This window comes from Erythrolamprus reginae, chromosome 1 (assembly GCF_031021105.1).
Source record: "Erythrolamprus reginae isolate rEryReg1 chromosome 1, rEryReg1.hap1, whole genome shotgun sequence".
Lineage (NCBI taxonomy): Eukaryota > Metazoa > Chordata > Lepidosauria > Squamata > Dipsadidae > Erythrolamprus > Erythrolamprus reginae.
In genome coordinates this window covers 240,593,455-240,665,543 of record NC_091950.1, presented here as the reverse complement: position 1 = coordinate 240,665,543, position 72,089 = coordinate 240,593,455, and the positions used below count along the sequence as shown (strand labels likewise).

Here is a 72,089-nt window from a genome sequence, read left to right as displayed (position 1 = left end):
CTAAACAAATAATTCACTCACCATTGTCAAACTATTCTCTCTGCATTACTATTACTATTAGTCTTCTTATCATACCTATCACTCATCTCCTCCCAGTTATGACTCTATGGTTGTAACTTGTTGCTTATATCCTGACCATTTATATCAATATTGATTGTTTCCTGATTGCTTATTTGTACCCTATGACAATCATTAAGTATTGTACCTCATAATTGTTGACAAATGTATATTTTATATACACTGAGAGCCTGTGCACCAAATTCCTTGTGTGCCCAATCACACTTGGCCAATAAATTATTCTATTCTATTCTATTCTATTCTATTCTATTCTATTCTATTCTATTCTATTCTATTCTATTCCATTCCATTCCATTCCATTCCATTCCATTCCATTTCATTCCATTCTTCATAGCAGCATCCACAGCAAAACATGAAAATTCCAGAAAGATTGCACTGTTAATTATTAATTAAATATCTTATTTAGAAATCCGACAGTATATAAGCAGATATGCATACATATATTAGGATATTCTTATTTCCTTCCTGATGTAACCCATTTTTGGGATAGAATATAAGAAGGCATAGAAAAAAATGAAAAGCTTGTTCCTGCTATTTCACCAGGAGACAAATAATATTTGTGTTTGTGTGTGTGTGTGTGTGTGTGTGTCTGTCTGTCTGTCTGTCTGTATCTATGTATGTTTGCATTATAGTGACTGATTTATCAGATATGAAGTTTTCTTTCTGACCACAAATTCCAGTCCGGTTGTCCTGTTAGAGATTGGGGGATTATGCTTGAGCAAAGGGTCTGATTAATTTGAAAGTGACAGAAAACTTTATAGCGCTTCTCAGAGAAGACAGATGAATGGAGAATGGGTAGAGTTATTATAGAGACCCACACTGTTGAGAATTGCCTGGGCTGTTTCTATTATGTCTGAAGAACATTGGGACGGGAAAGAGAAAAGGAGGAAAGGAGCAATTAAGTCATTATCTGCATTCTCACTGTAAGCACAAATATGAAAGGAATGTGGGTCCTGTATATAACCATGGCCTGATACAACAAGCTTCTAACTATAATAGCATAGGAATTCATTAGTCTGATTATTCATTCTCCTGCTTGAAAACTGTTACAGGCTTAATCATACTCCTAAAGCAAGCCACAAGCATTATAACATGCCTGTGGTTTTGATCAAAAAGAAAGAGGAAAAATGTTGAGAATCAAACCATGTTATCCCAAGGGGGACAAATAAAAGGAATAAATGTTTATTTTATTTTCAGGATTTCATACATTACTTGTTTATCTATGAAATCTACATCTCAGGATCCTGGAAGCTCTTTAAAAGTATATGCAATCATATTTTACCATGATGTAAGAAGATTTCCACTGCCGCACATTTTTCATACATTTCCTGACAACATTTCACAGGTTAGATAATAACTTTTCTGCTGAATTATTATTATTATTATTATTATTATTATTATTATTATTATTATTATTATTATTCTGCTGAGCCATTGAGAAGTAAAAGATAAATTCTATACAATTTTAAAGGTTCTTGTTTGAAAGGATCAAGAGACAATAAATGTCTTTGCTGGTCACTGACAGTAAATAAATAGAATTTCAGTTTCAACAAACATCTCCTAATTGCTTTTGTCGTTTGTGCTACTTCACAGAGAATTTCACTTTTTGAAGTTCTATCTTATTCGAGGACCATAAGATCAGAGAGTGGAAAGGGCATGAATGAAGCTCAATCATCAGATCTGGTTAATTTCAAATCTTGGATAGTTATCAACTGTAACACATTCAATTTTTTTTCTCTTTTAGCAGATTTTGTTGTTTTGATGGAGAAAGCAACGACAGCAGAAATATGAAAATTGATGAGATGTGTTTCAGTGGAAGATACCAATACTTAACTCTGGCGGAACAATTGTTTGAAACCATACCTTATCACATGTTCCTTCAGACTAACTTCTACGGATAGTAAATTGTCACCTTAAAGAAGATTACAAGTAACAGAACCCAGCCAGTCCTAGATATAAGGCAGACAGAATTAATACATTCTACTTTATAAAATCAATGTCAGGATTCAGTAAGAATGCATCTACATGAAATTAATTTTTTTAAACACACCAAAACATAATAATAAGTAACTCTCAAATTGGTGAAATGGCTTCTAGGTAGTGCTGTATGAGACAATGCAGGTGAGTGACATTTTGTTGGTCATGTTGCTGGCTTCATCAGAGCATGTCTGAAATTTTGCACAGCAGCAGATCTTCCATCCACTTTATTTCTACCCTGGTTCAGTGGAGCAAAATGTCTGCAGTGAAATAGTAACTTCCAGGTAGACAACAGTTGACTATCTTCCTCTATCTTTAAATTATTTGGAAGTTTTAAATTTCTTATAAGTTGCCTATTTCATAAATTCTTTTCCAAGCTACCTGTTAAGGAAAAGATAATATATTTAAGACAACGATGACTTCTAAAGCTTTCTTCTCAAAGTCTTCTATAAAAATCGATGGCAATGGTAATACCATAGCCATTGAAGATTTTTTATTCATAATGTTCTCCAATCTGTAGAAAATTATATTAGCCCAAATTTCATATCTGATATGCAATATCTTCATTTCAAATTTGATTTTTAAAATTCTCTGAATTATGCTGTATTGCCTTTAAATTATTTATGGGATCTGGGTGGACCATGTTTGCATGTGTAATTAGACTTTTCTGCCAGGATCAACTATTAAAAGCTGCTGAGAGCTCTTGCCATCCTAGATCAGATGGACTCCCAGTTCTGTCGTTCTTGCGGTCTTCATTCTTTCATTCTTCCTGTCTGATCTTAGTTGGGTTTTGTTAAATCCTGTCCCTGTTTTCTGGTTATGAGTCAGTTCCTCCGCCATCTCTTCCTCCAAGTTGAATTCAAGGTTACTTTGATGCTTTAGCCTTACAAGGCATCGCTTATGGGAGATGACATCGTCTTGTTTAATGTCCGCAGAGATGAATTTCCCCCAAGATGTTTACAGGTACTTCCTGCACTACAGGAAGAGAGGAGGATTTCCATCACCATCACAGACAATGTTCCTGACTCACTGAAGGCAAGAAGTTCAAATTGTGCGTTCCAACTTGTTCCTGTTTCTTTGCCCAGTACATGCGGTAGGGCTGTTTGCGAGTTAGAGAGAAGGATGTAGCAATTCCCATGTGCCAAATTCTTCATTTCCTTTTTGATGTGCCCTAATACATACATAAGTCTCATGGGCAATGTTCTATTTTATTTTGGGCATTTCAAATATATATAGAAACATGCTCAAACAAGAATGTTGTATCCATCTTCTTTTCTGTTGCCTCTTTAACTATGTGATTTAATCAGTTTTGGATAGCTGAAATTTTCCAAATACCTCTTCACTCTTAAATGACTGAATGCTGGTTGGGAAATCCATATATCTTAAACTTGCCAAGTTGGAAAAACACTGTTCTAGATGAAGGAATTGGTAAAACCCACCTCTATTGTTGCCAGGGAGATGGAATTGTGGTGTTCATAAAGTTACTGAGAAGGCAAGCTTAGCACAAAGAAGATTTCATTAAGTCTTCTTTTTCCTTCCATTTAATTGTGTCTGATTATCAGAGACTTCCTGGAAAAGCCTTTGCAGGTTTTCAGAAGTGGTTTGCCCTTGCCTCTTTCCTAGGGTTGCGAGGGAGTGACTGGCCCAAGGCCTAAGACTAGAACTCTCCCAGTTTCTAACCTTAATGACTACACCCGACTGGCTCTCATCTTCACTTTAATTACATTTAATGAAACATAAATGAAATCATTTTTTCTGGCTCTTCTGATTCTTTTTTTATTTTCTGTGGTTAGGACAGCAGCCCCCAACATGCTACACAAAGGCCTTTGCCTTAAAAAGAGATCATTGCCCCTTTTGAATAAACTACAAAGTATCCTACCTTCTTCCTGTCTGATCCTACCTGATTATGTCCTGTCACTTTTTCTTAGTTATAACTTAGTTCTCTGCCCCCCCCAAAAAAATTTTTTTTAGAAGAAATGTAGTATCCAGCCCCAGCCCCAAGTTCCTAATCAGGCTGCTATGATCACCATATTAAATAATAGTGAAGACGTGCCACTATTGTCTACTTAAAATAATCAAGGCATGTGCAACAAAGCAAATGGCATAATATTTTAGAAGCTTTTGGCTTTGCACATTTGAATAGTGAGCCACATATACAATATCACATATTAAATAAAAATGCCCCTGCCTAAATTTAGAATATGAATACATCAAACAATAAAAGAGAAGAATTGGTTGGGTGAGTCAAGAATAATAAGCTAAACTTTCAAACAATATTTTATTTGTTTTTCTTACCTGAATAAGACATATTTGACATCTCCATTTTTTTTTTGCAAAGTCAGACAGAACAATAGGGATATTTGACCTTATAGGGCAGACTGAGGTGGGAGGTAGAAGAGGAGGATAACTTCATTATTTAACAGTTGTGACTTTGGTCTCTGTTGCTTGGCACTTAAATTGGAAAGCATTCTGTCCAGCTGGCATATTCCAGACCACACCCATTTCCCACAAAAAATATGAATCAATGGTGATATCTCTTGTACACAGCCAAAATACACCCTTGTTAACTGAAGAAAGAAAGAAAGGAGGGAGGGAGGGAGGGAGGGAGGGAGGGAGGGAGGAAGGAAGGAAGGAAGGAAGGAAGGAAGGAAAACCCTAGGCTAGATTTTAAAAATACATTTATTGAAGATTAGTTACGCCAGAATACAGATTATAGATGAAGGTAACATGTGACCTAAATATCTATAGTGTTTCTCAATAAATCACATCATGGTTGTCCCAAAACTGGTTTTTCAAAAAAGCAAGTGGACTTTTTTTTCTTTTTTTTTTTGGGGGGGGGGTGTCCTTGAGAAAATATTTTGTTTCTCACCCAACAAACTTTATTTAGAATTACAGTAGTTGCCTTTTGGAAAAAACACCTTTGGAACATGTGACCTAAAATACATGAGAATACCAACCCACATAATACATCTGGATAATATAAACACTGAAGTGCAAATTTTTAATTCCTTTTCAATTACATCTAATTTTTGTTATAGCCCTTGAAATATTATTTAATAGACTTTCACTAGACTACTATGTTGAATTAAGAAACTGATGAATGTGTGGGGTGTTTATTGGGATGTGTAGTCAATTTTTAGTCACTAAAATGGAAAGTGGAAATGATCTGCCATCCAGTAATCTCATCCTGCAGTAGTAAAAGACTTTTTCAAGCCCAATTTTGTGCACGAGGAGACTCTCAACTGGAATAAATTCCACAACATAATAATACATAACATAATAATTCAATAAAGTGAAATTTCTGCCTTAATGGCTTAACACCCTTAGTTTTGGGATTGTCTTTGTTTGTTTGTTTGTTTGTCTGTTTGTGTAGCCCATCTTGTGGTTTGAGGCAACTTTTGGGGGAAGACCTGCTCCTAAATGCCTTTTCTTTAGATGTCTTCATCACAATGACAATGCAGATAAATTAAAACAAAGGAATCTCATTCATAGTTGATCAAACTGACCAGAGCACAATAAGGAGACCAATATGCTTCAATGGCATTCATTGTACATGCTAAGGGACTTGTGTCAATTGATAGGATCTTTTGGGCCACTGCAGCTTGTGGTTTAAAACTGTTGTGACTATGGAGTTCTGTCAATCAAAGAATAGTTGGATTTAGTCTGTATTACTTCCATTCTCTCTCCATCCAGATAGCAGGTATATGGATTTGCAACAGTAGGTCAGCTGAACATTTACAGTATATCTGTTCCCTGTGGTTAAATAACAAAGGATGATATTATTAGCTGATTTGAATACACTTTGGCAATTTCCTAAGGAAAGATTACATATTCAAAGACGCTATTCACACAAGACTGATTGCCACAGCATCCATTGGAGAAGAATTACAAGAGGCAAGAGGGCAGATGCAGCATTGTAGTTAAAAATTTGAACACTTTTGTAAGCTGCAGCTTTGCTAATAATATCTATTAATTTATCTTTTATTATTGGTAGAGATTGATATTGTCTTTTCTCACCTTTATTTTTTGCAAACTCAGGCTGACATACAGTACCTACCTAATACATTTTTACCTACACTTATAAATTAGTTTATAACTTCTCATCACTCATTGAAAGCCACTATTAGTTGTCATGCAAACATGACAAAAGACTGTTCAAAGCAAAAATTGCCCCTGTCTACAGCATTTCCTTAAGCTACATGTGTTCTCTGGGCAGTGGTGGGATTCATTTTTTTTTTTTTTACTACTGGTTCTGTCGGAGTGACTTGGTGGGAATGGCAGTGGAAGGATACTGTAAAATCTTCATTGCCATACCACTCTAGGGGAAGGTTACTGCAAACCCCCTGTTTCCTCCCAATCAACTGGGACTCAGGAGGCAGAGAATAGATGGGGGGTGGGGCCAGTCAGAGTGGTATTTACCGGTTTTCCAAACTACTCAAAATTTCTACTACCAGTTCTCCAGGACTGATCATTAATTCTCCAGCCTGGATAATTCTGGGAATTGAAGTCCACAAGTCTTAAAGTTGCCAAGCTACAATATCTCTGGCTTAGAGTCACTTCAAGAGTGAGATGGGCAGTCTCTAAATTTGATAAATAAATACAATAAATAATAAATAAATACAATAAATACAAATAACAATAAATAATAGGAGTACCTAATAAAAAGCCTGAATGAACTAATGAAATGTATAAAAGAACAGGTATGCTGGGATCTTGTGAAACTGAAATGATAAGTACACAAAGCAAATAGAAATACTGATAAGTTTTTGAAGAGAAACTGAAGGAATAAATTAACTGACATGGAAGTGAAAAACGCAAGTAAAATTGAGTAAATAAGAAGAAATCCTCTAGGAAAGAGTATTAGAAAAGAAAACTTAAAATGGCAAATATGATATTTAAGTGATAAGCTGTGAATGAGAAAAAAAAGATAATGTATGCAAAGTGAACAGTTCCTGCAAAAACGAGGAACAGAGAAAGATATTGTATAATGTGTGCAGATAGATTGTTGCAAGGGATATAGTTAAAGAGCAAGGAATATTTAAGATTGAGAGGTTCAAAAGAAATGTCATTTTGATGGAGAAATGATTAGGAAGTGAGTGAAAAGAGTTAAGCAAAGAGCCTCCAGTGGAATGAATGGAATTAAAAATAATAGCTTTGAAATGGTTTGGGGCGAAACTGAACTGAGAGAACACTACATGAAGTATTTTAGAGTTTTATGTGGGGATGATAGTAATACTGTATTCCAAACAGTGAAATTGAAGCACATGCTATAAATGTTACTGTTCAGTGAGAAAGTGATAGAAATACTGCAAGAGTACTCAATATAAGTAAGATGATAATATAGATATTATAATTGGAGAAATGCCAAAATATGAATGTGGTTTGCATATGGAATGGTTGTGTGGGTGTGAAGTTTGCATCTGTGCCCTCTGTCTGGGAGATCTGTGCAAAGAACATAGTAAGAACAAATGCACATAGTACAAGGGCATTGGATTGTTAAGTGTGTCTAAACAAGTGATTATGAATGAAAGAGTATGAATAGTGACAATGAGCAAATATACATGGATGCTGAATAAATGAAATTGAAAACAAAATGTGTTATTAACCTGGAATATATCCCAAAAGTGCTTTTTCAAAAGGCAACTGGACTTTATTTCTCCTTGAAGACGTTTTGCTCTCATTCAAGAAATTTTCTGGATGAGAATTAAAACATCTGCAAAGAAAAACAAAATCCAGTTGCCTTTTGAAAAAAGCACCTTTGGGACAACTATGACCTGGATGACTGAGAATCTCTGTATACATGGAACACGTTTTTTAAAAAAGTAACTTGATTATGTAGAGAGAATGAAAATGATGTTCCGAGCCCCCAAAGAGAGAAAAGGGCTCTCAATACCTGAGATCAGTCTTCTCAGTCTTTTTAAAACATTTGTGGCATTGCAGAAAGAACTTGGAGTATATAAAAGTGCTGACTGGCAAACTATTCAATAAAAACATGCAGATTACACAATTTGGATTGGAGATGTTAGCAAGCATTCAAAATACCCAAATTATTATTACAATTGGAAAGAATTTTGGAAGATTTTAAACCCATAGTTTATTTTTATAGATAATTGAAAAGCATTATGAAGATTGATATTAGTGATGTTGCAAGAAAAATGGAATGAGTTGGAAAGCAGATTTTAATAAGTCAATGGAGTAGAGTTTTTAAAAATGTGAGATATGTACCTTTTGATCTTTAGAAGCCTTGAGTTCTACAAAACAGTTTCTCTCAAGGCTACTAGATATTTCAAGTAAATAAAGGCTGGATATAATTTTGAATATGTTAGAGATGTAAAATGGTGGAGGAGACATTTAACACACATACTGTGAACTTGGCCCAAGCTTGACCCATTTGGGTTTTATATTCTTAAATTTATTAAGCATGGGGCTGGGAAGAGAAATGAGGAATATTTTAATAAATTGAAGTATGTTGAAGTATAAACCAGAAGTATGGAACTTATGTGTATACAGTGTGAAGAGCTCCAGATTTACTGAGCATGGACTATAACTAAAAAGATTGTTTTACTTCTTCGGAAAGATTCTGCTACACCCAGTTGGGCCGATGATGTATATTCCTTCTATCCATGAATAGATCTTATATCAGTGAAGAGGAAAAATTGATCAATCTTTTTTGGTTAATGTATTGTTGAAAAGCTGAGTCATCACTTTTTTCCCTTTATATAGCTGTGCAGCAGGGTTTCTCAATCTCGGCAACAAAATATCAGGAGATGTGGAATAATGTCTTGTCAGAACTTGTTACAGCACTGCTCAGGGATGGTTTTTTTTAGATGAAGAGGGGGGAGATGAAGTAAACCCGGATGGCTGCTATACTCTTGAAGACGGGTTTCAGCATTAGTGAGGCTAGAGACTCCTTTCTGACAAATCCCTCAAGTTCACAAGATCCTGTGTCTACATCCACTGATAAAAATACAGTTCCTTGGTCCTAGGCATATAATAAAGAACTACAACCAGTGAGCTGATCTTTACAGAAAAAGGGCCTAGTCCAAGAAAGCACGGGAGTGCTAAACAAGAGACTACTATTTGATGAGTCAAGGCTGCTGTGCAACAGGGTGGAGACTCAGAGTGACATACTCACTACTTAGTGTGAACATTCCCTTTGGACTGTGCTGACAAATAACTTGTTAAAAATTCACCTCTTGCCTTTGAATATTTAATTTTTCTGCATTTTGTTGCCTGAAGGAATCTTTTTTTCATCCAGAAATTCAATTTTCAGGTTGCCTAATTTTTCCATCAAATGCACTGCTGGTTCATTATTACCATTCACTGGAGCATAGTATGCAGCAACCTCTAACTTTTATATAGGTTCATAAAAGATATAGACAAGTTTCCTTTCCATATCTTTATTTATTTGGATTTCTTCACAGCACACTGCACAAAAATTTGCTCATCAGCTGGGTTTAATTGGTAACCAGGATTTTTTTTTTAATGGTTTGAGGCAAAGTCTTCATTAAAAGTTTTTTTAAAAAAGAAAAACTGGAGGACTACAGTTCTGCATTGCAATTAATTATACACAAACTAGCAACTTCCAGACAAAGAAATAATTATCTGGATCATCATTCTAATGTTCATTAACCTGAAAGCAGTCAATGCCAAACCATCCCCATACTCTACCAAAGAACAAACACAAAATCCTGCACAAGCAAACCCAAGGCGTCACCAAGAGTGAAGTCTGACTTTATGGAGGAACTTCTTTTTCATTTGAGTGATGAGCATGCTCAGTGTGATGCTTCTGCCTCTCCGTGCAAGAATACATGATTGGTCGGGTAGCTAATGTGGTCTAGGCTCTTGACAAACAGCAAAGAAAATTCAAATTCTTGATAAATGAAAACATACATGGGAACCAAAACATTTGCTACCTGGGTACCAAAATATCAGGAGGACTGCTATTCTTAATCACTGCCAAGTGTTCTTCAGATAATGGCATCTAGAATGTTTCACTAGAATTTTTTCAAAGCAGGTACTATACATTCAGAAAAAGGCTAATGGTGTCAGCGACTCAGGCTACTGAAGCCATTAAAGAAACCATATCCCCCTTTTACTGTAAAGAATATTGAATATACAAAGTGGTTTGTGAAATGGGATTGTGAGAAAATAGCTTTTACAGTGATACATTTACGATGAATCTCATATTCCATAGACTATTTCATAATAATTCTATAATAATTTCATAAATAATTCCATAGAAGACGTGTATATTGTGCAAATCCAGAAGGAGGGCTGAGAAGATATCTGCAGACCTGTCACATTCTTAAAGAGTTTCAACTCCACTTCTCAGACCGCTACTATAGGGCATTGAATGCCAAAACAACTGGACACAGTGACAATCTTTTTCCTCATGCTATCACATTGCTAAACACGTAATCCTCACAGTGCTGTCTAATGTCTACATATATTTATCAAGTAATATTGCTATAGTATTATTATTATCCTTCTTATTATCTTTTTTACTACCCCCTCTTGTTGATATGAGGATGAGATTGAGGATGAGGATTATCATTATTATGTTGCTTTGTATATACACTGAGAGCTTGTGTATCCAACCACACTTGGCCAATAAAGAACTATTCTATTCTATTCTGTTCTGTTCTGTTCTGTTCTGTTCTGTTCCGTTCCGTTCCATTCCATTCTATTCCATTCCATTCCTGCTTCATATTTATTCTGTAGACTTTAGAATTATATTTGGTCTGTAAAAGGCCAAAATCTGTGGAACTACACTATCAGCTGTAGAATATGTGCTCTTGAATGTGTACATATTGTATGTGTATGTGCACACATGCTTAGATTCAGAAAGAGAGACAGATGGGGACAGAAAGAGTCTATGTCAAAATGTCGGTCTTAGGGAGTAAACAGACTTTGAGAGGTCACAGAATTCTCAAGCAATGCCAGACAACCCTCGATTCCAGCCAGAAAGTTGACTCTCCATTTTAGACACATAATTATTTAAATGATTGGTCATATTGATAATTTGAGGCAGTCTCAAAGATTAGACATGCAGATGTTTTGCAGACTGACATTCACATCTCTTTTCATTAAACATCACAATTTCACACAACATAACCATCTGAAATATACAAAAAATTTTTAACATAATAAAGCCTCTTTTTTCCTTTGATCAGGGTGACATTTCCCTTTTTATCTGCTCTGTTTAATTTCCTTCTCCCAGTTCCAGCGTATTGCTTCACTCTATCCCACCCATTCCAAAGTCTCTTGTTAGAGTCATTACTTGATGTTAAGTTCACCTCAACTATAACAATAATCAAATTTCATTGTGGATTTCTACCCCCTCTCCCCATCATCTGCAATATTTAGAAATGTTTCTGCTATTGTGGCCAATCTGATCCTGATAATGATGGTCTTTTCAGAAAATGGAAGTTGTTTTCTGTTTACTGTAATAATAATAATAATAATAATAATAATAATAATAATAATAATAATAATAATAATAATACCGGCGGCACAAGAAAAGGCCATTAGAACAAATGCTGTCAAAGCCAGAATTGAAAAATCAACAGACGATCCAAAGTGCAGACTCTGTAAAGAAACAGATGAAACAATCGATCACATACTCAGCTGCTGCAAAAAGATTGCACAGACTGACTACAAGCATAGACATGATGCTGTGGCACAGATGATCCACTGGAACTTGTGCCAGAACTACCATTTAACAGTGGCAAAGAACTGGTGGGATCCTAAGCCCGAAAAAGTGGTCGGAAATGAGCAAGCAAAACTATTGTGGGATTTCCGACTTCAGACTGACCGAATTCTGAAGCATAACACACCAGACATCCTGATTGTGGAGAAAAAGAAAGTATGGATCATCGACAACGCAATCCCAGGAAACAGCAGAATTGAGAAGAAGCAGCTAGAGATATTGGTGAAATATGAAGATCTAAAAATCGAGCTGCAACGACTCTGGCATAAGCCAGTGAAAGTGGTCCCAGTGGTACTTGGCATGCTGGGCGCAGTGCCAAAGGATCTCAGTGGACATTTGAAAACCATCGGAATTGACAAAATCTCCATTTGTCAATTGCAAAAGGCCCCTTTACTGGGATCGGAAAAAATAATTCGCCGCTACATCACGCAGTCCTAGGTGCTTGGGAAGCGCCCAATTGGTGATGAAATACGAAATCCAGCATAGTGATCTCGTTTGCTGTGCTGTATTGACATAATAATAATAATAATAATAATAATAATAATAATAATAATAATAATAATAACAACAACAACAACAACAACAACAACAGAGTTGGAAGGGACCTTGGAAATTGTTATGTCTTGAGATCTGCATAGTAGCAGGGAAATTTCCACTAAGGTCCGCTCTTTTGAATAGAGCAGGAGATTGCTGATTGGTTCTTTCCAACCAGGGTTCTCTATTTAAACTGCAATAAAACCTGGGGCTTTGCTGATGTTTGCTCACTGTGACCAATAAAGAGCTGAAGTTACTCAACCTGCCTCCTGCCTCTTCAGTATTGGAACCCAACAGAGGTCTTCTAGTCCAACCTCCTGTTTAGGCAGGAAACCCTACACTACTTCAGACAATTGGTTATCCAACATCTTAAAAACTTCAAGTGTTGGAGCATTCACAACTTCTGGAGGCAAGCTGTTCCATTGATTAATTGTTCTAACTGTCAGGAAATTTATTCTTATTCAAAGTTGCTTCTCTCCTTGTTTAGTTTCCACCCATTGATTCTTGTAACCCCAGGTGCTTTGGAGAATAGTTTGACTCCCTCTTCTTTGTGGCAACCCCTGATATATTGGAACACTGCTATCATGTCTCCCCTAGTCCTTCTTTTCATTAAACTAGATATACCCAGTTCCTGCAACCATTCTTCATATCCAGTTGCCTAATCATCTTTGTTGCTGTTCTCCACACTCTTTCTAGAGTCTCAATATGCAGTATACATCCATACATTTACATGTAGTAAACAGATTGTAGTTCATTTGTTAAAAGGATATTTAAGTAATGATGCTTACTGTCCTTCCTTAACTTACTCTACAGGACTGATATTGGCTTAATGCTGATCTAGTACTAGCTTTTCATCAGATTGATGTCCTTCAAGAGCTTGGCCTTGCAATAGGATTACATTTATCTATCTATCTATCTATCTATCTATCTATCTATCTATCTATCCATCCATTCATCCATTCATTTATTTATTTGCCCACCTCAGAAGAATGGAAGGCTGAGTCAACCTTGAGCCGGTGATGAGATTTGAACTGCTGACCTGCAGTCAGCTTCAGTGGCATGCAGTCCAGTACTCTACCTGCTGCGCCACATCGGCTCTTATTTCTTCTTATTTCTCCAGAATTTTAATTAGACACGACATGGTATACAAAAGCAAACCACTCTCCTTAGACTTCCAAATGCATGCAATAACGTTATCCAAAATAAACTTGGCTAAATATAGTTCCTCAGGTATTCTCTAGATTTTGATTGATATTTTATGTCTGATGAATTCCTTCATATGGTACAGATGCTAGCAGTCCATGGACTTGGTATGGTCAAAAGATTTGCCTTTTGTAGACTTCCCAGGAGTTAGAAGGCATTTTCCCATGAATCTATGTCATGACATTTGACAGGGCTCAAAAGGTTCTGTGTCTCTTGGCAATGCCATGTTTGCTTAAGTTGGTATTGAATAGTATTTTCCACTGATGATGTCATTGCTGGAAAATCCCCAGTCGTTTTTACTGAGGTGTTGTTTTTTTCTGACTTTGCATTTATTTGATCGTACATCAAATTTTGATTCGGTATGGTTTTTTTTTTTTTAAAACTCTCTAAAGATATGGTTTTCACATACTGGAGGGATATGTACAGAACGAGTCTGCTGCAGCAATTAATCAATAAAAATTAAAGGGAGAATGTGTTTTTGAAGATTTATGGTCACACAAGCTTTCACAGTCTGATGCTGTTTCATCAGATAGAGAAAAAAATATTACAGTGCAAGAATTATATAGACAAATCTTTCTCCAAAATAATAAGTCTAAAAGACTATGAAATAAAAGCATTCCAAGAGATTTGTGACTCATATGAATAATGACTCTTTATCATAGGTGTAATTGGCACAATTACAGTCATGCTAAGTTTATTAAACATATTTAACATACCAGTAGGAGAATAATCCATCACACCCAGAATAAATTATTTGAATTATATTTCGGTAGAGGCTATCAGGTTGTTCTGATGATCAATATTAAATCCATTGTTTCAGTAGTACTTTCTATTTCAGGCAAGGAAATCTGGTTAGATTGAGAACACTGGCTGGCTAATCTATGGGTACAGCTAGAAACATCTCACTTTTTTTCTATAATAGCAATGTATTTATGCAGGAGAGCAAAACATGCATAATTTAGGAGTGATGTATTTTGCATTTTGAAAATTAATTTTGTAGCTCCATGCATAACAAAACCAAAGTTTCAAATAATCCTCGGGGTGGCTACAAATAAGGTTTACTTATCTCAAAGGCTTTTGTAGCATTCCTATTAAAACAAAATGTGTGTTTGTACATTCATAAGCATTTTTTACATTTGTCTCTGGAATATAAACCAATGCTTTTTCTGTCTGACAGATATTCCTTCATTAAGACAGCACATTTTTCTTTGGGTACTTCTAAAATTTGAAGTTTATTGACCATTTCAAAATATTGATAAAACTATCTCCTGCATAATTGAATAAATCATTAAGGTTTTTGTTGTTGTTGTTGCTATTGTTTCTTTCATTGTTGATGTTGAGTCTTGGCCAAAGAAAGACAGTTGATTAAAACAAATACTTTACTGCTATAAATGGTGAGGAATTCTCTTTTAGCTGTGATATGCAGATATATGGAATATGGACAAGCTTAAAAATCTATTAAAAGACTGAGGAGGGGGAGTAAGGGTTAAAAATTCATTATTGATGTTATTATTGTTTTCGGATGTATTCAATCTTTGCATTTCATTCACTATTATTTATTTCCAATTTTTACATTAGTTATCTTTGGCAGAAGCAATATTTTTTTCCCCTTTGGCATGTATTGTAGAAATGATCATGTGAATATTGTATTATTTTATAACAAAAATCTGATGATGAATATACTTACGGTATATATATTTTTTAAAAATAAGAATTTGGTAAACACAACAGAAAACATTGAAATTACTTTATGTCTCTCTGTCCAAATAATAATAATTTCCTCTTTAATAAATATCAAAGGTCAAATAATATTGCAAAGTTTTAACATAATAATGTGTAATTTTATTATAGTGGTTTTATCAAAAAGAGCACTCATTCCAGCAGACGCCAACAAATGCTTCTATAAATTGGCCAAGCAAACATTTTATCTGCTGTTTATTCTCTCAACTTTGAATGTTGTTTTTCTTGCTGTTGTTGTTATGGCTATATGCCACCGAATCTCCACAACTTCCAATCTCCCCTATTTAAACACACAAAGGTTATCAATGTATCTCCATCTAGCCATCCAAGCTAATAACCCACTGAGAAATAATCTTGTTTGAAAAAAGTTTAAAGCCAATGAGGCTTGCAAGCTTCACAATTATTGTTATTTATCTAATTATTTCTAAGCCAATTTTCACAGCTCCAAAAAGGGTCTCAGCATTATTAACACATACTTTAAAAAAAACACTATGTAGTCCTACCTTAGAAATGTACTATCAACTTTTATACAGACAATATATATGTAGATCTAAATTCACATAGAAACATTACTGAGCTTTCCAGCATTACTCAGCTAATCTCATCCATCGGTACCAGTTACAGATTGGTCATTTAGCATAAGGATGACTACATTGTATCTGTCAGACTCCTAGGGGCAAAAGAAGCCTGTAAACCTATAAGCCAAGTTCAAAGCCACAAATCTCATTTAAACAATGTGTGCTTTATTTTTTTTTAATCTTTTTTTTTAAATCAAAATGAAGGTGAAGCTGAGTTGAACTCCTAGACCTAGAGCAACACTGAATAGTTCATGTAGTTTTCTTTGGTGGTGAGGGGGAGTGTGCTGTGTAATACCTAGGAAACCCCTGTATAATAAGCTCAAAAGTCAAAAGGTGTGACTTCTAAAGGAACACCTTTTGATTTTATAGCTTAGTGCACAGTGTGGGGTTTCCTAGGTATTGCTATTATGGTAGGTCATTCAGTCAGCAAGATATTCAGACTGGAGAAGGTATTTTAATTCACCTATCAAGTTCTTGCCAAGGATGTGGAATAAGCAGATGTTGATGTTTGATGGTATTAGAGATACCATCTCAGGATGTAAGATGCTCCTTCTAAAGCTGCCTTTTGCAATTGACTGGTGGTGAATTTGTCAATGCTTGATGGTGTTCAAATGATGCTCCAGTTACTTTGGGAGTGCGCCGAAGGCACCCATCCCACCTTTATTTTGTACATCTCAAGATGTTCTACTCATCACTTCCACTTCCTATTTTTCCTGCAACAGCTCTGTGAGTAAGATGGGCTGGGAGAGAGCATTGGAAAGCAAAATTTCCAGCCAGCTTTCATGCCTCAGGGAGGATCAGAACTCAGGACTCACAATCTCTCAGTTCTTAGTCTATTTCCTTACTTGCTACACCAGATGGTCTTTCTTATTTAAGGACTGTCCTGATCTGACACCAACTATCTTTCTTAAGAACAATCAAGCTCAGTTAAGTGCTGCCACCTGTCGCAGGTATAAACCTGGCTGGCAAGCAGATATACCAAAATGAAAATAAACGAGGAGAAATCCAAGGTGTGATGCTTATCAGGATCAGGATCATGGTATCACTTTCCTCAACAAAGCTTTTGCTTCTGCATAGCTAGCACTATGCACAGTGGACAGGACAAATATTATTTGTTTCGCCTGAGATAAACAGTTTCTTGGGCATCATGAATAGATAGTTGGGCAAAGCACTTGGGTTAATGTCGATCAAGAGTGCTCAGACTACATTATTATTATTATTATTATTATTATTATTATTATTATTATTATTAGATTTGTATGCCGCCCCTCTCCGTAGACTCGGGGCGGCATTCAGTATGTAGCAGTGGCTTTGTACACAAGATTTTCCGCTGCCCTGCTCAGACTTACATACCTCATTTGCAGATTGTAGGGATACAAGGGCCAGCCTCTCCCTCTTGATTATCTTACTTTAGGCTCATAGGCTTTGGCTCAGCCAAAGGGAGGTGGCAACAGGGAGTGAAAACAGTACAGGAGGTCTGGAGATGGGGTTCATTAGTTGGCAATATACACTACTTCCTTTCATATTAGTTATTTCCATGCTTGTTGGGGGGGGGAGTTAGGAGGCAATCATAAATATTTGCCTTTTGAAAGGCCCTCCTTGCCTTTCGTAAACTTCTTAAGACCCACCTCTGCCGTCAGGCATGGGGGAATTGAGACATCTTCCTCAGGCCTATATAATTTATGTATGGTATGTTGTGTGTATGTTTTTTAAATTATGGGTTTTTTAGTTTTTAAATACAGTGGTACCTCGGTTCTCGATCACAATTCGTTCCAGAAGTGTGATCAAGAACCGATTTGGTCGAGTACCAAATTAATTTATCCCATAGGAAATAATGGAAATGGGTTTAATTGGTTTCCAGCCCCTATTTCCTTTATTTCCTATGGGATAAAGATCTGAGCTCTAAGCACTCCAAGCTGTAGTAAGGGTGGGGACAGCTGCAATACCGGCAGTTTTTGGGGGGGCTCCTTTCCTCAGTGGTTCGTCTTCTTCCCTTTAAGCAGCTACACCAACTTTCTCCTTCCCGGCAGTGGCGGCTTTCCTTCGAGCAGCAGCAGCGCCGGGAACGTCACATGAGAAAGGGAAGCCGCTGACGTTCCCGGCGCTGCTGCTGCTCGAAGTAAAGCCGCCGCCACCGTTGGGAAGGAGAAAGTTGGTGTAGCTGCTTAAAGGGAACAAGACGAACCACTGAGGAAAGGCGCCCCCCCGAAACTGCCAGTATTGCAGCTGCCCCCACCCTTCCTACTGCTTGGAGTGCTTAGACTAGAGACTGGGAGGCTGTTTAGTGGGCGGCCAGGATAGGCGTGTCGGATTCCAACTCCCATTTCATCTCACCCCATCCCCTCAGATCTTGTAGCATTTCGGATAATAAACAAAATTTTCTGTGGCTGTTCGGTATCCGAATTTTTGTTCAGATACCGAAGCAAATTTTTGCCGACAATTTTGTTCAGTATCCGAAATGTATGAGAACCAAAGCGTTCAGGTACCGAGGTACCACTGTATTAGATATGTATTTTACATTGTGTTCTACTATTGCTGTGAGCCTCCCCAAGTCTACGGGGAGGGGAAGCATACAAATTTAATAAATAAATAAAATAAATAAATTTTTTGATAGAACTACAAATATAAATTAAATCAATTTGTTGATCACAGCTTGGTCAATAACATCCCTCTAAGAATTCTCTCTCTCTCTCTCTCTCTCTCTCTCTCTCTCTCTAATCTGTTTTGTTCTAAAACTTATATTGGAAAAAATTGTAAAAGTCAAAGCAGAAAAGAACTTCGGGAATGCTTTCCAATCTCTTTTATCAGCAGGGATCATAGGAGATGTTTGTAATTTCTTTTCTGTAATGAAGAAATGTGCTAAGTCTGTACATGTGTACATGCATGTGTACCGTGCCTTCACATCTATGTGAGTTGACACGTAACTCTGCTGTGAGAAGTGTGGGGTTAGTTGAATACATTCTGCCCTGAGACATGTGACTAGGACTAAGGGGTGGGGGCAGTGAAGGGCTACCAAAATTTTTACTATCACACTGTGGGTATAGCTTATGCAGGATGCCCTTTCTTTCAACATTTTTCAGTGCAAATTGGGTGCTTTGGGGTGGAGCTCCATTTTCACTGCCCCCCTGCATTCCCCCTCATCTGGGCAGCAACCCATCCCTGGGTGGAGGTTTAGAATGGGTTGCTTGCTTGTGGCTGACCGGGGGATTCTATTAATTAAAGTTCTGAAGCTGAAACACTGCCCCCAAAGGAATCTGATTCCAGTCCGTTTTCCAGTCCGTTTCCCCAGCTTTGGCCAGTTTCTTTTCCTGCACCAGATTTATTCCATGGTTTTCAGAAAGTTATCCAGATGACTGACAGACCTCATTGACAACCCCTTTAAACAATTTATTTATAAATTTCTGTTGGGTTGGAAATAATAAAAAAGGTAACCGGGTTAAATTAATAAGGGAGTTTCTTGCACTTATAATTCTTGAACATTTCAGCCTACATGGCGAAATCATCATTTACTCAACAGTTGTGTCCAGTGAAGGGCTACCAAAATTTTTACTACCACACTGTGGATGTGGCATATACCAGGCGCCCTGCATTTTCTTTCAACACCTTTCAGTGCAAATTGGGTGCTCTGGGGTGGAGCTCCCACTGCGTTCCCCTACATCCGGGCAGCAGCCCACCCATGGTTGTGTCCTTCATGAAAACAGCACTGAATCTTTTCCAAGGGCGACTAGACCAAGGGTCTCCAACCGTGGCAACTTTAAGACTTGTGGACTTTAACTCCCAGAATTCATCAGCCAGTGCTTTTTTCCCTTCCTTGTGTGCTTTTTCAAAACGCAACTGGTCTGTGTTTTTTTTCCTTGAGCGAGGGGGGAAAAAAGCTGGCTAAGGAATCTGGAAGTTGAAGTCCACAAATCTTAAAGTTTCCAAGGTTGGTGACCCCTGGACTAAATGATGGTAAGGGGATTCAATTGGGATTGTTCTTTGCCACTTCACATTAATCTGTTTCAATGGCCCATTTAATTTAAATTGAAATAATCACAATTTTATTTAGGTTTGCATTTTTTAAAGAGAAGATAAAATGTGCAGTTTTATTTATATCCTCTGTGATACTACTCTCCTTCATATTTTTACCTCCCATAATTCGGTCTACTTCTAATGCTTCTATATGCAAATATAAGATGGCAATTCTAGTAAAAATCATCTCTGAAAGCAAAGATGCATGAAATTTTTGACAGCCCCTGCTGACTTCAGTGATAAAACATGACAGGGTATATGGATCGATATAAAATCATTTTAATTTTTTTAATTGGTGCATGTTCATAGACCGAAACTGGAGTAGTTTCATATTAAGTACTGAAATATATTTAGTATAATCCACCAGACTTCTGTAAAAGTCATCAAAAATCTTTTTTTCCTTCTGCATTGAATTAGCTAGTCATGCTGCCTGTTAGTTTAAAAAGATGAAAAAATCTTAAATCATTTTCATAAAACTTTCCTGCCGCTCTTTGGGCACTGTGATAAATTTGTAGCACATCAACAAGTTTATTTATGATCTTTCTTTTTTTATTAGAAAATTCTGTGGGTGGAATTAGCTGTTGATTTAGATACCTAACAGTGTAAAATAAGGAGGCCTTTAAAGATACTTTAGATATTTATCATCTTATAATGTTGCAAATCATTACAAAAAATACAGAATAAACCTAATAAGGACCAAGACTTTCCAGAATATGCAATCACTGAAAACATCAATTGAGAAGCAGGAGTGTGAGGTAATTGAAGAGCGGGGAATTGTTCTGTTCAGGCTTGCAAGAGAGGGCAATAGAAATGATTCAAAGGAAAGTGGTGGAAATGACACAATTTTGGTCTCTCATGTTGCAAATCCCTTCCCCACTGCTCATATTCAGGGCTCACACCCCAAATTCAAATTTTCTAGCTTGAGGAGGTATCCTCCATAAAGTCAGATTAACTATTCATTGATGCTGTTCATGTCTTATTTGGCATAAAGCAGCAGATCTCCAGAGCTGCAGATTAAAAATATTTCCATTAGTTGTTACGAGGACCAGTTAAAAATGTTCTGCTGCCTGAGGAATCTTAGTCCCTCACCTGCCCAAAGTAACCAATTTATTTGGCACCTGAAGCAGAAATTATCCAAAGCACATCTCCATATAAGGGATAATACAAAACTGGTATTGGTATATGGGGGATCATATTCAGTTTGAGATTATGGATAAGAGGATGAATTTGGCAAATGAAACTGATCTGTGGGAACTGAATGGACGCTGGGACAAGAGAAGAGGATATATAGTCAGTAGAATTCGAGACCAAGCTGTAAGGAATAAATTGGAATCACTTTATAATATGTAAATAGATGTATTGCTCTTGAGTTAAAATGGTATATACAAAATATGCCCCCATTTTGGTGGAGGGGTGAGGATGTTGTCTGGTGGCGGGCACTAATCGCTGAGCACTTGTTATATGTTGTATGTGTGTTTTATATTATAAAATCAATAAAAATATTTAAAAAACCAAAAACAAAGCACATCTCCATATTAGAAGCAGTAAAATAAGATAATATTAAGAATATTAAGCCAACCATTTATTATCTTTTCATAGTAGTCCAAACCTACTCTAATATCTCAGATGGCTGTCTTATTCTTCCTAAGACTATAAATATCTAGTACAGTGATACCTTGTCTTACAAACTTAATTGGTTCCGGGACGAGGTTCTTAAGGTGAAAAGTTTGTAAGACGAAAAAATGTTTCCCATAGGAATCAATGGGAAAGCGATTAATGTGTGCAAGCCCAAAATTCACCCCTTTTGCCAGCCGAAGCGCCCGTTTTTGCACTGCTGGGATCCCCTGAGGCTCCCCTTCATGGGAAAACCCAACTTCCAACTTCTGTGTTTTTGCAATGCTGCAGGGGAATCCCAGCAGGGGAATCCCAGCATTGCAAAAACGAGTGATTCGCTGGTAACGGAAGTCTGGAGGTGGGGTTTCCCACTGAAGGGAGCATCAGTGAAATCGCAGCATCGCAAAAACACTGAAGTCCTCGAAACTCCACCTCCGGACTTCCATTGCCAATGAAGCGCCTGTTTTTGTGCTGCTGGGATTCCCCTGTAACATCACAAAAACACAGAAGTCCGGAGGTGGGGTTTCCCATGGAGGGGAGCCTCAGGGAAATCCCAGCAGTGCAAAAACAGGTGCTTCGCTGGCAACGGAAGTCCGGAGGTGGGGCAAAAAATTCTTAAACCCCGGGTTTGTATCTCGAAAAGTTTGTATGATGAGGCATTTGTAAGATGAGGTATCACTGTATATCGTTCTTTTAGCCCGCCAGGAAAATGGAGATTTCTATTTTCCTCTTTTCTGAAATTCTCTCACTTAAGACTGCAAAGTCTAAGTAGGATTGCAAGATCCTTATTGCAACCTGTCTGGATCTTTAGACAGGAATCCTGCCCGAAGACATAAAATTTAGTAGACATAAAATTTTGTGGCATATCTTATCTTTGCAGTCCTCTTGAGGATGCTTCTACATAAGGCGTTTATTGTGCAATGGCCCAGTCTTATTCTGTGAGAAGAGGAGAGAAGTCCAGAAAACATCATTTGTCATTTTGTTAACTCTTTACTTCCCTCTGCTTCCTTCCATCTTTCTTCCTTACCATCTTTATTTCATAAAGAGAGACTGATAGAATTGCAATGGAGTGTCTTTTTATTGGTAGAAGTTGGAAGCAGCCTGATTGAAGTTTTTAAAAAGGAACCAGGTTCACAAATGAAAATGAGTCAGTCAAGCCAACAATCTCTGAGTAAAAGTGTATCAAGGAAGTTACCCTGTTTTCCCCGAAATAAGACATAAGCTCAATTGGGCTTTTGAGTGCATGGCAATAAGGCCAAGAGCTTATTTCAAAGTTTTTAAAAAAATAAGCCAGTGTCTTATTTTTGGGAAAACATGGTACATATGCACACAAGCTTGTGTGCACACACACACATACATGTCTACATATTGGGCTACAGTAAATACAGATTGAATCTTAGCCTGTGGATGGTTAAAAGGGGGATTTAGAATCTAAAGTGCACAGTTGAGAACTAAATTCTCTATCTAGCAACCTTCAAGTCTGGCCACTAGTTTAAAGCTGATAAGGAGGAGACTGGCCGTACTGTAAAGTTCCCATGGAATGTTCTCATCCTTTGTTGGCATTTGCATGAGTTAAGAAAGCATGAATCAGAATCTAATTTTGCCAAAGAGTGATTGGATCCCTCAGAGGCACTGGCCTATGAATTACCCGAACAACATGCTCTGTTGAGCTATGGGAACGATCAAAATTTTTCCCCTTGTCCTTTTTTAGCCTGATTTTTCCCACACTGTCTTCTTGGCCTTTTTCTTTCCAAACCAGCCTGATAATATAATGTAGTCATTAGTTAGGCTGAAGTATTTTATAAAAACCTGACTTTGGTCTCAAATTTAGTTGAAAACTGGAAGTTGGGCTTTTCTCATTATAGCCGATGCCCTGGGAATTGACCAAGAAGCACATAGTGATTATACATAAATCTGGAATTTATGCACCATGAATAACACACAAAACAAAAAAATCCCGTTCTTGACACATTGACATCATAAGAGGCCTTTCTGCATGTCTACAATTAAGGAGAAAATGACCCAAAATATATACTCAAATTTTTTTTTTAAAGATGCACAAGAGATTCATGGCATAAACATGTAAAATCCTGTTAAATTATATTTTTACCAGCTTAGCTTGATTCACATAGTTTTTATTTGTCAGAAAGTTATTCTAACTGCAAATTTACCTTTTTCCCCAAAGGCCATTCACTTCAACAGAAAAAGTGGGAGTGATTTTTCACTGAGTTAGAAGCTAAACTCATTCCCTGATTCTCCGATTCCTGACTTGTTGGTAACCTGAAAATTTTCCTTCCTTCTTTGCTTATTAGAGTAACTTTGTAACCCCTAACAATTTCAGCCAGTGGTCAGAGATTATTTGGGTTGTGGTTCAAAAACATGTACAAACAGTCAGGTTGGGGAAGGGCAAGCAAATTTTCTAAATTTTTGTTAAGTAAATTGGCACCTGCACATTTTAAAAGACAACTGTAAAAAAAAAAGTTAACCCAATATTAGAAGAGCCTCCAAGGCCAAGTAATGTCTAAAAGAGAAAAGGAAGGAAACTGAACAGGGGCTTGATCAGTATATAATCTGACTTTTCTCAAATATAATAGTGACACCAGATTTTTACTAAGGTGGCTAACAGGACTCTGATCTTAAACTGTAGAATGGGAGCTAATTTGACTTAATCTAATCTATATAGCAAGCAATTCCTATAACAGAGAACACTACAGAGCAGAGTGCTGCCCTAGCTATTTGCTTGACAATTTCCTTAATAGATATTTGCTTTATACAGAGGAACACCTCATTCACAAATCTTTTACCCACAAATTATCTTAGGCCAAGATTAACTGCTACATCAACAAATTATGAAACTAACATAACAAATCCACTGATTTTTTGGGGGCCAATGTTTTTTCTAGCTTCCGTTTTTAACATGGTTAATATCTACTATTCTCTAGTAAAGAGGGAGGAAGAGGAAGTAGAAAGTGAAAGGAGAGGAGAAGTGGAAGGAAGTAGAAGGCAGAGAGAAGAAGGGAGGAAATAAAGATGGAAATAGAGGTTGAGGAGTAGAGAAGGAGTAAGAAAGTAGGAAGAGGAGATGGAAGTAGAGAAAGAGGAGTGGGAGAGAAAGACAGATGAACAGGAGTTGTAATTGGTGTAAAATAAGACATTGACTTATGATTGACTGATTTAAAATGTATGTATATTTATATATTTGATGTATTTTAAGGTATGTGTGTATTGATATATAAATGGAATTTGTAGAGAAAAATTAAAAAAATCAGACAAATTATCTTAGGTCAAGGTTAACTGCTACATCAACAAATTATGAAACTATCATAACAAATCGACTGAATTTTAGCTTTCTAGCTTTCATTTTTAATGTGGTTACTATTCTCTAGTACAGGGGTGTCAAACTCAATGCCTGTGGGCTGAATCCGGCCTACAGAGTGATTAGAGATAGCTTGCAAGGCCACTTTGGAAAAGCAAAGGACTGGGCCCTGATGCTTCTGTGTAGCCTCCCTGAGCTCCACTTTTGCTGGCAGAGAGCTGCAGGAGGCCATCTTTAGAAATGAAGCTCAGGAGCCCATTTTAACTGGCAGAGCTCTTGGGCCACCACAGGAGCCTCAACACAAGGAGACATCACACTGGCCACATACCACCTGCCCCCCTCCCTTGCTGAGATCAAAAACAGTCATAATGTGGCCCTCAATGAAATTGAGTTTGACACCCCTGCTCTAGTAGATAGAATAATAGAAATGGAGATCTTGGATCCTTCGTTTACTGCTGAAGGATAGCTATCAGAAGCCCTACCCAGCACAACAGTTGGCAAAGGATGTTTATAATTAAATAAAATGTTCAGCATTTCTTATTTTCCAGCCTTGTTTTAAGATCTACAGTATATTGTTTTCTTCATTGCCTTTTGAGATCACATTCAGTTCCAAAGCACCAGGGACTGATCCAAAGCGCTATTCTTACTATTTAGTAAGAATTTAATCACAGGCAATGAAGAAAGGAAAGGGAGAATTTTTCATGCTCTTTCCATCATATATTCTTCTCTGGTGGTACAGTATAACTGCAGTTAAGCCCATGAAAATCTGATTGGCAGTTGAGGAGGCAGCATTGAATTAGTAGTTGATATACTCAAGAAAATACAAGAATTAAGCATAATGGATATTAAGGGGAAAAAATAAATTTAAGAGACACACCCATAATTAAAGGATAAGGGGCATTTGTTACCTATCTGTTAACTATAGGATGAATTGTGAATATAGATACACTCAGGGAAAAGTTAAGAGAGAGAAAAGGAAGTAGAAAAGGAAGGGAAGAAGGGGAGAGGAAGGAAGACAGTGGGAGAGAAGGAGAAAGATGGTAGAGGGAAGAGAGGGAGGGAAGTGATAGGATATAAAAGCGGAAACAGGCAGCTAATTAATGTATAAAAGGTGCAAATTAAGATATTGGTCCATGTACTGTTAAATAGAAATGTATAACTATGTGTATTTTGTTAAGAATTAAGGTACAGTGGGACCTCTACCTACAAACGCCTCTACTTACAAACGTTTCTAGATCAGAACTGGGTGTTCAAGATTTTTTTGCCTCTTCTCAACAACCATTTTCCACTTACAATCCCAAGCCTCTGAATCTGTAACCTTAAAAGGCAGGGAAAAGCCTCCGTGGGGCCTCTCTAGGAATCTCTGGAAGGAAACAGGGCCGGAAAAGGTGGGGAGAAGCCTCCATGGGGCCTCTCTAGGAATCTCCTGGGAGGAAACAGGGCCTCCACCCTCCCTGTGGTTTCCCCAATCGTATGCATTATTTGCTTTTACATTGATTCCTATGGGAAAAAATGCTTCTTCTTACAAAATTTTCTACTTAAGAACCTGATCACGGAATGAATTAAGTTCGTAAGTAGAGGTACCACTGTATATGTATGGCTGTGTCATGGAGAAAAACAATAAAACCTTTTTTAAAAAAAGAAAAGAAAATCCAATTGGTTTCAATGGTACTGTTAAGTACCGGTAAGTATTGACCCTCTTTGCATTTGAGAGTAAGAATTAAGCCTCCTGTCCATGGAGATTCTCAGTCATTCAAATCATGATTGTCCCAAAGGTGCTTATTCAAAAGGCAACTGGAGTTTCTTTGCTTTTCCTTGAAGAAATTTCACTTCTCATCCAAGAAGCTTCTTCAGCTCAGGAGGAGCTTCCATGGATGAGAAGCGAAATATCTTCAAAAAACCCCAAGCAAACAAAGATAGTCCAGTTGCCTTTTGAAAAAGCACCTTTGGGACAACCAAGTCACCAATTAGGACAATATTAAACAGTTCCTATCTTAACACTACAGGAGGTGGGTAGAGAAAGGGATGTCTGAAGATTCCTTGATGTAGATTAGCATGGTAGATAATGCATCAGTATTTTAAAATGCATTTCAGTATAGCTCTCTTATTATGCGAAGTAGAAGGAGCCCAGCATAACTGATTTGCAGTGTTGCTGACAGCCAGACTCAAGGGACAACAGAAATGTGGCTTGTTTTGTGAGGGGACAAAAAATCTAAACAAAAGGGATCATAAGCAGGCGGGGGCTGAGAGGAGAGGTACCTCTTCCACCTTCTTGTGAATTGTTTAAAATGCTTCACCTTCCATTTAATTTTTCCATCTGCTCTCATCCAAGACAGCCTAAAGCTGTGATGGCAAACCTTTTTTTCCTTGAGTGCCAAAAGCATGCGTGTGCACACTATTGTGCCTGGATGAGGGCCCAACCCCATAATTAAATGCCCCCCTGCTGTCCTGTGCATGAACACGTGATCCCCCATATGCTGCCCCACTTCCTGTGCATGCATGGACGATCTTTCTCAACTTTGGGTGGGTTGTTTGTTTGTTTATTTACTTACTGATTTGATTTGATTTGATTTGATTTGATTGCAGCCCCTCTTCGAAGACTCAGAGCGGCTCACAACAAGAATACAAAATACAAATCCAGTGATTAAAACAGGAAAACAGTTAAAAACCCTTGACTTAAAAACACTCATACAACCAAACAAACCATACCTAAATGGAGCGGCCGAGGGGGAATCAATTTCCCCATGCCTGGCGGCAAAGGTGGATTTTTAGACTTTCTTGGAGCCTGGGGAGGGCAAAAATGGCTTCCCCAGACCCCCTGGAGGCCCTCTGTAGGCTGAAAACACCTTCCCAGAGCCTCTGCGCAAGCCAAAAATCAGATGGCTGGTGCACACATGAGCACTGCAGATTTACTAGGGCAACATCTTGCGTGCCGGCAGATATGGCTACGTGTGCCACCTATGACACACGTGCCATAGGTTCGCCATCACTGGCCTAAAGCATGACAAAATTAATTTGGTTTACTTTAACTTCATCATAAATGAACTGCACACACACACACACACACACACACACACACACACACACACAGATCAGTTAATTCTCCATGAAGCCAAAAACTGCTAAAAAATTTGTCAAACAATTTCTTAGGTTTTCAGTATGCTTAAGCAAACATGGATGACAAAATGAAACTTGAAATTTGCTTGTCCCCAAATGTGGCTTTTGATGCATCCCATTTATGTTTGCCTAGCCTTCTCATTTTCTACCTCTGTTTTATTATCATAATCTATTATTTCTGCCATATAAAATGATGTATTGGGAATGTGTCTCCCATATAAAAGGGAGATCAAGTTATATTGATACCTGGGTTTGCCTGCTATATATATCTAAAGCTTTGGTAGAACAGTCCTGTGAGAGAAGAAAAGAGAAAAATATCATTATTTTATATCCTTTGGGAGTCATGCAGAAGGGATAAATTCAGCTATGTTGTCTGTATTTTATGTTCCTTATTAAATCCTTCCTTCTTGTTGCTGACAATGGAAGGAAAGTAAACTATGTGGAACAAAAACAATCTTGAATTCAGCTGATCTATATTTTCATCAGATTTATCATTGACCATTTGTTGTCCTCTCTAGTCCTGGACAGTTCCATATGCACAGAAAGTTCTTGCTGAAGTCAAATGTTCTGGAAGCCCCTCAAGGCCTCTGCCTTTGTCATCAAGCCTGGGTGTCCCAGCAGACAACCAGGCTTGATGACAAACCACCATGCGCAATGCAGAATAAATTAACCACAGTGATGAAGCCATCTTAGAATAAGATGGCTTCATCACTGTGGTTAATTTATTCTGCCTTGTGCATGGTGATTTGTATATTTTAATATGACTGTTTTATATTTTACCAAGGGTTGTTTCCATGTTGTTTTATTTAATTCTTGAACACCACCCAGAATCATTTTCTGTAAATTTCTGTATAAATTTAATAAATCAGTAAAGGCAAATGGAACTTACAGACTAAAAAGATTGATCGTGTTCCATTGTCAGAAGGACTCAAGGGTGAAATCCATCTGGTTCTGACAGGTTTTCGGGAACCATTAGTGGAAATTTTGACTAGTTGAAGAAACCAGCAAATATCACTTCTGGCTGGCCCCAGAGTGGGGTTGGAATGGAGAGTTTGCAGTATCCTTCCCCTGCCATGCCCACCAAGTCACACCCACAGAATAGGTAGCAAAAAAAAGGGGGGGGGATTTCATCACTGGAAGGATTTTTCCAATTAATTGGTGATCTTCATCTTTGAAGAACTGAAAGATGCCAAGGCCTTGAAACTCCCAAGGAGTTTACATATTGATCTTGTATAGAAGTATGCTTAATGGGACAAATCACGTCTTTTCTTGGCAATCAGTATTTATGTTATTGAGCACAAAACCAGCTTAACTATGCTTTCTTCTCTGCAACTGACTTTTTAAGAAGCAAAGAGCATTAAAACCAGGAATATGGATCTGATATATTCAGATTGTCCAACCAGATGTGGATACCTAAAAAGCTAGCAATTTCACTAAGTCATGAAATTAAATTAGCCATTTAGCACGCTTGTGAAGAATGGGATTTGAGAGAACTAAATTCTAACTTTTTTTTTCATTTAATGTTACTGTGGAGGTGATGTTACGTCTGCTTTTGTAATGTATTTTCCCTTCTTGCACTCTGTTAATTGCATATAATGCATCAATGTACACTGCTCAAAAAAATAAAGGGAACTCTTAAACAACACAATATAACTCCAAGTAAACCAAACTTCTGTGAAATCAAATTGTCCACTTAGGAAGCAACACTGATTGACAATTAATTTCAAATGCTGTTGTGCACATTCAACTTTGTACAGAACAAAGTATTCAGTGAGAATATTTCATTCATTCAGTTCTAGGGTATGTTATTTGAGTGTTCCCTTTATTTTTTTGAGCAGTATATTTTATATACATATATTGTATATTGCATTGTATATAACAACACCCTTGGCCAGTTTTTTTCTATTAAGGCAGGCAGCGTCTGTAAGGATCACAGTGATCAGTGTCTGACATCCAGGCAGGCATTTTCATTTCATTTATTTCATTTCATTTATTTAGATTTGTATGCCGCCCCTCTCCGCAGCTTCATGTCTCCTCTGAAAAGCAGATTGTAGGCCGATGAGTAGCAGACAGAAAGGAGGAAGGTTGGTAGGGAAGAATTCAGCTAACACAAAGCACTGACTTGTGACAAGTCTCTCAGAAAGGTCTGGAATTAGTAGAGCAATGAAGAAGGCATCTTGGCAATAAGCCAGGTATAACAGGGCAGCTGTTGAGAGAGGTAGCCAGATCAAGACACAACTGAAAGATCAGCTAAATTGTTAGGCATATTGTAGACACAAGCACACTGCCTTGTGTGATCCTTAAAGCTTAATGTCAAAGATTGACAATGATCAGGATACAGCAGAGGTTCAGTTTTCAGGATTGGCTTCTCACACTGGAGCAACAGCAAAACAAAACTTGAGGCATCCACTGGGTGTCCTGGGATACAGAGTAGTATCCTTAGGCTGATACCCTCCATTAGTGTTGGGCGAACCCAATGAAGTTCGGGTTCGGGACCCAAATTTTTAAAAAAGTTTGGGTCTGGCACCCGAACCCAAACCCGAACTTTTGCCGAACTTTTGAATTCAGCACTCGGGAAAGCACCAGGAAGTGCCGCCGCCCAGCTGTCACCTTCCGGAACAGTCAGGGCACTTCCCAGAGCTCTCCCGAACCCAAACCCGAACTTTTGCTGAACTTCTGGGTTCGGCGTTCGGGAGACCGCCGAGAAGTGCCCCGCTGTTTCTGAAGGTGACAGCTGGGCGGTGATGCAAAAGGAGGTGGGGAATCCCACAAGGGTATTCCAGGGCCAGAGCTTTGACGTCACTGAGACGTCCTTCCTGGAGTCCCTGTTTCAGCTGGCCAGGAAGGACATCTCAGTGACGTCAAAGCTCTGCCCCTGGAATCTCCTCGTGGGATTCCCCACCTCTTTTTTCACCTCCTGACTGGCCGACAGCTCCCCGGCTGTTCTGGGAAGTGCTGCTGCCCAGCTGTCACCTTCCGGAACAGTCGGGGCACTTCCCAGAGCTCTCCCGAACCCGAACCCGAACTTTTGCTGAACTTCTGGGTTCGGCGTTCGGGAGACCGCCGAGAAGTGCCCCGCTGTTTCTGAAAGTGACAGCTGGGCGGCAATTCAAAAGGAGGTGGGGAATCCCACGAGGGTATTCCAGGGGCGGAGCTTTGACGTCACTGAGACGTCCTTCCTGGAGTCCCTGTTTCATCTGGCCAGGAAAGACATCTCAGTGACGTCAAAGCTTCACCCCTGGAATCTCCTCGTGGGATTCCCCACCTCTTTTTTCACCTCCCGACTGGCCAACAGCTCCCTGGCTGTTCTGGGACACGCTGCCGCCCAGCTGTCACCTTCAGAAACAGCCGGGGCGCTTCTCAGCAGTCTCCTGAATGCCAAACCCAGAAGTTCAGCAAAAGTTCGGGTTCGGGTTCGGGAGAGTGCCGAAGGCACCCCGGCTGTTTTGGAAGGTGACAGCTGGGCGGCAGCACTTCCTGGCGCTCTCCCGAACCTGAACTTTTGCCGAACTTTTGCAAAAATTTGGGTTCAGGTTCGGTATACCAAATCGCGCAAAGTTCAGCACGAACCCGAACTTTGCAGGTTCAGTTCACCCAACACTACCCTCCATAGGAACAGGGGCTACAGTTGTCAGAAATTGTGGCTGAAAGTTCTTGCTGTTGGAGACACAAGATATTCAAATAGGTCTTAGGAAAGAGGAAAAAAGCCCCTCTGTGTGTGTGTGTGTATGAGAGAGAGAGAGACAGACAGACAGACAGACAGACAGACAGACAGACAGACAGACTGACAGATAGACATGAACAGACAGAAATGGAGAACTGATATAGGATTTACTCTAGAGATTAGGGTTAACAAGGAAAATAGATGGGCAGAATTGTGGCAGGGAAGAGCAGTCCGATTTAGCTCACCTCTGCTGGAAATTGTATATGCTGAGCAGATTCCCCTTATACTGAATTAGAATCATGCTCCATTCCAGATCCTCTCTTTTATCCATAGTGCTTCCATGGTGCCTTTAAACCTACCTGCTTGAGCCATTGCTGTATAGTGGCACCATCACAAAAAAGGCTTTCTCTTTTTGCCAGATACCTTCGCAGTGCAGACGACCAGCAGAATGCCAGCTAGGACTCTTCTTTCCAGCCTTCAACACATAGTTTTTGACATAATTTATTCCTCAGATTTGCCCTCTATTCTGTTTCCAGATACCATGAGCTGGTATTAATACAACTGAAGTTCTAATTGATGCAATATTATTTGGCGGGGGGGGGGGCTGAAACGGGTGATGCATGATTTATTTTAAGTGGATTTAAACTAATCAAACTGACTTTTACTACCTATATGCGTATTAATAGCTATAATTAATTTTAGCTTAATTGCTCTGGATTTTTGCACCATTAATGCTTAAGCCCTGGACAGCCACTTCACTGAAGTTCATACTTCTCTGCTTGCCTTGCAGAAATATAAAGCATTATATCCCCATTTTTCTCAATCAATCACTTTTCTCAATTCAAGCCAGAGCAATAACTACACATACAGGTCCAGATGAAACGATGTTTTGATAGATATTCCTTAAAGCAAATGGAGAAATTGACCATTAGTTTAGGATCTTTGTTCACAAATCACTAGTACAAAGCATTCTGTACAGAGGACATTATCCTGTTCATTTGTATTATTTTGAAAGTCCACAATCATTAGCATCCCTTCTTAATGTTGCTATCGGTCAATTAGTATACACGGTTTGGATACCAAATCCACTTTGGAGCATCTTAATTCTTGGAAAATCTGGTTTGTATTATTAATTGTGTGTAATTGAAGAAAAGAAATGCCTAGCTAGATTCCCCTGATCCCGAACTTCCTGTCCATTTCATCTGAATACAGGTGAAACTCAAAAAATTAGAATATTGTGCTAAAGTTCATTTATTTCAGTAATGCAATTGAAAAGGTGAAATGTATGAGAGTCTGACTCATTACATGTAAGGCAAGATAGTTCAAGCTTTGATTTGTCATAATTGTGATGACTATGCGGTACAGCTCATGAAAACCCTAAATCCACCATGTAAGAAAATTAGAATATTACATGCGGTCAATAAAACAAGGATTGTAAATAGAACAATACTGGACCTCTGAAAAGTATAAGCATGCATATCTGGAAACTTTTGCATCTCATTTGGAAACCAAGGACCCATAGTATGGAGGAAGAATGGAGAGGCATACAAAGCAAGATGCTTGAAATCTAGGGTGAAGTTTCCGTAGTCTATGTTGATTTGGGGAACCATGTCATCTACTGGTGTTGGTCCACTGTACTTCATTAAGCCTAGGGTCAACACATCCATCTACCAGGATATTTTGGAGCAATTCATGCTTCATTCCACAGCCAAGCTTTATGGGGATGCTGACTTCAATTTTCCAGCAGGACATGGTACCTGACCACTCTGCCAAAAGCACTAAAACCTGGTTCAATGACCATGGGATTACTGTGCTTGATTGGCCAGCAAACTTGCCTGACCTGAACCCCTTAGAGAATCTATGGAGCATTGCCAAGAGAAAGATGAGAGACATGAGACTGGACAATGCAGAAGAGCTGAAGGCCGCTATTGAAGTATCCTGGTCTTCCATAATACCTCAAGAGTGCCACAGTCTGATAGCTTCCATGTCACACCGCCCTAGGGCAGTAATTGCTACAAAAGGTCCCAAACCAAGTACTTATGCATGCTTATACTTTTCAGAGGTCCGATATTGTTCTATGCACAATCCTTGTTTTATGGATCACATGTAATATTCTAATTTTCTGAGATGGTGAATTTGGGGTTTTCAGGAGCTGTATCCTATAATCATCACAATTATGACAAATCACGGCTTGAACTATCTTGCCTTTCATGTAATGAGTCTCGCTCATATATTAGATTTCACTTTTTAAGTTGCAGTACTGAAATAAATGAACTTCTGCACAATATTCCAATTTTTCGAGTTTCATCTGTATCTATGTACCCTTTTGGGAAAAGCCAACCTCTTCATTGCCTGAAATCCCATTACCTTCTCAGTTAGGAGAAGATCTGTCCATTCCTCAAGAAAACGCTAATGTGAAGCTTTACCTGGTATGAAAATCTCCAGTCAAGCTCTGTACATTATTGAAATGTGTCTCTGTTCGGCCTTATCTGTTGCTTCAGTCATAAATTCATAAATTGACACTCATGAAATACCAGAAATGTGCATTTAATGCACACTATTATTTTTATTATTTATAATTCTCTTTTTCTCTTCTTTTCTTTCTCTTCCTTTAGAATCTCTTTCTCTGGGGGGAAAAAATTGAACCAGCTATTTGAGATCTTCACATAGATTATAGATGATGGGAACAGTAATAACCTACAGGCCCCAAACATGAATGAGCTTGCAGAACAATTGTCTGAAACCCACTGACAATTTTGCTGGGATAGCAGGGAGCTTTAAGAGAGACTCAACTTATTGCAATGCACTTTTTGTACAAAGTGGCAGATTTTAGTATATTTCTTCCAACTCCGACAAAAAAGTCGGTGTAAACACGAGAAACCCCATAATCTGACTCACTTCATCTGCCTGTCTTTTGGACAGCACCCTAGAAGATTCATACTGACATCATCAGCCCTACTCATCTCAAATGTGTGAACAAATTTCACTCCCCATCAAGGAATATTGGCAGAACCTGAGGCCGAGAAGGATTCTGTGCCAAAGATTCATGGCTTGATCCTAGATTAAATACTGCGGAGCTGAGTGGGGGGGAAACCAAATAAGGCTCCAGAACCCAAACCACAGCAGCAAGATTATGATTAGAACGAAACCTTCAAAGCAAATCCTCATCAGTTGGTCATTATCCTCTATGTTTTCTCGTTCACACATTTCTGCCGCCTTTGGGGGTGGGGTGGAAATGCCATGTCTTCCCCACATGCTTTTGAGGCAAACCTCATCAGTCAGCAATTATAAGATTTTTGCCATGAGTACAAGGATTTTATCAGAGCGATGTTTTTCAGTGGGTATGTCTTTGTCTGCCACTCTCTTCGTGGGCTGCTACTGAATAGAAGTCAGACATTACTCAGAGTGAGATTGGCGACTGTCTCTGCTACTCTTCACTGAGGCTTTATTTCAAATGCACGCTTTGACAGCCAAGTTTGCATGGGCCCTTTATTCTGGCATCAGCTCAAGCCCTTCAGATCTGTTGATTGGTAACAAGATAGTACTTTGTGCTTTTCTTCCCATCTTTTCATTAATCCACTTCTTTGCAGCAGGCATTAATATTACATTTTCATCCCCTATGAAGCAAAAGAAAAGAAGGTCCAGAATGCAGGATATCTGACATGCCATCTCCCATTTGAAGACTGAGCTATTGTTGTTATGAAGATTGCTTCATCACTGTCTCTCCTCTCATTCTTGCCAAAGGCTGAAGCTGAGAAATTGAACTACTATGGGGTGTATGTGGTTATGACTCAAAGTGGGACAATTCAGATCCTTTCAAATATGTTCTATGATGATATTACTGGTACTAATAATTCTTTCTTTCTTTCTTTCTTTCTTTCTTTCTCTCTCCCTCTCTCTCCCCTCTCTCTCCCTCCCCCCTTTCTCTCTCTCTCACACACAGCCATAGTGGTGCAGTGGTTAGAATGGAGTACTGCAGGCCAATTCTGCCGACTGCCAGCAGTTTAATCCTGATCGGCTGAAGATTGAAGCTTTCTATCCTTCTGAGGTTGGTAAGATGAGGATCCAGATAGTTCGGGGCAATGTGCTGACTCTATAAATAATAATAATAATAATAATAATAATAATAATAATAATAATAATAATAATAATAATAATTTATTGTTTTGTTGTTGTTTTGTTGTTGTTGTTGTTATTATTATTATTATTATTATTATTATTATTATTATTATTATTATTATTATTATGTCAATGCAACACAGCAAATGAGATCACTATGCTGGATTTTGTATTTCATCACCAGTCGGGCGCTTCCCAAGCAAATAGGACTGCCTGTTGTAGCGGCGAATTATGTTTGCCGATCCCAGTAAAGCGGCCTTTTGCAATTGACAGATGGAGATTTTGTCAATTCCGATGGTTTTCAAATGTCCGCTGAGATCCTTTGGCACTGCGCCCAGTGTGCAAAGTACCACTGGGACCACTTTCACTGGCTTATGCCAGAGTCGTTGCAGCTCGATTTTTAGATCTTCATATTTCATTAATTTCTCTAGCTGCTTCTCCTCAATTCTCCTGTCCCCTGGGATTGCGATGTCAATGATCCATACTTTCTTTTTCTCCACAATCAGTATGTCTGGTGTGTTATGCTTCAGAATTTGGTCAGTCTGAAGTTGGAAGTCCCACAGTAGTTTTGCTTGCTCATTTTCGACCACTTTTTTGGGCTTATGATCTCACCAGTTCTTTGCCACTGGTAAATGGTAGTTCTGGCACAAGTTCCAGTCGATCATCTGTGGGTTTTTTAAAAAATTATTATTATTATTATTATTATTATTATTATTATTATTATTATTATTATTATTATGAATTAGATTGTATGCCGCCCCTCACCGCAGACTTGGGGCAGCTCACAACAATTATAAAAACAATATACAGTGTAACAAATCTAATAATTAAAAGAAAGCATCTAAAAACACGTCATTTAAAAAACCATAAAAAACAAGCATACCATACATAAAACTCTGTAAGCCTGGGGGAGATGTCTCAATTCCCGCACGCCTGGTGTTATAGCTGGGCCTTAAGCAAATTACGAAAGACAAGGAGGGTGGGGGCAGTTTTGATCTCTGGCGGGAGCTGATTCCAGAGAGCTGGGGCCGCCACAGAGAAGGCTCTTCCCCTGGGACCCACCAGACGACATTGTTTAGTTGATGGGACCCAGAGAAGGCCAACTCTGTGGGACCTTATCGTCCACTGGGATTCACTTAGAGAGGACTGTAAAGCACTGTGAAGCTATATATAAGTCTAAGTGCTATTGCTATTGTTGTATATACACAGTATATTCATACACGCACTCTCTCTCTCACACACACACTTATATATGTACACATACATATATACATACATACATAAATACAGAACATATTTTTGGAGTATAAGATACACCTTTCACTGCCCTGTCCAAAAAAGAGGGTGGAAATGTCATTGCTTCTTATATACCTAATACAGCCATTTTTGGCTTCCTGATGCCCTGCCCCCATGTCCCATTTTTGCAAAAAATGGGCCCCTTTTTTGCAAAAATGGGGTGTGCACAGGGTTTGGGAGGCTTGTGAAATGCTCCTGGGGCTGGTGGAAGGCAAAAACACAATTTTTGTGAAAAACTGGCCAAAATGTGGCATTTTATTTGCAAAAACAGGGTTTTTAACCTTCCCCCAGCCCCCAGGAGCACTCTGCATGCCCCATTTTTCACAAAAAGGGGCAAAAAACAGGATGTGCAGAGGGTTTGGGAGGCCTGCAGAGTGCTCCTGAGGGAGTGCTCCCTGTTTTTGTGAAAAAAATGGGACACACAAAGGATTGGGGAAGTTTGCAGAGTGCTCCTAGGGTCCAGGGAGGACAAATTTTTTTTTCTTACTTACCTCTTTGAAATCTTAGTGTGTCTTATACACCGGTACCTCTTATAGCCTGAAAAATATGGTACATACATACCAGGGGCAGGTTCCTCTTACCTTTTCCTACCAGTGCGCTGCGTGCACATTGCAACAGCCTAGCAAGATTTTCCTTCTGCGCATGTGCAGAGGGACAATTTTCCTTCTGCACATGCTCAGGGAGCCAAAAAAAAATGCTGAAAATTATGGAAAAAAGATGGTGGTGCACACGGTGCAGCAAATACAGTACTGTAGCCATCGCACCAAAATTGTGCAATTGGCGGGCCATTACCGGAGTAATGCACCGGACCACACTGCTAGGAACCCACCTCTGATGCATACATACATACATACATACCGTATTTTTCGCTCTATAAGACGCACCTGCTGATAAGACGCACCTAGATTTTAGAGGAGGAAAATAGAAAAAAAATATTTTGAGCCAAAAAGGGGAGAGGAAGGAGTAAAAGAAGGGAGTGAGGGAGGGAAGGGAGGAAGGAAAAGGAAAGCAAGAAATGGAGGGAGGAAAGGAAGGAAGGAAGGAAAGAAAGAAAGAAAGGGGGAAGGGACAGGAACAGAGGAAGGAAGCAAGGAAACTTATGAAAGGGGAGAGTAAGAGAGGAAGGACTGAAGGGAGGGAGGGAAGAAGGTAGGAAGGAGAAAGAAAAGAAGAAATAGAGGAAGGGAAGGTAAAAGAGAGAAAGAAAAAGAGCAAGAAAGAGAGAAAGAAAATGAAAGAGAAATAAAAATAGAGAGGGGGAATGAAAGAAATGGAATGAGGGAAGGAAGGAGAGAAAGAAAGCAAGAGAAAGAAAAAAGAATGAAAGAGCAAGAGAGCAAGAGAGAAAAAGAAAGAAGGAAAGAAAGAAAGGCAACTTCAAAGAAAGGCTCACTGAGCATCTCTCACTCTCTCTCTCTCTTTCTATCCCTCTTTCTTTCTTTCTCTTCCTTTCTCTCTCTCCTCTTTCTTTATCTCCTCTCTCTCCCTCCCTCTCTCTCTCCCCCCTCTCTCCCCCTTTCCCTCTCTCTTTCTCTCTCTCTTGCTATCTCTCCCCCCTCTCCCCCTCTCTCCCCCCTCTCCCACTCTCTTTCTCCCTCTCCCTCTCTTTCTCTCTCTCCCCCTCTCTCTTTCTCTCTCTCTCCCCCTCTTTCTCTCTCTTCTTCTCACTTTCTCTCTCTTGTTTCCTTTCTGTCTGGGCAGATGGCTGCCTTCTGCCTTGGGGCGCGATTCGCCCCCTCTCCTCCGCCGCCGCCGCCTTCTGCCTTGGGGCACGATCCGCCCCCTCTCCTCCTCCGCCGCTTCCTGCCTTGGGCGAGCAATCCCGGAGTCCGGGACTGTGTGGCTTTGCGCCATGAAGAGGAAACGGCTCCGACAGCAGGGAAAAGTCGGCCGTTTTCTCTTCATGGCGTAAAGCCACCCTGTCCCAGACTCCCGGATTGCTCACCCAAGGCAGGGGGCGGCGGAGGAGGAGAGGGGGCGAATCGCGCCCCAAGGCAGAAGGCGGCGGCGGAGGAGGAGAGGGGGCGAATCGCGCCCCAAGGCAGAAGGCAGCGACGTTGGAGAGGGGGCAGATTGCGCCCCAAGGCAGGAGGAGGCAGCGGAGGAGAGGAGGCAGATCGCGCCCCAACGCAGGAGGTGGCAGAGGAGGCGGATCGGGCGGGCAATAGGGCAGCGTGGAGAAGCCAGGGGCGCATTTGGCCGGAGGCACCGTGGGGAGGCAGGGGCGGCCGCGGCTCCCTTTACTCCTATTGCCACACCTCCCCGCCCCCGCCCACCTCCCCGCGGGCTGGCAGGGGGATGGGGAGCACGCGCCCGTGGAAAAGGGCGCTCGGGTGTATTTGGGGGTGCACGCCTGCTCACGGGCGTAGCTTACGGGGAACGGTGGGCCAGGCAGCAGCTAGCCAGCCAGCCGGCGGGATGGCGCTTCCGAATTCGCAGCCTCCCCCCCCCCTCCCTGCCTGCATCTTCGCTCCATAAGACGAGGCTGATTTTTCATCCTACTTTGGGAGGAAAAAACCTGCGTCTTATGGAGCGAAAAATACGGTACATACATACATACATACATACATACATACATACATACATACATCCAAAAACAACTAGGTCTCTGATTCCTCACCTGCAGAGTGGCTCCAATAGATCTCAGGAATGACATCAGAGTTCCCTGTCCAGAAGAGTGCAGTCCCAGGTCCAACTAAGATTCTGCACCACCCTGTTTTGGTCTATTTATTTATTATTAAACAAACTTGTGGACTTCCAATCTACCAGAAAGAACCCTGGCTGTGTTAATTGTGACTGATAGGTCTATTTTTACTCTGGATCTAATTTTACAAGTACTGTTTTGTCTTTTTCGTGCTTTTACCACTAGCAGTCTGGAATTATGACCTTGGATGCCCATATTTATTGGAATAATAATTAAATAACCAAAACTCTGAACCATCTACAGTCCCTGAATGGTCTTCAAAGGCAGTCCCCTGTACAGTGTATTATAGTAAATGTCAGCGTTCCAAATAGCACCTGAGAAATAAATCAAGTCCCAGTCCAATTATCTCAATCAGAGCTCAATTTATTAACAGAACCATATTGGTTATGCCATAGGCATTCCAATTCTGAATAATTCCCAGAATCCCACCTAGGTTAAGGTTCATCTTACATCCCCCACACCCACAGGTTCATCACGAGAGCCAGTCCATGTGCAGGGGTTTATCAACTTCCTCTTCTCTTCAGTTGAGGCAGAACAAACGGTGACCTTCGCTCAGGGAAAGGAATCTTTGGTTGTGTCTAGTAATTTTCCCACTGACTACTCACTACCCCTCCCAACCCCTCTTATGCTGTGGCAGGCCGAACTTTCTAACTCCACATGATGGCATTGGCCTGACAGTGGCCATGAGCAATGCCTTCAGACTAGGAAGTGGCACACAATGGCACAGAAAACAGTGCACAGGATTTCCTGGTCATGTTTGCCTCCCTCTCATCTTCAGTCAAAGGTTATGAGTCCAGGAAAACCTCCAGGTTATGCCCCAGCTCTGATTGGAAGAGTGTTATCCCAACTGGAGTTAAAGATGGCAAAAGATTGGATATGGGGAGCCCTATAGCTCACAGCCCACTCGATGACCACTTGTCACTGAAGCTGAATAAGGAATAGGAAAATTGAATAAGCCCTTCTTAATAAATCACTAAAAAGAAAGCACATAGTTTCAGTTTATTGCAACTTGTTATCAATACCAAGTAAGTCATGGAATTGAGATGTAGTACCATGATGTCAAAATGCTGCTTTCATTGTCTTGTTTTCATCTGCATTCATACCCTACTAGTGAGTTTGGGGCATGCCCAAGAAAGATTCATCTCCCCAACTTCCCTCCATTGCAGCAATGAAGATTTATTGTGAATGAAACAGCTTAAAGAGGATGGCTCATTCAGGATTTCAGAGGTCTCATCGTAAGTACAGAGGGATCTTAGACTCACTAGCCACAATTTGAATTGCAACACACACACACACCCCACAGTGTTACATCAAATACAGGAATGACATAACCCATTACAATGAAGTATTCACTCAATTATTTGCATGTGAAGAATCTTTCAGCCATCTTTATTAGACAGTTAGATGCAATTTTTTTAAAAAAATGAGAATATGGACCATTATTGCCAACATTGAAGATTTAGCTTTACAGCATGTTCTAGAAAATAAATTAATAAAAATGTAAAACTTACTCTGTTAGAATCTCACTAATCGCTAGTAAAAAAATGTCCTGTGAAGTGACTCAGTTTAGTTCAGTGTAATTTTTACACTGACAAACCATTAACCACACTAAGAATACACTTACACAGAGGCACAGAAACATATTCATTTGTTTGTGTTGTATATGCATGCTTATTATATACACACATAAATATACAGAAACACATTCATATATACCAACTTATTTGTTTACATATATATCAATACATATACCTCAAATGCTAGAATATTAAAATACATCTTTATTCATATTTTTAACTGCTTTTAATTTATTCAATTTAATTTACCTATAGCTGTGAGATGCATATGAACAACAAAATAAACTACCAACTTTACTCCATTTATCAACCAACCAACCAACCCAAAAAGAGAAAATATTAAAAGATAGGAAAACAAATAAAGGGAGTGCATACATATTTCCATCAATATTTAATCAGATATATCTTTGGGCTAATTATATAGCTGTTTACCATGTAAAGACTAAAGATGGTGAGGAGACAAGCATCAGGTCTCAGGTTCAATAGAACACTGAGGTCTTAGAGTCACAAAGAGAATAGCCAAATTTCAATTGTCTTGAAAAGAAGAGAGGAAAGTCCGAGGATTTAAATCCTGAGATAGATGACAGATATACAGACAGACAGATGTAGATGTTAGATAGATGATAGATGATAGATAGATAGATGATAGATAGATAGATAGATAGATAGAAAGGTAGGTAGATAGATAGATAGATAGATAGATAGATAGATAGATAGAAAGGTAGATAGATAGATAGATAGATAGATAGATAGGTAGAAAGGTAGATAGATAGATAGATAGATAGATAGATAGATAGATAGATAGATGATTGATAGATAGATAGATAGATAGATAGATAGATAGATAGAAAGGTAGGTAGGTAGATAGATAGAAAGGTAGGTAGGTAGGTAGGTAGATAGATAGATAGATAGATAGATAGATAGATAGATAGATAGATAGATAGATAGATAGAAAGGTAGGTAGGTAGATATAGACAGACACATATCTATGATTGATAGGATAATTGATTTCTGGTTTTTTTCTTTTTTCTCCTTTTCTTTGCAGAAATCAGACAAATCTTCTCTGTGAAGCTTTTATTCTTTTGCTTCCAGTAAATCAGCTTATTCAGCGGTTTCATGTCTGTGAGTTGCTGGAAGTGAAGTGCCTGAAAAATCAAAATATATTGCCATCACAATTGCCGACTTGAGGTCTGACAGTTATGCATCTTTTGACTTTGCAAAGTACTATTGGAGATGACTTAGCCCCATTTGCTGGACACATTGTAAAATAATAAAACTTGTCCACTTCTTGATTATATAGAACAAGTGCAGAAATCTAAGAGCAGGCAAAGACACATTGCAGCTGGGTAGTAAGTTGGGGTAAATATTACCAAGAGAGGATTGGAACAGGGTGTAAATTAAATTAATTAATTTAACATTGCTAAGATCATGTAAAACTGGAGAATATGAATATGTGTACATGCATAAACAGTAATCAATTAATTAAAATTGATATGGTCACGTGTAGCTGGAGAATATGACTATATGCATATGCACAGCCAGTAATTAATTTAAATAAATTGCTATTTATTCATATGTATACATTAATATTCTCCAGTTACTCAATTTATTCTCCCTATTCAATATGTAAGACTCTTTTGAGAACATCACTCCACCTGTTCATCATTTTGTAAAAGCCATTCTGATTTTTGTCTATGCCTTTCTTAGGTGCCAGTTTCTCACTCCTTTTCATTCCCCCCCCCCTCCAAGAATCTTCTTCATCTGAAATAGCTCTTAGAGTTGGTCAGCCCCTAGAACAGCTCTTCAAGCTGCAGGCACAGTAAGAACATTCTATTATCTTAGCCTCCCTACTTGCATGCCACATTTTATTTATTTTTATTTAAAATTTTAATTTTTACATCATTAAACATACTTATTGTTGTGGTTGGCTCTGGCCCAGCTCCTGCCCCAGGGAATGGGGAGGTGGATGCAGGGAAAAATCCAACATGTCACAGGCCTGTGTTATTGCCGACAGAATCAGATCAGAGTTTAGTTTCCTCGGACGAAGAAGAAGGTGGGAGTGACTCGGCAGAGGAGGGCTTGGCACACAGCCAAGGCAGTCAATCTTCCTCATCTTCTATAGCTTCAGATGATGACATTTTGGACCCACGCAAGCGCAAAATTATGCATAGAAGAGACCAAGTAAGAACATATTACAGGAAATAAGGGAGGCCACCTGTGTTTGGGTGGGGCTCCAGTAATTAGGGCTGCTGCTATAAATAGCAGCATGTGGGTTTGGCCATTGTGGAAGAATATCTGTTGCAGCATCATCAGGAATCTTGTGTGCTGGACTTTGTTGCTTTTTCACGCCTTTGAAACCAAAGCAGAGCAGCGTGTGTGTGTCTCCCTTTGTTGGAAGAAGAAGGGGTGTGAAGTTTTTCCACAGCTGCTGGCTAAGTACTTAATAACTGCTTAAGGGAAATTGTACAGACTACCTGATTGTGTTGGGAAGAGTGCTCTTTGCAATACAAAAAGAGTGCCTGGTTTATTTTGACTTTTGTGATAAAGAACATTGTTTTGAATTTTCAAACGTAGGTGTGTCTGAAATTTGTATCCTTGAATTTTCGGGAGGCTCCTATCAGAGAGCCCGACAGAACACTTTTAATCACTGATGAGTATAGATTAAATAATAGCAAGAAAGAAAAAGAAAAAAGAAAAGGAAGAGGGGGGAAGAAGGGAAAATAGGGGGGAGGAACAAGGGTAGCCAACTGTTATTGTTGGCTCTAGCAATTGAGTGAACTGTTTGTAAGTATGTTGTGAATTTAGTAAGCCTGATTTCCGTAAGTATAGTTGTAGATTAAGTAGGGAGTTTGTTCAAAATAATATATGTGTGTCTTCAGTACTGAGGTGTCGTTTGTTTATGTTTCTTAGATTTTGAAGATATTTTTTCTCCTCCAGCCATTTATACCAATTTCCCCAGGCACTATAAAAATCGGAATCATCTTTTTCTTGAAGTTCAAGGGTCAGTTTGGTCATCTCTGCACATTCTATGGTTTTGATTATTAGAGATAAAGTTGATGACGCTGTTTGTTTTTCCATGTTTGTGCATATGTCAATCTGGCAGCTGTTGTAATGTGTAAAATCAAATACATTTCCTTTTTAGCAAATTTCTGCCTTGCGATGCCTAATAGAAATAATTTGGGTTTTAGTTTAGTTTAGTTTGTAGAATAATTTGTTCAAGGCATTTTTTAACTCATTTCCAAAATTCTTTTGCAACAGGACATGTCCACCATAGATGGTAGTATGTTCCTATTTCCTTCATGCATTTATAGCAGATTGGTGATATGTCTGGGTACATTTTGTTTAATCGGGCTGGGGGAAGGTGCCAGCGGTAGAATATTTTATGCATGCTTTCCTTATATGGTATGGCTAAAGTAAGTTTATAGTTTATATTCCAGATTCTTCCATACTCTGCTAGATTAATGGCATATCCAAAGTTCTGGGCCCAAGCTATCATAGTTTCTTTCACCTCTTCCTCAGCTGTTTCATCAGTGAGGAGGAGGTTGTATAGTTTAGATATTGTTTTTTTATCTGGGCCCACAAGAATTTTATCTAAGTCATTGGAAGCCACGTTTAAAGACACTGTTTTTCAACACTGATTTTGCCTGTATGCACTGCCCAGCTGTGTACAGATAATCCTCAACTTATGCCTACAATCGAACCCAAAATTTCTGTTGGTAAGTGAGACATTTGTTAAGTGAGTTTTGCCCTATTTTATGACCTTTCTTGTCATATTTGTTAAGTGAATTACCACCGTTGTTAAGTTAGTAACACGGTTGTTAAATGAATCTGGCTTCCCCATTGACTTTGCTTGTCAGAAGGTCACAAAAGGATATCACATGACTCCCACCCCCACTGGGACACTGCAACCATCTGCTTGTCAAGCACTTTGATTGTTGATCACGTGAACAAAGGAATGCTTAAATGGTCACGTGTAAAGAATGGCCATCAGTCATTTTTTCAATGTTGTATTTTGAACAGTCACTAAATGAACTGTTGTAAATCAAAGTTTAAGTATGTATGTATGTATGTATGTATGTATGTATAACATATTTTTGCAGATAATGAAAAGAAAGGGAGATTAGTATAGATCTATTTCAAAATTATTTTGCTCTCATCAGCTAGCCATTTATTTATTTTATTTATTATTTAGATTTGTATGCCGCCCCTCTCCGCAGACTCGGGGCGGCTCACAGCAGGATACAACAACTCATGACAAATCTAAATATAATTTAAAATATTTAAAATATTTAAAAAACCCCATATTTCTAAACAAACATACAAACAAACAAACATACCATGCATAAATTGAACATGCCCGGGGGAGGTGATTCAGTTCCCCCATGCCTGACGACAAAGGTGGGTTTTAAGGAGTTTACGAAAGGCAGGGAGAGTAGGGGCAGTTCTAATCTCTGGGGGGAGTTGATTCCAGAGAGTGAGGGCTGCCACAGAGAGGGCTCTCCCCCTGGGGCCCGCCAACCAACATCAACATTGTTTAGTTGACGGGACCCGGAGAAGGCCCACTCTGTGGGACCTAATCAGTCGCTGGGATTCATGCGGCAGAAGGCGGTCTCGGAGATATTCTGGTCCAGTGCCATGAAGGGCTTTAAAGGTAATAACCAATACTTTGAATTGTGACCGGAAATTGATCGGCAGCCAATGCAGACTGTGGAGTGTTGGTGAAACATGGGCATACCTAGGCAAGCCCATGACTGCTCTCGCAGCTGCATTCTGCACGATCTGAAGTTTCCGAACATTTTTCAAAGGTAGCACCATGTAGAGAGCATTACAGTAGTCGAACCTCAAGGTGATGAGGGCATGAGTGACTGTGAGCAATGAGTCCTGGTCCAGATAGGGCCGCAACTGGTGCACCAGGCGAACCTGAGCAAACGCCCCCCTCGCCACAGCTGAAAGATGGTTCTCTAATGTGAGCGGTGGATCGAGGAGGACTCCCAAGTTGAGGACCCTCTCCGAGGGGGTCAATAATTCCCCCCCCAGGGTGATGGACGGACAGATGGGATTGTCCTTGGGAGGCAAAACCCACAGCCACTCCGTCTTATCCGGGTTGAGTTTGAGTCTGTTGACACCCATCCAGGCCCCAACAGCCTCCAGACACTGGCACATCACTTCCACTGCCATACTCTTATCGGGATTTGAACCTGGGGAGTTTGCTTTGTAAGGCAGTAACTTTAACCTGTAGACCACAGCTTCTTCTTGTGTGTGTTGTATGTGTGTGTGCATGTGTACATATACTGCTCAAAAAAATAAAGGGAGCACTCAACACATCCTAGATCTGAATGAATGAAATATTCTCATTGAATACTGTGTTCTGTACAAATCTGAATGTGCACAACAGCATGTGAAATTGATTGTCAATCAGTGTTGCTTCCTAAGTGGACAGTTTGATTTCAAAGAAGTTTGATTTACTTGGAGTTATTTTGTGTTGTTTAACTGTTCCCTTTATTTTTTTGAGCAGTGTATGTATGTCTCTCTGTATATATACATAGACACACATACACACACTCACACAAACACACACACACTCTTAATAAAGCGATGAGGGGTGAAAAACCTGAAAGAGAAAGTCACTGTGAAGGACCTCAAAAGGAGAAGGAACTGTCAAGAGCATTTATGGAAATACTTCAAAGGGAAGGTGGATCCACTACCTATTTTGGCAACATAAGGATCGGCAACTCAACATTTCTTAGCATTTGTGGTTACCACTATGTTCAAATTAGGTTATGAGGCCATTAATTTGGCATTGCTACAAAGAGCTCACAAATGTTTTTTTTTGCAATGGTCAAATAAATCCAAGCTATTACACAGTCCAACAATGATATTGTTAAGTATTTATTACTTAATAATACTTGAGTAGATATAGTTAAGTATTCTACTATAGTTAAGTAGATATTGTTAATTAACAAATTTCTTTTATTTGGGGTAACAATTTTTATTGGGGTAGAGTAATGCCAAACGAATGATATATATATATATTTCTTCACCCAAAGCACATCTGAGCAGTTCCTCAGCTGTGTTTCGGGCTGAAACCACCTTCTGAGCATGTGCAGAAATGAATTTGTGCAAGGGGACATGCTCAAAATGTCGTGATGCGAATCAGTGGTGAAGGTAAGTAGAACCCACTGCTGAAGCATACCATACACAAGTCAAGTCTGAAACAGTAATTTCCAGATCTGTGATGCTCCACAATGAATAAAACACTCCAACAGATAGGATCCCATGAATTATTATACCATTCCTAGATATAATTTCTTCTCTTTTTAGTGAAAAGGTATGGTTTCTTTGCCTTCAGGAACCAAGGCAGAGAACTGGGACTTGCCCAAGCCCACATAGTCCCTTTCAGAAATTTGTGTCACGCTATCTCTCTAGAGAATTTCTGTTTTCAGTTTGGGTGTCCTGAAAAACTGCCTTTGTATGACAACAAAGTGATCCTTACCAAAGTGTCCTACCATAATATCATGTTTTCCTGAAAATAAGACCCTGACTTACATTTTTTTGAACCTTGAAATAAGTGCTTGGCCTTATTGCCATGCACTCAAATCCTGATTGGGTTTATTATCACTTACTTTGGGGGAAACAGGGTAGTGCTGTTTATACATTATGAAAAAGCTTCCATATGAAAAGTCAACAGTTCTTGTAGATTTACAGATAGATATCAAGTGATACAAAGGTGGCTAGTTATAAAAAGGCAGGATATCCCCTAGGATGGTGAACTTTTTTTCCCCTCGGGTGCCGAAAAAGCATGCGCACGGGCTATCGCGCAGGCATGAGTGCCCACACCCATAATTCAATGCCTGGGGACAGCAAAAAATGCTTCCCCTACTCCCTAGAGGCCCTCTGGAGGCCTATTTCCCAACTTCTGGTGGGCCCAGTGGGCTTGTGTTTCTCCCTCCCCAGGCTCCAAAAGCTTCTCTGGAACTGGGGGAGGGTAAAAATGCACTCCCCAAACCCCATGGAGGCTCTCTGGAAGCCAGAAACGTCCACCCAGAGCCTATTTGTGGGCCAAAAAGCAGCTGGCCAGCAAACACAGGCATTTTGGAACTGAGCTAGGGCAATGGCTTGCATGCCAGCAGATATGGCTTCACGTGACACCCGTGACACCCGTGCCATAGGTTCGCTATCACTGCCCTAGGAGGAATCCTTTATTAAAATGATAGACCAACACAATCCTTGATAGAAACTTCTGGAGGTCCCTTTGGATGCAGGTTTGCCTGGTCCTTTTGTTTGCCATGAAGTTAGTCATGCTGCCATGAATAAAGGCATGCTGTATTCCAGAAATGCCTCCATTGCCATGGCAATGGCTATTAATAGCTGGCTATTCGATTTGTACAGCATATGGAATCTATAAAAAGCAATACAGGAAGGAATTTTCCCACGGTAAAAAAAAAAATGAATTAAAGTTGACGTTCATTTGTAAGAACGCTGCAAATGCAAGATTTGTTTCCGCCTTACCTCTGTCGAGCTCTTTCATATAAGGTTGTGGTTAGTGTGTTTGCTGTGGGGGATTGAGTAAATTGCTATGTTTTGTGATTACTGTGCCCTTTCCCTTATAACAGGGTGCTCAATCTTGGCGTGCCTTGATTAACACCTTTGCCTGCTGTGGCTCAAGTTATCGTTCTTCTCATGGCACAGAATTAGTAACATTCATTTATTTGCAGAAAAAGATCAATGGAAACTCTGAATTGGCAAAGTAGGAGGGACGGACGGAAATATCTTACCTTAGCATTCTTTGATAATGAACGCTATGTTTGCTAAGGTTAGTTCCAGCTACAAAAGTTGCAGTATGAAGTGATGTTAATGAAAGATGCCAGTCATTGTTTTCCCCTCTTGCTACAGAGTCAATCACTATACTGATGTCTCAGCATTTCATTTGTTTCACAGTATTTTTTTTTCTCCATTTGCAACATGTGAGATTTTCTCAAAAAGGTTGTTTCTTCCTTCTTGCTACCAGCTTACCTATACTGTAGAAACAATTGCCTTCCACAGACTGAATGCTAGAAATAGAAGATCATTATTTCAGTCAATGAGGCATCATGTATGCCTCGAATATGGCTCATCGTGCACACGATTTTATGTGCATGCAGCTTTTTGTTCTTCATTTTCCATAATGGAAAATATTTGAATAGGGTTTTTTTTAAGGCCATGCTAACTTTTGAGGTCCTGAGAGAATTTGGCTTGAATTGGAACTTTTTCAGTACAGCCCTATATATAAGATTTAAATAAAACATATTTTCAGGCAGCCTTAAATGCCACCAGCATATAATCAAAGGGTGGGGTTTTTTGTTTTTTGTTTGCATTTATAACTACATAGGTGGGAAACAGGTATGGGTACAATCCTTATCTGAAACTTTGTGGAGTGCTGATAGAAGAAACAAAAATTAGATCTGGGTATGATTGGTGAGGCTCTTGACTGACTGACTGATTGATTGATTGATTGATTGATTGATTTGTTTGTTCATTCATTCTACTTGTATGTTGCTGAATCATTAAAAACTCATAGTACTTTTCAATTATGCAGATGGACAATAATTCCTAAAACATCCACAGAAAATAAATCAATAATTACGGGAAATATAATAAATCAATAATAGAGTTATACAGCAAAGATTAAAAATTGCAATAAATCAATTAATTTAAATATATAAATATAATAAGATGGCAACTAGACACTAATCTCCAAACAGGTATGGGAAAATACTTGTTTTAAGCAATTTCTTGAATCTTGAATGGAGGGCATGAGCTTGACCTCCTTTCCTGGTTCATGAAACCTATATCCATTTGGTCAAATATGGTTATCAGAATCTATCTATCTATCTATAATCTGTCTGTCTACTCTCTATCTATCTATCTATCTATCTATCTACCTACCTACCTACCTACCTACCTACATACCTCCATCCATCCATCCATCCATCATTTATCAATGGCAGGTTGCTCCTGGGTTGGCCCAGTTCTGTGAACCGGTAGCAGCGGTGACAGTTGGCTCCGCCCACCTGCCCGGGATGCTTCTGTGCATTAAAACCCACTACTGTCATCTATCTGTCTGTCTGTCTGCCTGCCTGCCTGCCTGCCTGCCTGCCTGCCTGCCTGCCTGCCTGCCTGCCTGCCTGCCTGCCTGTCTTCCATCTAATTTATCCCAATATTTTCAAATTTGTGAAGACTTTACTTCTTGCTCAGGTCAAAATGAAAGTGTTCCACTTCTTTGCGAGGATCTGAACCCTGTTGATAGACAAAATATGCTAGACAAATTCCTTAGCACATGTCTTCTGGTAACACAAAAGAATATAACTGTGTTAATGAGGCTCCTGTCAAAGGCTTCTAAGGTTCCATTTACTTTATAGATGTGTTTCTTTCCTTTGATGGTTTTTCTTATTTTGAGTAGGACTGGATGAAAGGTCAGTGAAGCTCTTTCACAAATATCTTTCGAAAGCAAGCATCTGAAAAGGTGTGGGAACTAAATACAGGTGTGGACCTTCTTCCTTATCAGGAGGAGGAAACCAGACTCACACACTCACTACTGTTTACATACAAAATCAGTATATTGATAAGCTGGTTTCACCCTCCAAGAGATGAATTCAATTTCATGTGTCAACAGGGATAAAATGTGTCATTTGATCATTAGCAGTGATATCAATAGCCATGATAAATTTCAGTGGGTCCTCCCTACTTTGGTGGAAATTTATATATTAAAACAGAAAATATATTCAATACAGTGTTCCATTTTTACAGAACAAGCTGAGATTTTCCTTTTCAGATAGTAAATCCAGTTTCTACAGACCTCTGCTATTGCATTTCTATGTCATTACCAGCTTCTGGCAGGACACTAAGCATTAGCTATTCATTGAAGGAATTAGTAAAGTAGATCTACAAGGCTTGTGAAGATACATAAAAGGAAAATTAGAAGAAGACATTTAAGTTAACACAAGTAGAATTGCCATATATTCTGCTTGACTTAGGGCAGTCCACTGCAGGAACAAGGAAAATGAAAACAATTTGGAGCTTGGCGATTACAATTCGAGACTTCACCAATGGACTCCAAACAAAGCAGGCCTACAGAAGATTACCTGGTCATAGTATACTATAGATGGTTTAGAATTACTGTACAGAAGAATATAATTCTTTATTGTGATTAGAAACATAAGGAATTTGTCTTTGGTGCATATGCTCTCAGTGTACTTAAAAGAAAAGATACATTTGTCAAGAGTCATGAGGTACAACACTTAATGATTGTTATGGGGGTCAAATAAGCAATGAAGAAACAATATTAATAAAAATGTTAAGAATACAAGCAACAAGTTACAGCCATACAGTCATAAATGAGAGGAAACGGGTGATGGGAATGATGAGAAAAAACTAGTAGTAATAGTAGTACAGACTTAGTAAATAGTTTGACAATATTGAGGGAATTATTTGTTTAGCAGAGTGAAGGCATTCCGGAAAAAACTGTTATTTTGTCTAGTTGTCTTGGTGTGCAATGCTCTGTAGTGATGTTTTGAGGGAGTTGAAACAGTTTATGTCTAGGATGCAAGGGGGTCAGTAAATATTTTCACAGCCCTCTTTTTGACGTGCAGTATACGGATATGTCTATTTAAAAAAAACCCAGATTGACTGATTGTTTGAATGAATGAATATACTTCTGTGCTACTGCAGTCAAACGACTCTGAGCAGTTTAGGTTGCAACAATTAAATTTAAGTATGCAACTTTGCATATATTCTCCTTCCTTGTGACCCTTAATGTTTTGCAGTTTCCCTTCATCAGACAACCTTTGTTTTTTTCAAGAGTAATGAAAGAAGGGGAGCTATTGAACTGTAAAACAAAATGGCACCCTCAATATTTAATGTTTATGGAAGTTAGAAATATCATTTCTGTACAGCACAATTTTTTTTGTGAACATGTCTACCATATCCACCTGCACCTCTGGCAAAGCTGGACCTTTGGCAGGGATTACCAAAACAATTAGAGGATGGTGATATGGGGGCGATCTTTCTGACTGGCTATGTGACCATGGAATTAAAAATGCCCACAATCTAAAGATTTCCAATCAGTCCAAGAAGTCGGGGAATCTGCTGTATACATATGAATCAATACATGCACATTTTATGCAAATGTCCCATTTCAGCATTTTGTGTCTATTCAGTAATATATATTCCTGCAGAAGTAAACTTTGGGTTGCTTTGTGACATGCACACAATACAAACTGAATGTAAACTGCTCCAAACTCGACTGCAGAAAATATGACTTCAGCAATAAAGTGATCAATGCCTGGAATTCACTACTTGACTCTGTTGTTTCTTCCCCCAACCCCAAAAACTTTAACCTTAGACTGGCTACTGTTGACCTCACTCAATTCCTAAGAGATCTGTAAGGGGCATTCATAAGTGCATCAGTGTACCTACCATCCCATACCTGTCCTACTGTCCTCATTTATCTGTATTTACTTTGTTTATGTTTAAGGTATTGAGGAATTTCATAAAGAAATCTCTTTGAAGCAATGATCTAACAGGAGATGAGTTGTGTAGTCCTCAGCTAAAACCAGGAGTAGGTACAATCAGATCTCTTCTGAGTTTTTGTGTTGCTACTTTCTCATAGACACCAGAATGGATTTCTGAGCATGAATGCTGGATTTAAAAGCTTTTGGCCTGATCCAATAAAGCATTCCTTAAGTTCTGTAATCAAGCTGTATAATTAAAATCCTTCTATTTGGAACATTCTTGTTTTTAAATTAGTCAATTATTGTTTGCTCCCCCCCTTGCAAATATATTTGTCAAGAGGGGGGGGGGTTTGACTGAGAGGTGGTAAGTAAAAGTTCTAGTGGTTTTCAGATCAATAAAAAAGTCATAAGAAAACAAATGTGTTTGTGACAGAAATAAGATGTATTTTTTCTAGTTTGTGGAAATATAGCTTAATGTTGTCATTTTTTCTCTTGAAAGAATTCTAAATACAAAACAGAATTCTATCATACTTTGTGCAATGGACTAATTTGTCTGTAACTTTGCATAGATTACATAAACCGCTGCCAGATGATCATATATAAATTTAAAAAATGAGATCATGTTGCCTACATTAGATTTTTTTTAAAAAAATGTGTCTGACTGTAAGAGGCAAATAGGGATAGAACTAATATATATTGAGTTTGAGATAATTAAGTTAACATAATATTAAAAAGATAATCAGGAATGGATAGAAGAGATGGTGTTTCATAGAATTAAGGAAGAGCCCAAATCAGCTAGGCCAATCTCTTCATCATTATAAAACCTAGACTATTTCTGATAGATGATTATCCAGAATCTATCTGAAGACTTCTCTGAGAAGTACATCTGATATGAGAAATCATATCAGATGGCAACTTGTTTCAGTAGCTGACACCTCATTTTGTCATGAAATTTCTACTGATGTCTAGCCTAAATTTCCTTTCTTGTAGTTTTTACCCATTAGTTTTAATCCTGATCTCTGAGGCAATAAAAAATCGATCCAATTCTACTTCTATGGGACATCATAGGATCATGGTCTCTAGGTGATATCATATCTCCCTCAGTTGCCTTTCATCAACTAAATATACTCATCATCTTTAATTTTTTCCTCTTAAGTCTTGATTTCCAGGTTCCTTTCATTTTCCAAACTCAGTCCAATTTTTTACTGTCCATTTTGATTTGCAGTATCAGGAACACTCAGCTGATAGAATGGAACTACTGTATCACTTCCTATGACCTAGACTCTGCTATTGTTAATGCAACAAATGGAACATTTGCCTTTTAGCAGTTGCATCACCCTGCTGACTCATGTGGTTGATAAGGACACCTAGATATTTTTCACATGTTCAGCTGACAAGTTCAGTCACCTATGTCCTTCACTTGTCCCTTTCCTTTTTTTCAACAGAGATGTGGAATTTTACATGTTTCATTGTTATATCTCATCCTACTTATTTCAGTCCACTGTTCAGGTCTATCTAGATCAGGGGTGTCAAACTCATGTCATCACACCATTATGTGATGTATCATGGCTCCATCCAGATCATTGTTTACCAGATTATTGTTCTTCCTTTTTTTTTTTTTTGAAGATGGGCACATTAGATTTACTCTAGTTTTTTGAGATCTTCAGAGTGATTCTAAGTTCACTTTTGTAAGTTCTTTAATTACTGTAGCATTTAATCCACCTGAACTTGGAGACCTCAATTCACGTAAATTCTCCTTTATCCCCTCCTTATCCATCCTAAACCACAATTCCCTAATTTCCCCAATGCCAAACAATGGAAATCAGGGCTTCATTTCCTTTCTGAGAGAAGAGAGAAAGAAGCAAAACAGTTATTCTGCTGATTATTAATTTTCCTTTTTCTTGTTGCAATGAACTTTCTTTGGCTTTCCTTTTGTTTCCATCGCACTCAAATAACCCTTTTTGGTGTTGGTATCTTTTGCAAGCCTTGGCACATTTCCAGTTTTAACCCTTCTGACACAATTTCTAGAGATTATTTTGAATTCTTCTTTGATTTTATTCATTTTTCTATATAGGCTCCTTCTTTTTCTTCAATATTCTAGAACTGAAGTGGGGAGTCTCCTTTTCATAAAAAGAATCAGAATCCAAATGCACTCTTTTAAATTCTATTTATATTTAAATAAATATAGGGAGTCGGAGTGGCGCAGCAGGTAGAGTGCTGTACTGCAGGCTATGGAAGGTGACTGTAGATCTGTAGGTCAGTGGTTCAAATCTCATCACTGGCTCAAGGTTGACTCAACCTTCCATCCTTCTGAGGTGGGTAAAATGAGGACCCAGATTGTGGGGGTAATATGCTGGCTCTGTTAAAAAGTGCTATTGCTAACATGTTGCAAGCCACCCCGAGTCTAAGGAGAAGGGTGGCATAACAAACAAACAAACAAACAAACAAACAAATATTATGAAAATATAACATGGGTCTTTGTTCTGTAATTGGTTGCAAGTCGAGACTGGCTAGGACCATTCAATAATCTGTATGGATTTTTATTTAGACTCCAGATACTGAAATATAATTAGGTATGTAAGCTGGATCGTGTGGAAAAAAATTAAAGACAAGAACGTGTGCAGATACACACATATATTGCAGACACAATTGGTACTGTACTTCTGAATTCACTAGTGCTGGTCCTTAACAATAACAATACAAGATAATATTAACTTGAAGCCCAATACTGGATGAAACAGGATATGAAGAGACATCAGAAGCAGCTAGATATTATTTGCAGAAATTACCTCTGGCAAGAAACAAAATATGAAGCATTTTCTTCCAATCAGACATCCAAGCTGCCATCAATAGTAGCTATGATTGCTTCTATTCCTCATCATTCTTTCTCTGACAATGATAGCGTATTAGCTATGCAGGGAACAGAAGTATATTTCTTCTATCCTGGAGCTCCATTCACTATTCAATCTCTAGCTGATAGCTTTGGTTCTTATCAGCTTCCCTACATTCAATTCCTTTCTTAAACTTCAATTGTTCTTGCCAGTTCTAACCTCTGAATATCAGCTTGACATTACTGAAATGCAAAGAAGTCCTATTATTTGTTTTCCTTTTATGTGACTTAGCTGGAGCATCGCTCTTCCTCTTCATGCAGGCTTGAAAATTAATGGAGTATAATAAGGAAATATAGTAAAGTCTCCCTTATTTGTGAAACTGTCTTGGCTACAGCCTAAGACTGGATTGCAAATGAAATAGCAATAGCACTTAGACATATATTCCGTTTCACAGTGTTTTACAGCCCCCTCTTAGTGGTTTACAGAGTTAGCATATTGCCCCCGACAATGTAGGTCCTCATTTTAACCTACCTCATCAAGATGGAAGGCTGAGTCAACCTTGAGCCAATGAGACTTAAATTGCCAAATTGCAGTCAGACAGCAATCATCCAAAGTAGCCTGCAGTACTGCATTCTAACCACTATGCTGCCATGGTTCTTATTCATTCTTATCTAATACAACTAAGATAGATTGCATTAGATATTAAATGTCTGTCATGGCTAAGTGTAGTGGAATTTGGGAATGACCTTGAGGCAGAGGTGGGTTCCTCCCAGTTTGCACCAGTTCTATTGAAATGGTAGTAAACCTGTGGTGATGTCAGGGAGTAGTTCTGTTTGTGCCAGTCCGTGGTTGCAGCCATTATTATTATTATTATTATTATTATTATTATTATTATTTGTGGTTAGCTCTGGCCCAGCTCCTGCCCCAAGGACTGTGGACGTGGGGGAGACATCCACATGCTGCAGGCCTGTTTTGCCCCCGGTGGAATCTGATGATGAAGGCTCCTCTGACCAAGAAGACATGAGTGACAGGGAGGAGGAGAGTGTGGCAGACAGCTCAGAAGGAGATCAATTATCTAGCTCCTCCTTGGATTCAGAACAAGAGTTAATGATACAACCACGCCTGCAGAGAGCGATGCATAGGCAACAACAACTGAGATATTATTATCAAAGAAAATGAGGCCACCTGTGGTTGGGTGGGGCTGTGGTGATTAGTGACGCTGCTATAAAGAGCAGCCTGTGGGTTTGGCCATTGTGGAGGATTATCTGATCATTGTGTTTCGTGACGGCTTTACTGACTTTGACCTTTTGTGTGCTGATTTTTCCCCATTTTGAAACTAAACCAGGGCAAAGCGTGTTTCACTTTGTGTGAAAGTAGAAGGACTGTGAATTGCCTCACAACTGCAAGCTAAGTATCACAGAACTGATAAGGGACTTGTACAAATTACCAGTTTGTTTGGAGACGAGTGCTCTTTGCTATACCAAAAGATGGCTTGGTTTAAGTGAATTTTCATTATTTTGGGAGGAGTCTACCAGAGAGTCCGACAGAACATTATTATTATTATTATTATTATTATTATTATTATTATTATTATTATTATTATTATGGAAATAAAATGTTTCTGTGGATTTTTTGCTTGTTTTTGCTTTTGTGCATGAGCAGAAACTAGGTTTTTGGCACTACACATTCACCACCATTTTGTTTTGGCTTTTTTGCTTGGGTTTTTTTTTGCACTGTGAATGTGTGTGTGCACACGAAGCCTATGCGGGCTAGCATGGCAGAGCCATGTGGTATGCAATGCGCACACAGCCATACGGCATGGGAGGAAGTAAATCAGCGGCAAGGTAAGTTAGAACCCACCCCTGCCTTGGGGGATGAAGGAAAGAGATACTTCCAAGGGAATAATCAGACATGGGAGGGCAGGGCCCACAGTTGCTTAACAGTCAGAGAAACAATAACTTAGGAAGGACCTGCCCTAATTGATAAGACTGTTAGAGGTGACAGTGAGAGATTTATACTTTCAGACTTGCAAGATTCTGTTAATTGAATCTTTCCAGCAAGTAGAATTAACTCATCTGGTCTTATTTCTTATCTGGTTTACCTGCTTGGGTAAAATACCAAGAGACCTTATTCCACAAGTAAACCAGTACAAGTGACAATGAAGATTCTCATAGAAATGAGGATGCAAACTGGCCATCAATCCTAGTTAGCTAATCCTATGGAGACCATAGGGAATGGTCTGGTAGGATAGGAGGAAGAACCACTAGAGAAGCAAGAGTCAGATAAGCAGGGCTTGAACCCAGGCCGAGAAACTAATTCGGGAATACATCTCAGACAAGCCCCTTTCTAGTTCACATAAGTATACAGAGAGGGGCGGCATTCAAATCAAATCAAATCAAATCAAATCAAATCAAATCAAATCAAATCAAATCAAATCAAATCAAATCAAATCAAATCAAATCAAATCAAATCAAATCAAATCAAATCAAATCAAATCAAATCAAATCAAATCAAATCAAATCAAATCAAATCAAATCAAATCAAATCAAATCAAATCAAATCAAATCAAATCAAATCAAATCAAATCAAATCAAATCAAATCAAATCAAATCAAATCAAATCAAATCAAATCAAATCAAATCAATAAATGAAGAATGAGAAACATATCTAGACCATTAAGTTTCTATTACTTCAGCTGTTAACAATATAAGTAGTCCTGACTTACATAAAACTCTGAAGAGTGCTCGGAAACTTCAGATCGTGCAGAATGCAGCTGCGAGAGCAACCATGGGCTTCCCTAGGTATGCCCATGTTACACCAACACTCTTTTGTGAGAAGGTTCCAGTCTTGAGTTTAATGATTTTGAGCTCCAGCCTGAAATTGTTCCCCAGAATGTACTTTTTCCCCCTGTTGGGAAGGCTTCACAACAGAGGCTTGGTTGGCTGCAACTCCCTCCTTGCCAACTTTCCCAGCAAGCAATGAGTAGGAAGCCAATAATAAAGCTGGACATGAAGAGAATGGAATGAGGGAGACCAAGGGAAAGATCAGCAGTGGGTTGGTCCCAGTTCGGCCTGGTTCTAAGAACCGGTACCATTGGTGTTGGGACGTTCTGCCCACCCACCCGGGATGCTCCACCCACCTGCCCGGGATGCTCCGCCCACCCACCCAGGACATTCTGCCCATCCGCCTGGGATACTCATTTGCCTGGGACGCTTCTGTGCATGCACAGAAACATTGTGTGTGAGCACAAGTGCGTGTGCAAACAAGGGTTTTAGAACCCACTACTGGGTTCTAAACAATAAAGGACAACTGCTTCTATTGAGGACAGAAAAGCTGATATGAGAGAATTAAGATATGCAGAGGTAGATGATATCCATAGGTTCCCATCTGCTGGTACGATGATTAGGTAAAGTTGGAGGTGGAGTTCCTACTGTCTCCAGAGGGCAATATTTCTAAAGGGCACAGTATGTCTCCTTTGGACTCTGTAATGATGTTCCTCCATTTCTTGATAGTGAAGCTAAATCCTTCCCTGCCACCAAGGGGAAGATTTTTCATAAAACTAGCTCAACAGCTGCTAATAATAAATGAAAATTACTTGTCTGGAGATTAATTTGTTGCTATGGTAAGAATTTTTCAACCAATTAGTGAAACAGTGGGGAAAGCCACAAATATTGAATCCCATCACATTCAACAGCAATGTTCTCACTGAATTCAAGCTGGAATTTAATTACACTCATTGGGGTTAAGCATGCTTCTCCTAAATACATTTGCATGCCATGTACTGGTAACAGTTATTTTCCAGAATGAATGAGGATCTCCAGAATATATGGATAAAAAAGCTTCAGGGAATCCCTCATAAGTCTCTGCAGAAGAAATTCCACTGGAGATCTTGCTTTGGACAGGCAGATCCATACCTGGCTCTGGTTTGGCATCACTTATTTCAGAGAATGGAGAGAGGGCATTATATAAAGTGACTGACAGATTACTAGTTTTTCATAAGCCGCAGAAGATTCTATGGAAGCCCAAAATTTGTTACTGCTCTTTCTGCACCTCTCTCTTAGTATCCAAGTAAGAAGGAAGATCCTGCCGCTTCACAAAAAGCAAAAGTATCCCATGATTCTGGAATGTTTTACAATTCAAACTGTCAATTTATCTCTTTTTGGGGGGTGTGGGAGAAAGGGAAACAGAGAAAATGGTGGCTAAGACCCTGAAGAAAAAGTGCCTGTCTACATCAACTGGAAATAGCCAATAAGTGCATACATAAGTGCACTGGTGTGCCTTTCGTCCCCTGTCCAATTGTCTTTCCTTTCTCTCACTTATCATATATATTTTCTGTCTTTCATATATCCTCTCCTCTAAGTTCACGTTACCGTTATACTATATATTACTACATGTCTATTTTTCTTCCTATGTATTTGTGTATTGGACAAACAAACAAACAAACAAATAAATAAATAAATAAATAAAGCACAAGGAGGATTCACTCATCCTGTGCCATTAATCATACCATATACTGTAAGAAGTCTGTCAGATTTTATATCCTTTGCAAATGTTGACTTCAGCAGGAAAGGAGCCTTTAACTACTAGAATTAAAGTTGACCCACGTTTGCTCGGGTCTTGAACTGTCTGACAAGCTCAGCATCTTTAACCACTGAGCCATTCCACCCCCACCCCAGAACGTTATAAGCAATTGCCCAAACCCAAGAACAAATCCTATTTGATTTTTCCTTCATGTGATGTATCACAGCAGATAGGAAGCACCCAGAAACCTTTCACAGACCTTGAAGAAGCAAGTCTGAACCTTATTAGCACCAGGGAATCCCAGCCCTATGAATTAGACTGGGGAGTTAAAAGCAACACCCTGGAAAAAGATATTATTTCCATAATGTTGTCCAGAAAACAACCGGATGTGGTCACCAGGAGTTGAGCTTGACTCTTTTTTAAAAAAAAAGGATCCAGCAGATGGCAGCACATAAATAAACTTAATTGGCTTAAAAGGTTAAGCAGGATTGGATCTGGTTAGTCTTTGGATGGGAAATCACCACGGCTGCACACAAGTATGAGAAATAAATACATCATCCCAGAAAAAAGGCAAAGAGAAGCAAATCCTGTATCATTTCCAGAGAAAACACCATGGACCTGTCAATGAAGACATCAAGACTGAAGCTCAGCTTGAAAAACATCATAGACTTTAACTGATCTGTTTCTCTTTCTCCTGCTATGAATATGTCCCTTCTACCACTCATTCTCTCTACATTCTGCTACTGAGACACAAGTCTTCTTGGCTGCATTTAAGTTTTTAGACCTGCGTCACCAAGATCTTAGGACACTGACCATTCCCTCTTGAACAAACAGCAATTGTCTCACTCTGTCTTTTCCAATTCTATCATTGTGAGCCGAGATGTGATGTCAGCCCACTAGTAATCGGGTTGTTGAAGCGTGGAACTCATTACCAGACTCTGTAGTATCATCCCCTAACCCCCAACATTTTACCCTTAGACTATCCACGGCTGACCTCTCCAGATTCCTAAGAGGTCAGTAAGGGGCGCACATAAGTGCACTAGAGTGCCTCCATCCCCTGTCCTATAGTCTCTCCTATATCTCGTATTTCTTCTCTACTATATCCTCTATAACCTTTATTGTGTATTATTGTCTATTTGACAAAATAAATAAATAAATAAAACAAATAAATAATTAGCCTTTTCTTGTGGTAAGGGGAGGGGGGGAAAATGGGATCAATTAATTGGTCATTTAGGAAAAAATGGTAATGCAAAATACAATTAAAAAAAATTTGTACAGTGGTACCTCTACTTAAGAACTTAATTCGTTCCGTGACCAGGTTCTTAAGTAGAAACGTTCTTAAGTAGAAGAAATTTTCCCCATAGGAATCAATGTAAAAGCAAATAATGTGTGCAAACCTTTTAGGAAAGAAATAAAAGCTCAGAATTTGGGTGGGAGGAGGAGGAAGAAGAGGAGGAGGAGAGTCGCTGCCGAAGGAAGAAGGTGGGGTGAGGTGAATAAAAAAAAATCCAAAATTTTAAGTCTAAAAAAAAAAGGGACTCTGAGGCGATGAGGAGGAGCACGTGCCTCCCATACACCTGGCGTGAGGCTGCCTCCCGTACACTGCCTCCCATACACTGGCTGTTGCTGCTGCGACCTGCTGCCTCTTCCTTCCCATGCTGAAGGGCTCCCCTCTCCTCCCACTCACTCGCTTTGAGCCGGCGCCTTTCCTTTGCTGTGGTGACTCCTTGGCTGCCTAGAGCGAAGGGAGCGTTTCTTTTCTCTGGGCGCTGGCAGAGGTTTATTCCCTGTCCAAGCGCCCAGAGAAAGGAAAATGCTTCATTCGCTCTGGACTGCCAAAGCCTCCTTAAGCACCACCAAAAGGCTCCTCTGGCAGCCCAGAAAAAGAGATAGCCAGGATTAAAGGGGGAATGGCAGGAAATGGCCGGGGCCTTTATGTCGCTCTCAAATTTCCTGGGAAATTTTTCTGGCCTCGGATTCTTAAGTAGAAAATGGTTCTTAAGTAGAGGCAAAAAAATCTTGAACACCCAGTTCCTATTTAGAAAAGTTCTTAAGTAGAGGCGTTCTTAAGTAGAGGTACCACTGTATAATGTATACATACAAAAATGTATACATTTTTATGCCGTGAGTTTTACCACAATATTCCTGAAGCCAATTCTAGAAGTACGGCTGTCACTCTAAGTGTGAAAAAAATCCTAGCATTCACATTTATGACTCCCCACACACACGTGTGTGTGTATTGGGCATATGGTATCACAGAGAGACCAGCTCATCTCCTTTTGGCAAGCTTTGTCAGGATGTAGTAACTGCCCCAAACTTGACTGTAGAAAATACAACTTTAGCAACAGAGTGGTTAATGCCTGGAACTCACTACCAGATTCTGTAGTATCATCACCTAACCCCAAAAACTTTACCTTTAGACTGTCCATTGTTGATCTCACCTGATTCCTAAGAGGTCAGTAAGGGGCATAAGCGCACCAGTGTGCCTACCATCCCTGTCCAATTGTTCCTTCTCATCAGTACCCCTCTTATGTATATAAACAATGTTATATCTGTATATTTTACAAATACATACTTGACAAAATAATAAACAAACAAATAAAAAATAGATAAATAAATTCAAAAAAATAAACCTCAGCCAATTTTTCTGACTCCTTCTGTTGGCAGTCTCCTTCAGTTGTCATGACAACTGGTCCCTCCTTTTCAAAGAGGCACATAAAGCCTGAGACTGGAATGGTCAGCCTCCTTCCTTCTATTGGGCAGCATCAATAGGAAGTCACAATGGCAGCTTTAGCGCTTCTCCTTTCCCTACTCTCATTGGAGCATGTTGACACAAGTCTCTTCATCAGCCTTAAAGCAAGGAGGCAGCATTATTTGTGGACAGTGCATTTCTCACTGAGGTGGACATAGTCAGGAGTAACAGGACATCACCTTTTCTTCTGTTGGAAGATTTCTGGATGGAGAAGGGGGGAGGAGAAATTGAAAAGACAAGCAGGTAAAGCACTTCTTTTTAGCACTGAATATCCATTGATTAATTTTGCTGAGGTTTCTATGCCACCCATTTTACTGATACAAGTGTCACCTAGTCCGGTAATGAAACATCTGAAAGCAAACAAAGTTTAGAGAGCATCAGGGGACTAAACATTTCAACATTGAGTTACATGCAGATATTTTCTCCATCCATCCATCCATCCATCATCCATCCATCTATCTATGGCTGTATGTATGTATGTATGTATGTATGTATGTATGTATGTATGTATGTATGTATGTTCCAGTATAACTCTGGAATGCCTTGAGCAATTTCAACCAAACCTGGTACACTTATGATTAACTATCTGGAGACAAATACTTTATTTGTCTGTTTGTTTGTCAAAACATGTACAAGATAGCAGATATTGGTAAGTACAGGTACATGTAGGTACATGTAAATAGGACAATAGTAAGACAGGGAGAGTAGGTACAATAGTGCGCTTATGCACATCCCTTACAGACCTCTTAGGAATGAGGAGAGATTGACTGTAGAAAGTCTAAGGTTAAAGTTTTTGGGTTTGGGGAAGAAATCACAAAGTCAGGTAAGTTATAACTGTGACTTACCTGAGCCATACTGTGGGGTAACACCCCTAGCACTTCTAGGGTTGGCCTTTTGGAACAACAATCATATTCTGTATATTGAGCCTAGTTCTAGTGTATTTCTGAAGAGGCCTAGGTCGCATTCACATAGTAGGCCTATGAAGGGAGCCTGCTTAGTCCAGTACACAGGCTTTGATTGAGTGTGCCATGGCCTAAGCAGATCATCCACCCCACCTCACTGCGGTGGCCCAATCTCACAGGGAACATCTTTGGCCTGTGTCCAAAGCATTGTCCTTCACCCTAACTCAGCCCCTAGGCCTCCCTCACACAGTAGGTCTACGAAGTGAAAGAAGCTTGATTAGACCAGTACAGAGACCTTTCATTGAGGGCACCAGGGCCTAAATGGCCCCTACCGCACCTCACAGCTTTGGCCTTGTTCCCAGGATCATCCTTTGTCCCAACTCATCACACAAAAAATAGGACCACCCCAACTGAGACAAAATAAGTATGGAGACCAGAGACTAGACCCAGCCTATTTCAGCAGGACTAGTCTTCTAACTTGAGAGATCCACAGGATCAGGAACTGAGGCAAGATGGTTTTGGAATGAAACCCTTTTAATAAGAACAGCTGTCAACAGAACAAGACCGTTCTCTCTCTCTTTATCCAGGCTTAAAAGAAAACATGAAACAAAGAAGACTTGCTTTAAAGAGTAGCAAAGAGATGCTGTGTTTGTTCTGTGGTTAAATCTGAAACACTTTTCAGAATGATTTTTGCAGAACATCCACTGGCCGTGGGAAAAACAGAGTAATTGGATAAAATAGATCTGAGCATGTAACAGAAGTTATTCTGAAGTATTTTTAGATATGTTCTTACTGGGAAAACAATACAAAACAAGTCAACATCCCGACTGCAAACAAAATAAAGGCATAGCCTTTTCTTTTTTTAAAAAAAAATACAGATGACTTACCACTTGTCTGTGATGTGTTTGTGGTATTTGGCAGGATTTTCCTTCAATCAAGTAACTCCTGAAATTGTATGAACATTTTACCTGCCAGGATTTAGAAACTGTTGAGGCCGAAGCACAGCAGCCTTATCTAGCTTTTAAAGACCGGCTAACCTTTAAATAAACAAAATATATTTTCTTGTCCAAACAATGACCTTATTGTTTAGGCTGCACATGGCCAGCTCTCTTAGGAAATTGATGAATTGTGGGTCTGTCAACTGCTATTTTGGTCCACACCAAACCTTACGAAGAAATTCCTCTCAAGTGTTTTGCCTTTAAGCAAAACCAATTGCAAGTGACAACTTTCAAAACGGATTTGCTGTACTACCATGACAGATGGATGTGCTTCTCTCTGTGTAATTTTAAAATGATCGGCCATCATTTCTATTATCTTACAGGGAGAGCCAGTGTGATATAGCAGCGAAGGCACAAAGTAGAAACCAGGAGTTGATTAGTTAGTTAGACCGGAAGTGAAATTCAGCAGGTTCTGACAGGTTCTGGAGAACCGGTAGCGGAAAGGTTGAATAGCTTGGAAAACCAGTAAATACCACCTCTGGATGGCCCCAGAGTGGAGTGGGAATGGGGATTTTGCAGTATCCTCCCCCCAGGAGCTGGGAGGGAATGAGGACTTAGTAATGTCCTCCCTTCGCCACGCCCACCAAGCCACGCCCACAGAACTGATAGGGGGGGAGTTGAATTTCACTCCTGAAGCAGACCTGAACTCATAGGAAAACATTAGGAAGACAAAAAGACATTTCTACTTTTATCATTGCTGTATTTCAAAAATAATTATTTCTGTGCTTTCCACTGTTTGGCTTTCCAGGGAATCCAGAACACAAGACCAACAATCCAGTAAGAGCAATGTGTGGCAAAGCAGAGTTATAAAAGCAATATAATAGCATCTCTTTCCAAGGTATAGTGTAGCAATCTGAATAATTAACAATGCATTTCTGTAATAATTATAAGATTTCTGCATTATTTATCTACTGTTAATCTGTCTGAATGAGACTCAGACTGCTTTCCAAACAAATCTGATATTGTTAATTACATTCCTGTTGGTCAATTTTTCAAAGAGCTCAGAGCAAAATACAGTAGCCAGGTTTCTTTATGGCAATAGTTTTCAAACTTCAGGAATCATGAGCAACTGGAGAGGTTATAAGTTTTAAAACTGTTTGCCTCTGCTATGAGACTAAGATTTTGGTTTATTATTAAGCTTGTAAATTGGTTTTCCATCTGCTTGCTTTTAAAAAAAAATAGAGACACAAGGGCTCCATGAATCACCAACAGTATGGAATTCCTCACATTGTTATTATTTCTATTAGTAAATGGTATTTTCTTCTTGCATGTGTATTTATTTATTTTACAGAATGTTTAAACTTAGCCATCAAAAAACTCTCATTGAGTCAAAAACATCAGTAAAAGTTTTGATGTTGCTTTGTTTGTGGATTGACATTTTGAATTCAGATGAATAGAGAAAACTCTCATATCTGTGGAGTACTAAAACTGACATCTATTGAGCATAGGACAGATTATTATCATATATTGATGAACTATTGACCCTGGCCACTAATGGCTAGGTTTGTCTTTTCTCAAAATGAATCTTGTATTTAATGTAAATTTACAACCAATTGGGACCAGGATTTTTGTTACTAAGCAAGGCAGTTGCAAAATGAGTCATGTGCAATATAACTCTTTTTTGCCGCTCTTGTTAAACCAATCAATGCATTTGTTAAGTGAATCAGGTAGTCATTAAGTGAATCCAATTGCCCCTCATTGACTTTGCTTGTTGGAAACTGGCTGGGAAGATTGCAAATGGCAATTCCATGATGACAGGGTTCTGCAACCATTGTAAATATAAGCTCATTGCCAAGCACCCGAATTTTGATCTTGGGACGATCATCAGTGCAGTACTTGGAAGAAACTTTTTTCAGAGCTATTGTAACTTTGGTATGTTTTTTTGTAAACATTTTTTTCTTTTTTCTTTACACATTCCACATAAGCATCAATATATATAACACAATATCTTATCAAGTATTAACATAGATTATGTATTACTATCCAATAAACAAACACGATAATCTTACATCTATCATGGCCAAGTTACTCATCTGTTTTCCCATATCACATAATTTGATTCCTCCTCATCTCCCTGTCCTTTATCTATCCCTTTCTCCTTTTCTCCTATTTACCTCTTCCCCCTCCTTCATCTTCCTCATTCTCTACCTCAACTTCACCTCTCCTCTTCTCCTTCCCTTCTCTTCTTTCCTTCTAACCTCCTTCTCTTCTCCTACCTACACTCTTCCTTCTCTTCTCTTCTCTTCTTCTCTTCTCTTCTCTTCTCTAGTCTAAGATATACAGTCTCCACCTACAACCTTCCAATTAGTGACCATTCAAAGTTACAACAGCACTCGAAATACTCACAGGAACAGATGAAAGACTAATAAAAAAAGTATAATTACCTACTGTATATTAAATTAGAGTAGGAACAAGTGAAAGAAACAATGATAAAATGGGCAAAGAATTTTGGATCTATGATAGAATTGGACACATGGCAGCAATATATCTAAGTCTACTGAGATATACTAATGTATATCTTAGATTACGGAGTATTTGTAGGAATGTATGTATCAGTGAGATTCTAAATGAAATCACATTTCTAGTTTTTAAAAACATAATCTTTTCTATTGAGGTAAGAGAAAATGTAAGGATGACCAATATATTGTTAACACTAATAAAAGCAAACTTAAATCAATAAACTATTTTGAGAGTTATATATCTTTTGGTTTTACAAATCTGGGTGTTATTTTGAACTGATAAACATAATTATGATATTGTTTGCTATCTTCTCAGGACATGAAATCAAGCAGATTAAGACATTCCCTAGAAAGACATCATATAAAAACCTTATATGACTATTTCACTGTGTCATTTAATAAAAAGATCAAAAATTAATTATTGAAATTTGGTTGTATATTTCTTAATCAATTCAAATCCCAATTAAATCCTTCCTGGAGCAGGACAAATTCATTATCATTGTAATTTGTGGCAGTATAGCAAGTGTTAGAAAAAGAATGAGTCTTTAAAGAAAGGATGAATCTATCAACTTTGTTTTCACCACAATTCATTGTATTTTTTTTAAAAAAACCCAGTTTCTGTACATTACATGAAGAAAAATAAAAATGCTGTTCTTGGGGAAAAAATTAACAAAATGGAATTCTTTTATTTGCTTGCTCTAATCAAGATCATTTTGCCCTTGTCTGTTCTATAACTATGAGGACATTTCAGAAAATAAAGGAAGTGGTAAGTTTAATTCAGCTTCATATGTATAATGACATTTAAGAACTCAGTCCACACTATTGAAAGACGGTGTTCTGCCTGGATAGATGATTCTGTCACTTCTGTTTTCTTCCCTCATTTGAAATTCTTAAAAGTTTCAAGTTCTTTCTGTCTTATATTTAAAATGGAGTTTACAGAATGAAAACAGAAACTTAATTCTTACTCATCCCTAGATTTCTTACAGCTGCTTTCATGTGTGTGTATATGCTTGTGTGTGTTCGCATATGTGTATATTTTTAGTACAGTAGTCCCTCGCTATACCGCGCTTCACCTACTGCGGCTTCACTTCATCGCAGGTTTTCAAGAAATATTAATGAGAAAAATCATTCGCGGATCTTCGCTGGTTTGCGGGTTTCTGAGGAAGTCGATCGGCAGATTTAAACAGCCCGCCGAACTTGATTGGCAGGTTTTTCAAAAAATATATATATATAATTGTAAATACTGTATTTAAATACTGTATCTAAAATAAATACTGTGTGGTAAGGGTTTATAAACACTTAAAACAATGAAAACTTACCAAACAATTACAATATAAATACTTAAATAAGTACTATCAGTCGATAAATTCCCCATCGCGGATTTCACCTATCGCGGCCGGGTCTGGAACGTAACACCAGCGATAGGTGAGGGACTACTGTATTCTCAGATATTACAAAATTATAATTTCCAGAAATTCCCATCAAACATAATTGTTCACTCTTCTGCCTATGTAATTCTGGGAATATTATCCTATCACACAGGGAAGGGCTACCAAAATTTTTACTACCACACAGTGGGCGTGGCTTATACAGGACACCCTGCATTTTCTTTTAACATATTTCAGTGCAAATTGGATGCTCTGGGGTGGAGCTCCATTTTCGCTACTCCACTGAACCCCCCCCCCCGGTCCGGGGAGTAGCCCACCCCTGCTATCACATCTAAATATTGCAGATTTTGGAAAAATGTGCCAGGTTCAGAGGTACTAAACAGCAGGAAGATCTCTAAAAAGCAGATTTGATCTGAAGTCTAAAGTAATGTTCAATCAAAAGAAAAATTATTGAAATTAAATTACTGGCAAAAACTGTAAAAATTACAGGTGCTCTTTCATCTATCCATTCTCTAAGTAGTGGCCACCTTAAAATTTAAATTTAGTTGTATGGATAAAATTGAAAGGAAATATTTTAAATACATAAGCACTTTAAAAAATACTAAATTTAACAAAAATAAGGCAAACAGGAAGTACTAAAAGAGTAGGGTGAGATCTTCATTTTAAAAAAATATTCCTGGGCAAATGTGGCCACGTTCCCTGTAACATATTGCTTTCAGCCAGTAGTCCATCTTTCTAAAGAATGGAATTTTATTCATAAACATTGCTTGACTCTGATATACCCATCGTTTAAAATAAATCCTGAGTTTCCTGTATCTTCTTCTTGCATTTGGCTTCTAGTTAAGTTATTGGCAAGAGCTGTATTTCATTTTTTCAATTTCTCCTAAGCCACAGTAGATCTCTTCTTGGAGAGCCTCATCAAAAGTTAGTCTTGCTCCAGAAAGCAGCTTGGTATTTCCTGTAGTGTGCCTAATTGAATTCTATAACTCTTGGTCAAGTAAGGTGCTCTTGGTTTTTCCTTTTCATGTCACTTCTGAAAAGTAGGGCTAGATTCTTGGACAGCTGTGAAGCTTCCCAGGCTTGTGCAGTTTTGTGGCTGTTCTAGAAGAGATATATGGAATAACACATTTTATGTGTACTTGTTGGCATTTAATTTCTTTATTCGAGAGCTCCCCTACAAAGAACTCCCCAAATTGGAGGATATACACATGGACTAAAAGAAAAAAAAACCCACAGAAGAAAAAGAAAAAAATGCAATGATACCTCCTCTTACGAACTTAATTGGTTCCGGGACGAGGTTTGTAAGGTGAAAAGTTTGTAAGACGAAACAATGTTTCCCATAGGAATCAATGGAAAAGCGATTAATGCATGCAAGCCCAAAACTCACCCCTTTTGCCAGCCGAAGTGCCCATTTTTGTGCTGCTGGGATTCCCTTGAGGCTCCCCTCCATGGGAAACCCCACTTCTGGACTTCTGTGTTTTTGTGATGCTGAGATTTCGCTGAGGCTCCCCTCACTGGGAAACCCACCCCTGGACTTCCGTTGCCAGTGAAGTGCCCATTTTTGCACTGATGGGATTCCCCTGCAGCATCGCAAAAACATGGAAGTTCGGAGGTGGTGTTTCCCATGGAGGGGAGCCTCAGGAGAATCCCAGCAGCACAAAAACTTCACTGGCAACAGAAGTCCAGAGGCGGGGCATCCCATTGGTGGTGGCTTGGCTTTGTAAGGTGAAAGTAGTTTGGAAGAAGAGGCAAAAAAATTTAAACTCCGGTTTTGTATCTCAAAAAGTTTGTATGATGAGGGGTTTGTAAGACAAGGTATCACTGTATTTCCTTTTAAATTTTCTCAGAAACAGGATCAGCTGCTCCAACTTCTCTTCTCTTATAGGCAAGCATAAAGAGAGGTGGATGTTTTAATTTTATTAACAGATGGCATCCTTAGAGATTATGAGGGTACATAAAGCCAATAAATAGGAAATCTAAGAATATTTATTTTCATGGAGACATGGGTTGGACTACATCCTTCCAATGTTTTTGAGTAATAGAGGTGGTATCCATAATGCTAAAGTAATGATGAAATGCATGGGTAACTCCCTTGAAAAGTATCCTGTTGGATTTCCAGATGCTGCTGAACTGCCAGAAGCCTCAAACAACATGTCCACTGTTGGGAAATGCGGGAACTATACTTCCACATCTGGAAGCCCATAGATTCTGAAATCATACGGAAGGGAAAAGGTGAGCAATTCACAATCCATTTACAGTCCTCAAAAGCACGATCAGATTGCACTATTGAAATATAATGGCAGAATTGCTGATTTTAGGCAGTGTCATTTTTATACTGAAATGAGTGCAGTAAATCTGCATCAGCCAAATGCACCATTTCCATTCTTAAAAAAGCAGTGACAAAATTCCAGCATTGCAATGGGAGTCTTGGAATAAAACTAAGGCAACCTATGAACATAGTTTGTGTCCAATTGATCTAACACAGTGCACTATGATTGGCATTAGTTTTTTGGGAATGATAGAAAAGAGAGACTTTTGTTCCCTTTCCATTGGAAGTGTGAACCAGAGACTTTTTGTGTCTAAGATTCTTTTTCATAGCTCTTCTAGTCTAGTGTACTCTCAGAATAAATGCTTCATCTACATAGAGGTTGGGATAGCATTAACTATTTTAAATAAATGTAAAAATATAATTTCTTTCTTAGTGAGAGAGAAAGAGAGCCTTTGTAAATGTCATAACCAACCTTCATAGGTAAAGGTAAAGGTTCCCCTTGCACATATGTGTTAGTCATTCCCAACTCTAGGGGGTGGTACTCATCTCTGTTTCAAAACCGAAGAGCCAGCACTGTCCAAGGATATCTCCATGGTCATGTGGCTAGCATGACTAAATGCCAAAAGCATACATACTGTTACCTTCCCACCAAAGGTGTCTCTATTTTTCTACTTGCATTTGTTCGTGCTTTTGAACTGCTAGGTTGGGACCAGTAACAGGTGCTCACTCCATTACGCGGTGCTAGGTATTCAAACTGCCAAACTGCCTTCATTAGAACCAACTCTCATAAGAACGTGCTAATCTTCTCCATTACAGTAGATAGACAGGCAAATCATTTCTTCTGTTTGTTTTAATTTTTATCTTATGAAAAATATATAAGAAACTCTAGGTTAGCTTTTTGCAATCCTCATACATGAAGATATGTGGCTAACAATTTCTACCATCCTTTAAGTAAGCATGGCACCCTTGCTGGATTTATATATTTTCATATCTTAAATCAGATATTAGGGGTCCTACTATAACTCCCTCAGTGGATGCAAAAAGGTTTCTTTGTGTATATTTACATGCATAATATAAGTAATATGTGTATGCTTCTGACCGTATGTGCATGAATTGAAGATATTTAGACTTTTATTTCTCAAATTGTTGCTTTTCCAAATTTCTGCATTGGACACTATATCCCAATAGACAAAAAACATTATATAGCATTTCTCTAATTCAGAGTTAGGTTAAAGAACTT

General features: G+C 38.9%; 1 long non-coding RNA gene across 1 annotated transcript; it reads left to right on the top strand.

Moving 5' to 3' along the window:
* Positions 1-19,685: 19,685 nt before the first annotated feature.
* Positions 19,686-40,892, top strand: LOC139160390 (uncharacterized). Its single transcript, XR_011557932.1, has 3 exons — positions 19,686-19,773; positions 35,488-35,596; positions 40,775-40,892. It is a non-coding gene; the product is annotated as an uncharacterized lncRNA (long non-coding RNA).
* Positions 40,893-72,089: the final 31,197 nt, after the last annotated feature.